The 72,089-nt window shown below is 28.6% G+C and overlaps 4 protein-coding genes across 6 annotated transcripts in view; 3 read left to right on the forward strand and 1 right to left on the reverse strand.

Moving 5' to 3' along the window:
• Window positions 1-4,028, reverse strand: part of LOC111042684 (RAB6A-GEF complex partner protein 2) — a 7,890-nt gene extending 3,862 nt beyond the window's left edge. The window contains exons 1-5 of the mRNA XM_022327374.1: window positions 3,716-4,028; window positions 3,236-3,468; window positions 2,190-2,339; window positions 2,014-2,126; window positions 1,741-1,893 (exon numbers count right to left, since the gene is read on the reverse strand). Coding sequence (XP_022183066.1) covers window positions 1,741-1,893; window positions 2,014-2,126; window positions 2,190-2,339; window positions 3,236-3,468; window positions 3,716-3,837 — 771 coding nt within the window. The 5' untranslated portion in view covers window positions 3,838-4,028. The remainder of the gene's footprint in view (window positions 1-1,740; window positions 1,894-2,013; window positions 2,127-2,189; window positions 2,340-3,235; window positions 3,469-3,715) is intronic.
• A 125-nt stretch (window positions 4,029-4,153) lies between these two features.
• On the forward strand, window positions 4,154-7,405 carry LOC111042686 (cytochrome c oxidase assembly protein COX15 homolog). The gene is made up of 8 exons (XM_022327376.1): window positions 4,154-4,535; window positions 4,603-4,683; window positions 4,873-5,120; window positions 5,178-5,364; window positions 5,887-6,133; window positions 6,214-6,368; window positions 6,434-6,547; window positions 6,624-7,405. The coding sequence occupies exons 1-8, from the start codon at window positions 4,467-4,469 to the stop codon at window positions 6,756-6,758; spliced, it is 1,236 nt and encodes a 411-aa protein (XP_022183068.1). The 5' UTR covers window positions 4,154-4,466; the 3' UTR covers window positions 6,759-7,405.
• A 100-nt stretch (window positions 7,406-7,505) lies between these two features.
• LOC111042666 (tubulin alpha-2 chain-like) lies at window positions 7,506-10,129 on the forward strand. Its single transcript, XM_022327351.1, has 6 exons — window positions 7,506-7,529; window positions 7,587-7,920; window positions 7,996-8,297; window positions 8,366-8,536; window positions 8,591-8,944; window positions 9,007-10,129. Exons 1-6 carry the CDS (start codon window positions 7,506-7,508, stop codon window positions 9,265-9,267), a joined length of 1,446 nt encoding a protein of 481 aa, XP_022183043.1. The 3' UTR covers window positions 9,268-10,129.
• Window positions 10,130-24,762: 14,633 nt separating this feature from the next.
• LOC111042652 (delta-1-pyrroline-5-carboxylate synthase) lies at window positions 24,763-43,326 on the forward strand. Of its 3 annotated transcripts, none has more exons than XM_022327336.1 (14): window positions 24,763-25,066; window positions 27,706-27,840; window positions 27,912-28,100; window positions 28,986-29,402; window positions 29,633-29,848; window positions 30,492-30,657; window positions 31,578-31,787; window positions 31,858-32,009; window positions 33,775-33,912; window positions 35,098-35,293; window positions 35,374-35,495; window positions 37,522-37,708; window positions 37,786-37,881; window positions 42,697-42,866. In XM_022327336.1, exons 2-14 carry the CDS (start codon window positions 27,712-27,714, stop codon window positions 42,864-42,866), a joined length of 2,388 nt encoding a protein of 795 aa, XP_022183028.1. In that variant the 5' UTR covers window positions 24,763-25,066; window positions 27,706-27,711. The 3 variants fall into 3 exon arrangements, with proteins under 3 accessions (XP_022183028.1, XP_022183029.1, XP_022183030.1); XM_022327337.1 differs by lacking the exon at window positions 24,763-25,066 and adding an exon at window positions 25,192-25,212; XM_022327338.1 differs by lacking the exon at window positions 24,763-25,066 and having other exon boundaries at window positions 27,712-27,840; window positions 42,697-43,326.
• The last annotated feature ends 28,763 nt before the right edge of the window (window positions 43,327-72,089 follow it).

Here is a 72,089-nt window from a genome sequence, read left to right on the forward strand (position 1 = left end):
TACGTAACTATACTTTCAAATGGTTGTGCGTAACTGTAGATGAAGAATCTACTTGCTCCATCTATCGGTTAAGTAATATTTTCTCTGTGCACGAATATAATGCACTCAAAATAATGTTTTTAACATGAACACTGGAAATTCTACACTGAAGCTTTAAATTTACTATTTATTAATGGAAATTAATTAAGCGAGATTTTTTAACCAAAATCAACCTTATAAATGTAACAAAATAAATAGAGATAGAGAAACTTATAATATTTGCAAAGAATGCAGTTTAGTTCCCAAGCTTTTTTTTTTAAATGCTTGTTTTCGCATAATTAATTTGATAGTACTTTTAAAATTAAGTCGCTCCAATTTCATTAAGAAGTAAAATGGTCGAAAAACTTCAAAATGCTCGATTTTTCTAAAAATCTTGTATTTAACTAGTAAAAATACTAAAAATTTACATTTTTGGAAATGTTGGTATTTAATACATAACATTTTAGTGGAATCAGAATTCAACTACAATTCATACTTTTGAAGTTATTGTTAATAAGCCACTTGAAACTTAATTATAAACATAATTAAAAACAAAACCTAATTGAGCATGCAAAAACACAAATATTGAAAAAAAATCCTAAAAAATTTTTTAAGAGCAAAACTGCATTTATACCCAATATTTATGTAGATATCTTCATAAATTTCAAACAAAGTGGTTTTTAACCTATTTAAAAAAATGCCAAATATTTTGTTACTCAAAATTTTAACGGCATACCAACTACTGAGTCTTTTTGACATATTATAATGTTCAGTTATGCTACAAATATAGTAAGGTATTTATCTTAACAATTTGTCACCGACTGCTGAAAAGCTTTTCAATACGAGTAAATAATACAATTGAGTATATATATATACATGTATGCTAATATATATTTATATATACTCAGTCTCAATGATGATACACACGTTTAAAACTATGAGTAAAATATTCAATGAATGATCCGATTGCAATTCTCATAATCTTTATTAAATATTAGAAATCGGTGAAGCACAAAGAGCAGACTTGTCCAAAGTTCAAACAACAATCATAGTTTAATAGTTTCTAGATTAAAAAAAAAATTTAACAGTTCTGAATTTACGTTTGAACACCCCTTGAAAACTAATAGGGTCTAATATCATGCAGGCAATATAAAATAGACCGATCAACTTATATTTCAATATAAGTACATAAAAGGGGAATTCCTTTACCAACATTTTATTTGAAATATGTATACATACAATCATGAAATCAACTAACTAATTATGTGCATACAATATTGCCTTACATTTTTTAGATACTTATAATTTATAAGCTTACTCTTACAAGTAGAGCATCTCTATTCAATTTATTAAAAACTCTAATATCTGTAACTTCTTTTTTAAAAATTGATCACCCTTATATTTTATTAATAAATAGAACATATAATGTTCTTCTGAAGATAGGCATATTTAAGGTGAGGGGGTACAAGATCATTAAATTGCACGGTGTCTTAGGTTTTACAATACAATAATTTCGCTACACTATCATATTGTTTTAGGCTCACAAATCATCAACACATACAACTATTTCAAACTGTTATTGATTTTTTAACTCCTAGTATACCTTAACTATATTTGTTAATTAAAGAATTACAAAAGTGAAAAATAGTTAACTAAAATATATAGATTTAGTATATACCCAAAGAATACATAAAATAATAATAATATATAAATATACAATACCTCTATACAAGACACATCTGTTTGTTCAAAATCAAAAGTTCCAACTATATCTTCACCAAGTCTGTAAGCTTGTTTGAATAAACAAAATCGAGCTACTTTCCCTCCAGAGTTTGTTATATTGTAAAAATTGGGACTTCGTTTAGCAGTTATATTCTATAATAATTCAAATACAAAGTACAAAATATTTACTATAGACATTTCTTTATTTCTGTATTTAGTTTTAATTATTAGCAATTTTAATTGTTTTTATTTATTTTCAATTTTAATACATACTTGAAGCATTTGTAGAGCCATATCACATTCTTCATGTTTGTATTGAGAATCTAAAAATGGATTACTTGGAGATAAATCAATACTATTCTCACATGTCACTCCTTCAGTAAGTCCTATAGCACAAATATAGATATTTTAGTAAGTCATACAAAAAATAATTATTTAAAAAAAATTACCATGCATAACAACAACACGTATTGGTACCCTCAATAATTTAATTGGACTGTTTAAACGCTGCATACCAACTGTAATTTTGTAAGCATATTTAACTAAATGTCCTTTATATGATGGTGGCGCATCATTAGGCAATGTATCGCTGTATAAATCTAAAAAATATATATAAAAGTTAAACAGTGATTCTTTTAAAAGCACGGTTGTAGATATACTGGTTGCACAACTCTATGAAATAAATGTACTCTCTCATAATTGCATTGTCATAATGACGAAGAACTACTGAGCACTCCTTGTGTGATATTTTTGAAACGTTAACTTAAACAACCATAGTCTGTACAACAATTTGCTGATAGGGTTCACTACAATCTAGTTCTACAAGGGGCCTTTTTATATTATTTTATGTTTTATCAGATGACATATTGAATGGTCCATGTTTTATAAGAAATTTAATTTAGAAATTGTGTAATCAGTACATCGTCATTGACGGAAACATCCCACCTATGTAAAAAAAGTGTAGTTTTCAGGAAATACACAAAACGTTTTAAACAAAAAATCACATAGGAGTTATTTCATAAAAAAATTATAGTTGGTTAGGTTAGGTTACACATTGGAGGATTTTTCTACGATGGAGATAGCACATAGGAAGTATTTCCTAAATGATTTATTGTAGGTAACACCAGGTAACACAAATAAGAAATTGTTTATTATTTTTCATTAATTCTACGATATGGATAACACAGTCACATAGGTATTTTTATCAATAAATAAAAAAAAGTTTTCTGAATCAATGGATACCAAAACCTCAAAATCATAAATTTGGCACAATGGTTTTTTCCTGTCAACGACAATAATTGTAGTGTTACCTAAGAATAGTGTACTATATACTATAGTGTACATATGTACTTAACACTAATAATATGTCTTTGTTTATTAGAGTTTGATTAGAAAGATATTAATTAAATAAACTAATATAAGTAATTTGGAAAATAGGTCATACATCTTAAATTATATCAATATAATTAAATTTGTATACTACTTTAATACTTACATGATTTACTTTCTCCAGGAGATAATCCAACATCACAAAACAAAATTTTTGGTTTTGTAGATAAAACAACATGACCGTTATCTGTTAAACATGGTGCAAATGAAGTTTCAGAATTTCCTATGAATTTCTCATCTTTAGTAACACACATTGCTGATGGAAAATTAATATTGTCGTTGGTTAAACACAAACAATTAATTTGCACACTAGCCCATGCTAAGTTTTCTAAAACGTCACTGGAAAGAAAACAAGATTAGTGAAAAATAAAAAAATGTGTCATATAAAGAGGAAAGTAAACTAAATTAACTATATTATTAATTTGGGTAAATACTTATTAAGTACTATTTAAGTAGATACTTAAAATGTATTAAAGTGAAATATTATTATAGAAGTTATAAAACTGTATTAAATTAAATGTGTATAACATATAGGTACCTATTATGTTATAGACTTTCTGAGAAATATAAAAATATAAATTCTTACCTATTACTTTGGCTTCGAGAATCAGATGGTAATGGCGGATGAGTAAATGTTATACAGCAACCAATTTTACTACCCGGCATAAATATCGGACCACCAATAAGTTTGGCTGATACCTCAATCATTCCACTGCCTTGTACCGGATTGAATAAGCTAAAATAAATTAACTTTGTATCAAGATATTAAGTGATAACTGTATTTATAACATGAGTGTACAACAGATCTATTGTAATAGTATACAATTATATTTGTGGAATTGTCACTTTGAAAAAACAAAATAATTATAATTTATAATGCATAAATGCATATTATAAAATATTATTATTCAAAAAATAAAATATAGAAATTCAAAACAATTTCTTATCAATAATTTATCATTTTGTACATTATCAATCTTTTATTTTTTGTTGATACGAGTTATCAGAAATCAGAATTACCCCGAATGGTGTAACTGATTTGTGAATCAAGATTCAAGCACAGATTATATTCAGCAAAATTAAAATTAAAATAATATTTAATAAAATCTGAGATTCAAGATTCCAATCTTTCCAGAAGGCCGAGGCACTTGGCAGAAAGCCGAAAGAAATAACCCAGTAACAGGGCGATTTAATTAAAATTAAAATTTTTAATGATTTTTTTAATTAGGTATATATTTTAAAATTACAAAGTGGTATTAGAATTTCCGTTTTTGTTATTTAAATTAAAGTTCAATTTATTGCGATATTTTTAAATTTGATATTGTAACATTTTAAGCATGTTAAGTCTTGGTAAATGTTTTTGTGGTATAGGCACAAAGATGAGTCCTAATTTTTCAATTGGAAAAGTAATGTTACTGTGTTTAATTTAATATTTTGTTTACTTTAAGAAACATTATTATTTTTATGTTGTAGAGGTTGCTATTAAGATCCAAACAGCTATCCATCACTCGTCAACCATCCATCCACAATACATCAATATCATCAAATTTAAATGTAAGTACAATATTATTGCTGTAACTATTAATTTATATAGTAAACGTTTTTGAGATGGATAAAGACTTTGACATTTTTCGTTACAAGTTGTACAAGTCTGTTGCAAAAATATATAATTGTGAACTAAATTAATGTAATGTAGTTTATTAAAATAAACAAAATTATTTATCATTATTTATTACATTTCAGTTGAATGTGTGGAAAAAATCTTTTAGTAACGTTCAAAAAGTAGAAACTGATCCAAAATATGTCGGTTATTGGTTTCTTGGTTGCAGTGGGATGGTTTTTGTAGCTGTTGCCTTGGGCGGAATAACCAGGCTGACAGAATCAGGACTATCTATGGTTAGTTGGAAACTTTTAGGTGAAAAATTACCTACTACTCAGACTCAGTGGTTGGAAGAATTCAATAAATATCAACAATATCCTGAATTCAAAATGTTAGTTAATGTCATCAAGACTATTTGAAACAAATTTGATTCTAATATTTATTTTAGGAAAAATTCTACTATGACTATAGAAGAGTTCAAATGGATATGGTGGATGGAGTATGCACATAGGACTTGGGGTCGATGTATAGGTGCTGCATTTTTGATTCCTATGACGGGCTTCTGGCTAACTCGTAAATTTAGCCGTACTACTAAAATTCATTCTATGATTTGTGCTACATTGTTAGCAGGACAAGTATGACATTAATACATTACTATATAAATATTTAACTTTATTAAATTTGTAAATTTACCTCTAAAAGTTTTCGTATTATAATATTAAGGTTATTGTAAGATTTTTAACTAAAGACTATTGTTTTTATAAATAGCCACATTAATCAAGAAGTGTGATCTAAGTAGTTGAATAACTAATTTTAATCTATTATTTATTTATAAGAAATAATCAACTAAATATTATTATACATCTATTACTACAATAAAAAATTAATAAAATCCATAAGGAGGTTAAAAATATATCAAATGCAGCTGTTAGAAAATACATTGTTATTCTTGTTATTTCTAGTGCTAAATGTTTAAGTTAACTATTATAAATTATAATTGTTGAATTTAAACTTTAATGTGTATACCATTAGTAATAAGTTATAAGTAATTTATATATATATATATACTATACTCATAACCATATTTTCATTTTCATTTTACTTGATAAATTTAAAAAAATTTGTTATTGATTTTTATTATTATACTTTTATTTTAGGGTTTGATGGGATGGTATATGGTTAAATCTGGTCTAGAAGATAGATTTGACAAGCCCACAGATGTTCCAAGAGTATCACAGTATAGATTGGCTTCCCATCTGGGTTTAGCATTTGTGTTGTATTCATTTCTTTTAACAAACTCATTACGCATTCTCCTACCAGTTACAGTAACTGGATGTGTTACAAAAAAGTTTGTGGGACTGGCAATGGCAGCTAAGGGCTTAGTTTTTTTAACCGCTATGTCTGGTATGTATAATGAATAATCTAGATTCTGAAAATATTATAATTGATTTAAAAATTAACTTTTCTATTCACCCAACTTTTAGGTGCATTTGTGGCCGGATTAGATGCTGGATTAGTTTACAATTCTTTTCCAAAAATGGGTGACAAATGGATACCAGATGATATATTGCAAATAGATCCTGTACTTAGCAACATAACGGAGAATCCTACCACAGTGCAATTTGACCATAGAATATTGGTAAATTATAACATTTTTTATATTAAAAAAAATAATAAACTTCTTATTTTGATATTATCTTTTAGGGAATAAGTACCGTTTCAATTCTGTCAGCTTTATATGTTATGTCTCGAAAAAGTAAGCTGCCTCCAAGAGCTAAAGCTGCTGCTACTGCTTTAGCAGCTTTTTCATGGTGCCAAGTAAGAATTAATTGAAAATGTTATGAAATTATGTTAACATATTATAACGTTATTGGTTAAAATTGTTTTACTTTAGATGGGATTAGGAATTTCTACACTTCTTACTTATGTTCCTGTTTCACTAGCTGCTGCTCATCAGTCAGGCTCACTTACATTACTTTCACTTGCTCTATGGCTTGTACATGAACTCAAAAAATTACCTAAAGTTTAAATTATTAGATTAAGTTTAGTGTAATTTAAGATTATAATAAATAAAGTAAGTATTCATAAATGATAAAATTATTGTTTTTATTCAATTATTTAACACTTATCAGTTATCAGTATCTATAGTATTTGCTTTAAATCAAACCTTATACTTATAGACGGAACATAGTAGTTACACATGTTGATGATGTGCCTTGTCCCACGAAGCACTGAAGCATACTGCAAATGCACATTAGCGATTCATTCATAAGTTAATACACGATTGCTGTTATCATTACGTCTACTTTTTAATATTAACACTAATTCTGTGCTAATTCTCTTTACTGTACCACTTTACCCTGCCAATCCAGTATCTTCTGTCTATTAGTATTCATCGTAAGGTTTATGTTTCAAACATAATTATGTTTGTGTATAGAAATATAATTGTTTTATATTACTTAATTTTCAAAAGTGGTATGCATAATGTACTTATTCCTTTTTTTAAAGATTGAAAATGTTTGTGTAAAAGCAAATAGGAATATAGGGGGAAGAATCTATTATTTGAGAATTTGGAAATGTGCAAGTTTTTATACATAGATCCTATGTTATTTGTTAAGATTTGATAAAATTAAGTTGATTAAAAAATAACAAAATAAGTAGTGGTCAAACAATTGTATATTTATTTCATGTAACGTTGGAAATATAAACAATTTAAATAATAATAGATGTTTTAATACTTAAAAACTATTTTACCAAATAATTTTTAAATTTAAACATGAAAAGAAATAAAATAGGAAAGGTAAGAAATTCTTATTATTAAAAATATTATTAGTGTGTATTAAAAAATAACCTTTAGAAAAAAGGCGCAAAAAAAAAATCGCGGAAATCTGGCAAGAAACAAAAAAAGAAATCTAAAAAGGCCCAACGTGTAAAACCTAAAGTAGTTAAACCAGAATCGCCTCCACCACCACCACCACCATCACAAGGTGAGTTCATATGGATTCATATTGGGCAAGCTGGTGTTCAAATTGGATTAGCATGTTGGGAATTATTTTGTCTTGAACATGGAATCAATCTAGATGGAACGGTTAGAGAATTAACTACAAATTCTACATCAATGTTTTCTTTGTCTCAAGACAACTCCTATGTCCCTAGGGCTCTGATTGTAGACACTGAACCTTCAGCTATAGGTTAGTAATTAGAATCATAGACCATTCTGGTACAGTTTCAACAAAATAGTATACTAATAAATTGGTTAATTTCAGATCTTTTGAAAAGTGGAAATTCCAAAAACTTATTTTCTTATGAGAATATGATATCTGGAAAAGAAAGTGCAGCGAGCAACTATGCTGCTGGTTTTTATGGGGTTGGCAAGAAACTTTCATCAAAAGTTATGGATCAACTGGCACGTTTAGCAGAAGATTGTAATTCATTACAGGGTATTGCTGTGTTTAGATCAATAACTGGTGGTACTGGATCTGGGATGGGTTCAAGGATCATTGAAACTATTAAAAATACTTATCCCAACAAAACAATTATTGACTTAAATGTTTGCTCTTCATCAGAAGTTTGTTTTCATTATCATCAATGTAACAATATTTTTGTAAACATTATTACATAATAGAATTTTTACAGTTTTCAAATATTATTGTGGAACCATATAATACTGCCTTGGCCACTCATCATGTCTTAGATGTAGTCAATTGTTCTTTGCTCTTTGATAACAAGTCAATTTATGATATATGTGGCTCTAAATTAGATTTGCTTAAACCAACTTATGCAAACATAAATAGTATTGTAGCACTAGTATGTATTATAATTATGCAAACAAATATCCATTATTAAATATTACAATATTAGGTTACATCTGGTATTACTTCATCACTCCGGTTTGAAGGTTCAATGATTGGTAACATTTCGGAATTGTTAACGAAGTTAATACCTCAACACAGATTGCATTTTCCATTAATTTCATATGCTCCCATCACAAATTGTGCCAGAAGTATATCATCAGCCAATACACAATCGGCTGTTATGAGTTTTGATAGTGATTATCAAATGATAAAAATTGACCCGAAGCTGGGAAAATATTTGTCAATATGCATGATGTTCCGGGGGAATTTAAAACCAACCAATATTAATACAACCATTGCTTTTCTTCAAAGAGAACAAACTATTCCCGTAACACATAATATGAACTCTCCGCTATTTAAGGTGAGTGTCACCAATTTTAATTTAAATTGAGTGTTAAAAATATAAATTGGTTTTTTTTTCAGTTTGGCCTATGTAATCTACTTCCTATTGCAGTGCCAGGTAGTGGAATTATTGCAGCCTCTACAGCAACAACAATGTTGTGTAACAATACTATTATAAAACAGTATTGGATGAACACAATGGACAATTTTAATAAACTGTTGGCCAAACGAGTATTTTTACATCATTATACTGGAGAAGGGATGGATGAAGCAACTTTTGATATAACTAATGGAAACATTTCAAAATTGATAGCAGAGTATGAAGAAATTGAAAGATCATAATATTGAACAAGGTTGTTTTGTTAATACAATTTTTGTATAATATGTTGTAAATAATAAACTTATTGGTCATTCGGCGCTAAGTAAATTTTTAATATGAAATCATTTTTAAGGTGTAATATTTTACATATTGTTATGAGCTTGTAAACAACTTAAATATCTTAAAACAGGTAACACACAATCAAAATACCAGACAATAGGTCAATTTACTCTAATACAGTAATACTAAAGCTTATTACACAGTTGGATCAGTTGAACACGAATTTGCCATGTTGCAGATGGGTCAGAGAGAGAAGAAAGTTAATACTTAATAGTGCGCTGAAATCCATTTGATGTTTTGAATGTTAATTTAAATTGAATAGTTACATTTACAATATGTTAAATATTATATAGTTTACACTTTAACATAATAACATATTGGCAGTAAGTGAAAATTATTATGAATTAAATGTTTTATAGCTCAATAAAAGTACAATATTAACTTGTTTATAAGTTCAATCACACATTATGATTGCTAGTTTTTATGGTACCTATCTGTAAAATCTGACCAAAATTTTATATCATTAGATATATTAAATAATAAAAAATAAAAAATATATAAGGTTAACAGTATTAATACCTAAACTTAAATAATATGACAGATGTATCTTTCTATGGTTCCTTAAAATTGTAAATATTGATATGAATTTAAGTCATTACTCATTGGTGATTAAAAAAACACTGCTTGGTATCTAATTCTAGACTTAACAAAGTTTAGTTTAATAATTATATGAATGTATATAATATGATGATAACCAAAGTTTTGTGTTATTATTTGTAAACAGTAAACCTTGCAGTTTTGGAAGGTCATTATTATGTATGCACTTTTTTGTACAAGTTTTTATTAAATAAATATTGTGAAATTTCTAAGATCCGTAACCGAATCATAAAAAACAATATGTTAAGAACTTTGGTAGATTACTATTTTTTAGTATTTACAACATATAAATGGGTAATATTAAAAAAAAAATTATTATTTGATTTGATTGTGATAAGTTCATGCTATCTTAAGTTGTTTTTAAACAATAGGTAGGTACTCAACAGATGTTTCCGAATAATTACTATATCCATTATCCATAAAGCTACTACTTAATGTGTAGATAAATTACTTGAGATAATACTATTCAAATTAATTTTATTCAAGTATTAAATATACTTAAATAATTATGTTTTGACAGTTGTGTATTAGATATTATGAATAATCAGATCACTATTTATTTAAAATATTAATTGCAAATACTTCAGTGTGTATTGGTAACTATAGTAGAATGGTATGGGGTACCATAGCTACTAATTTAATATTTTATTTACAATCAGAAGTACCAGGTTGCAATGATTTATGGTAAATCGTGATTTTGATAAATTAAAATTATTTTTTAATAGGTAGGTGAAACTGATTTGAAATTTAAGTCTTAACAACTGCCAACCTGACTTAGCTAGAATCATGGCAAGAATATTTTGAAGTTTATAGGTAGGTACCTACATTGGATTGTTACACTTGAACTTTATTATATATTTTTTAATGTTTCTCTTTTCATGAGGTCCAAGGCAATTTGAAATTGTGTTATCAGTTAGCTTGGCCCTGTTGGACCTGTCCTTGGCCAGTACATATTTATTTATCTGTTTGGTCGAGATTAGTTTAAAGTTTTGTTTTATTATTAGTTATTACTTATTATACACAAGTAAGTGATAGTATATAAGATAAAGTATTATTGTTTTGTTTTTATATGACGTACCTACCTATCTACCTAGGTATCTGGTTATAATTAATTGTTTGAATTTTTACGTAGGGCATTCCAATATTCCTTTAAATAACTATCAATACCTAATGTACAGTTGACCTGGTTCGAAATTCGTATAAAATTCAACTTACTAATAAGTTATAACTAATAAGTAAATACCTACATACTTACCCACTTAATAATAGTTTATTAAAATGTGTACCTACCTATAGTAATAAGTATGTTGTGTATGCTTGTATATTTGTATACATACCTACCTACCTATTTAAATATATTAGGCATTACCTATGTTGCAATTTAGGTAGGTACCGATGTGTTGCGTAGGTAATTGTACGAACTTTCAGTTGGTTAGTTTTCAAAATATTAAGCAAAACTACGGTAAAGATAAGCCATACTACGCGTACCTAGGGTACCTAATTTAATATAGCACATATTTCCAAAAAATTGTTGACCGTTGTTCTATGAATCGGAGTGTTTAAAGAAAAGAGGATTTTATGAAAGAAACTATCGCAATACCACCTTTGTAACCCAATGTTTATTTTTTGAAAATCCGTTTTCCTTCTCTCATAAGCTGACCTCTGGATCTCTCTACAATCTACATAAATATTAAATTGGTGGGGCAGAGTCCAAATTGTTTTCAATACTCGAACAATGTTTGCATAATCAGCGCTAGCCCAGATAACAAAATTATTTTCTGGACAAATAATATCTCTATAATTGAAAATATTCTTACATTACTACATTAGTTATAGCCTTATAGGCACCTACCGGACCTACAGTTATACATTGGACACATAACATAGAATATAAAAATGTAATGCTCATTATTGCTACCTAATTAGTATTTTCTCAATTACTACCTACCTACAATAGAATATAGATACCTACCTATCTAAAAACAATTTATTTTTTATTGAGTCCAATTTACCTACATTTAAATGTTTTCGGTCGCATTTGTTCTCACATACCTACCCATCGAGAAATATAAAAGAAGTACTCTATTATTTATATTTAGTGCCACTAGAGTCAAATTTCCAACTTATTTGTTATCCCCGTTCTGCACTCACTCAAAACATTCTAAGTACAACTTGGGAAGTCTCTCTGTTGTGGGTACCTACATACATAGTAGGTTTAGAGAGGATGTATATGTGTACATCGTCATAAAGTAAGTAACCATATGAATGTGTGTTGTACATTTGAATTCAATTATTTAAAAGACGAGCAAAAATACTGAGTGGTGTCTGCCTCTTTATATATATATAAGGATATTTTATAATCTATACTCTATAGTCCATACGTAGGTACCCAATTTATTTTTCAAATTAGCCATAGGGTATATTTTATACATTAGGTAGGTACCTATAACTTATACACAACAGTGACGACGAATAACGAATTCCACGAAGACGTTTAAATTTGAGTTTTGGACTTTTATTATAATCGTGGTATAAAATAAATAGACCCAACACGAACCGAGAGCCTGCCACCTGAACTCTGGAAATAAATTAGTAGTTTCTTGTGATTCTGTGCTCTGGGTTTAGTAGTTGATTTTGGTTTTTTGTTATCGCTGAGCATATTTAAGCATACTTACGAACCTATCCTAATACATCAGTCGGTACATACCTACAGTATGTCCCTTCTCTAACCTAAGTGGCTAGGTACATAATTAATATTTAGGTTATTCCTGAACAATAATATTGTCGACCATTATAATATGTGAATTTGTGCCAGGTGATATATTAAATAAAGAAATTTGGTCCATTTGCTTGCATAATATATCAGTTAGGTAAACTGCATAGGTAATGGGGGAACAGTGGCGTATTTACTAATTACCATATTTTTTCCTTTGGAAATGTATGCGATAGCAATAACTATAGAGCAACAGATCCGTTTAAACCTGCAAACTAGAGTAACACTGGCAAAAAAACTGGAAATCGCAGGAAATTAAATTAAATTATCTCCGTGTATACCTACCTACTTATTATAAATTATAAGTACCCACTCTTACTTTAAACATTAAGGAATTATTTTTAAAACTTTTAGGTTTTTAAAGTTTTTTTTTTATTAGTCGTTAATATCGCTTGAAGTACCTAATTATAGTAATTAGTAATTACCAGCTATTTTACACCAAAACCAAAATAAGATTAAACAAGCAACAGAATTTCGATTTCTGATTTCAAATTGACACTAATACACCAATTAACATTTTAATTATTTTTCACTCCTCTAATTATTTAATTTTGGTCATTTTTTATACTTATTGAAAATATTTATAAATCCAGACATATAATGTTATATAAACGATCAAATTGCACTCGTTCTTTACATTATTATAAATTGGACGGTACGTGGGTAAAATAATAAGTAGGTACCTACCCATACATATACAATTTTTGTATTTTTTCGTGTCTTTAATAATTATTATCAATTATCAATGAAAAAGCTATTACCTATTTAAGTAAATACTGCCGAAATGAGATTTTTAAGTTTTGGTATTAGTAGTATTTTAGTATTTTACCCGCGAACCATCCAAATGAAACAAGAACTTATAGGTACTTATACTACTTTTGTAAGAGAAGAAGAAACCATGTGTCATGTGTGGTTACCAGAGTTGTAGCTAAGAGAACTAGGTACAGCCCCCGTATTTTAACGTGTTTATTTTAGCCTTTATTACAATTCAATGATAATACAAAAAAGTGTAATCGAAGGAATGCTTAAGTTTAGGGATTTAGATCCCTCATTCCCCGACCTCCATATAAAATAATTCCAAGCTACGCCACTGGTGGTGTTTATCTGAGAGTATATTATACTATCACGGTATAAATGGTCATAGAAAGTAGTGTACTTAGTTATACTTAAAATACACTACCATATACATTTACCATGTAGGTACGATGTACCTACAGGCTAAAGACTACAGTATACAAATAAACAGTGTATCTATATATACAGCAAGACCTCAGCATTTCGAAGAAGCAACAAAAATATTTTGATGTACAGAAGTGATTTTAAATATGCACGAAATTTGAAACGAAATTTTTCTTCCACAGAAATGTATTGTTATTGTTTTTATTATTCTATAATCCATAGGTTAGATAGGTAGGTACAAATTATTTTGTATGGATAGAAAATCTGTAATTTTTGTTTTTGTTAGGTACCTAATGTGTTTGTGCTTTCAATAAAATGACCTAAAATATTAAGGCAGACAAAATTTGTTCAGAAATTTCTGACTATTGCTGGACGCAATAAATCTTCGAAATTCAAGTGTATAATTAAAGCGTTGTAACGTTTTCGGTCACTAGCTGGGTGCTGAACACTGAAAGTCTTATATTATAAGCAATTATTTATTAACATTGTCATTAAAATTATTCTTCATCACATGGACATTATATATTTGTAAATTTCATCTAATCTGTCATACATTCGAGTTAGTGAATCATAATAATAAGCGGTGGGTAGTGGTGACTAGATAATGACTTCGAATTTGCATGTATAAAAATTCGACATAGGTACACAAATAAATTAACAAAAATTTGATGTTGAATAATTATTGATTGGGACTGAAAATAAAATTTGACATAATATAGAAACTTGGAGATGGTGAGGTGCCATTGAATATAATATAATATTATGGGTATTAGATATAATATTAAGTTTCTATGTTATATTGGTAGGTACCTAACCTATTTTTGTGAAAGAAAAAACAAGTTATTTTGAATAAAAGGTTACAATGGCAAAATCAATCGTCAATATACGTATCTGCAGTAGGTACAAGTATACCTAACTGCTTATTTGGATGTTATTGATATAGTTGGGGCAATGTGATTTCAATGTTATAAGTAGATATAACCTCGCCACTCGACCGCCGGTGAATCAACAAGTCTTTCTAAAAATATATTTACGATAACAATTTTTCGAGTTGAATTGTGACTAAGTACAATAAAAGCTTATATTATAATATTATACCATAAAATACTATATAAATAATTAATGTACTGCAGTGAGAGGAGATCTTTTACTTTTGTTTCGTATGAATTTTAAAAACCATTACATAACATATTTTATAAATATTACGTAGGTATGAATTATTTAGCTGTGACTTTTTTAACATTCCATATAAAATGTATAAAAATGACCTTAAAAACTTTTAAAAATGAAAAGTATCTTATACAAAATTCGATGTATAAATTGAAAATGCTGCATAAAACACGAAATTCTTTACTAAAATAATTACCGTTATAATTATAAACTCCCATAGGTGTTATGGATTGAGAAAATCTTGCTCGTATATTATAATAATATTGTAATATTATTAACCGATTATGACCATTCAATGATCTGTCTGTAATCGATATCAAATACATAATACCTAGTTTATTACTTTCAGATAGCCGATAGGTATTGTAAATGCTTAGTCAGATGAAAAAAGTTATTGCAAATAAGTACGTTCAGCCGTATTATTCAAAAATACTTCTTATAGGTATATTATGTTGATAGGTACACTGTTTACGACCGAAAATTGATCGAACACCTCTTTTCGATTTAATTTTGAATTTTCCGGTCAGGCGATCATAAGTCAATCATTTTTTCCCATTTTAAATTCTCACGTCCTAAATTATGAATATTTTTTTTATTTGATCCGCACGAGTGCATTGCAGTACTCTAATACCTACATATTTTACTCTGCTGCAACTGCCAATATTATACTACTTTTTACTACCGACAGACGACACTATAGTATTTGTACTCGAACAGCAGTGGCGCAGTGCATATGGTTTTCATCCCTGAAATTCCATTTCAACAGTGCGTTAGATGTATTCAACTATTGATTGCTTATCATAATATATTATTTTTGAGTACCTACGCATATTACAAACACACGTTTGTTTGTTATTCACTAGTATTTTCTAAAATGTAGGTAGTAGGTAGGTACCGACGACGATCTTATTTTCTATTTCAGAGTGATGCTTATACAGTTAAATACATTTTAAATAACACTCGCTTTATACTTTCCTACCAATCCTACCAAAACTAGACTTTTGTAATATCTGAGTGGGTAGATATCGAAAAAACAAAAATTCCGCCTACCGGAGACACTGTAAGTCAGTAAATAGTGTAAATGTATATAAGCCGGGTGCGGAAATCGGGATTTTTCTGCTAAGTAGCAAACCAAATAAAAGTACCTATGTTTTGAAATTTTCTTTTGGAAATAAGATGATTGAATTGTAAAAATGAGTTTCACTAGTTTGAACTTAAAAAGGTCGAAAAATAAATTTTTCAAAATGTTTGAATATTTTTGATATTTTGTGTAATATATAATAGATAGTATGTAAGTACAACTATGTATTATTAAAATATAATTTTTATTTTATTTTAAATGTTTAGTTCTCGATAAATATATCGAAAATTGCCAATTTTATTGGTTGAAACTTAAAACTTCCTAAAAGTCAACAAATAAAAAAAATTATAAAAAGCCGATTGGCGTTAATTTTAACTATTATAGTTATAAAAATTGATTTTATTTGTGCCTATAGGAAATTGTTTAATTCATAAGATATATTTTATAATATTAAATCAAAGACTCCGTTTTAATACATTTTACTGCTAACGTTATTTAACTGAATATTAATGAATTTTAACATACGAACTTACTTTACAAAATGAATCATTGTGTGGGTGTAAAGAATTATTTATATTTATGTCATAATAGATTATTAAGCTTTTTGACGGTTTTACTGTTTGGACTAGGTACCTATTCATTTTAAAATGTTTGGAGCAATTCAATCACATTATGAAAATATTTTGGGCAGGTCAGTGCAAGTTGAAATGAATCTTTTAGTTATAATATTTGCTTTATAAAATAATGTTAATTGCATTTTTTAAACACTTTTTTAAATAGAAGGCATAAATGCTCGCACAGGATTGACGAGGTTGAGTATACTCTGTGAATTTATATTATTTATTTTCGGTACATGAACTATGATCTAACTTAACTAAATAAGTCGTTTAAGTTGGATTTAGGTACCCACATTTTTTTAAAAATTATATATATATATTAGCCTCAAAAAAAATTTACATTGGGGTAGATTTACTTATTATAATTAACATGTACGTGACAGTATAATATTATATTTGGTCAAGAAAATAATTTTATGATTTTATAAATATAGTTCAGTAGATTGGTTGCAACGAAGATTTTGATGGTGGTGGAGATGGAGTCTAGTTATATACGTTTCTTATAATAATTTATAATATATCTTTATTTTATAGGTATCCTATTAGTATGGGGTGGCCTATACAGAAATAGTTATGTAGATAGTAGGTATAATAATTTTAAATTAGTATATAATATTATAGATAATTTTGTTTTATGGGATATTGTCGTGATTATGTGGTTATCTTGTTCTCATGTGGTTAGTATTATGTACGTTCAAAGTTAAGAGTATAATACTATAATGGTTATTGGTTGTGACCACACTAACACAGATGGGGAAGACAGAAGTAGTGCTCAAAAGGTCATGCAACCCTTTTATAGATAGAAAATCGAAACTTTGAACTTCAAAGTTATGTTTATAGGTTCTATATTAGTCTTCTGTTCTCTCTGAATTTCAGAGAATTATGAATAATATAGAACTTATTTAATACACATATTGTATATTTGCATTATTTCTAAATAAATGTCATATTATTTTTGATGAATCAAATTTGAAATGAGTGATAACTACAATCATAGTTGTACTACTATACTATACAGATGTATTGATTATGGATAAAACGAACACTTACATTTAGCATGACGTTTACCTGTATATTACCTCACATAGATGATATAATATGTATATATTGTATACATGCCTAATAAATTATATAGATAGTAAAAAGTTATAATCATTTTTTTTATCTCGTTTTAACAGGTCACTTGAAAGTTGAAATTATGAAATAATTTATTGTGTATTCTATTGTGGACTGGTAAATGTACGTATAGTCATTACAATACATAGTAATTAATAATTATTAGTTAGGTACTATAAGTTAGCTGATTGTACGTTTTATTTATAATTAGATTAAAGTTTACAAAATACATGTATAGATTATGTATAGGTAATACCTAATAGTGTATGTATGCTTAATGTTAGTCAAGACAAAATTGTAAATATACATTTATTATGTTCGTAAAATGCTATTTTCAAATTAATATTTGAAATTATAATAATACATTTAAATTTTTGTTTATGATACTTATTAGTTTATTGATTTGGAAATTAATTGTTTAAATTATTGGTTTAACAATATAATTGTCATACGCATTGTGTTGAATAATGTGAAACTATGAACTTAGTTTATTATAATTAAATTTTTAAAATATAGTAGGTATTTACATATATAATTAATATTAATACCTAATACATTTTTTTATCTGAAAGTAATCAAACATATTAGTTTAATAGTATGTTCAATTAATTAATAACTATTCATTTAATTAACAATAATTACTCATCTAAATACATTATTGGTGTTTTTTTTACATTGAATGAGTCATCATGTAATTGTTTTTAATGTTTACCTACTTTCCTATTTTCTTAAAAGAAAAATTATATTATTCATGTTTTCTATTCATTGTGCCTAAATACACAAAATACACAAAAATGTTATTAATACGAAACAACACTTTTAAGTATAGTTTATACAACATATTAAAAATCACAATCCAACATTTTATTAAACTAATTTACAATATTTCATCGCTTTCTTAGAATTGTTTTTGTTGGATTCTTTCGTTTAATTTGGCCAAATACCACGTAATGATTTGGCCATTAGAAGATACTTATATATTGCACTTTAGTAATGGATTGCTATAAAATGTTATTCGCCTATCACTAAACTACCTAATCGTTTTAATTAATTTAATTAATGTTCACGGTGGTCAATATAACTTTAATCCGTGCTATATACAACTTATAATTATTATATGGTTACATAATAAGTCTATAATATAAATAATATATCATAATATTTTATGTATGCTGTTCCAACTACAGACGTACAATTTTTCAAGCTCACCATCCGTATTGCTTATAATTATAACAATAATTCATAGCATGCGTATGTCATCTCAATAATAATGTATTGGTGTGTTTTAACTGTGTTATAAATGAAATTTTTTTATAAAGATATTTTAGTTTAATTTTAATTTTTAAATGTATCTCATTTCTTAATTTTTAAACACGTATTACGTGTACCTAGATTAAAATATGAAAATTATATAAAATTCCAGCATTGAGTGTCTAAATAAAATGAAATGCCTACGAAAAGACACATTATAAATTATAATTTTATATTCTGAGCAAAATGTCACAAGTGTAGACTGTAGATACACACGAGTAGTTTGGGTAGAAACGTTTAAAATATATCACCCCCCCCCCCCTTTAAAATTAACCATCAGATGTAAATCAAAGCACCTACATAATGCTAATGCTTAAGCATTTATTTTAAAGTTTTAACATAAATTCTGGATCCACAGCGGGATCCCTGCTGTACCCTACGGTGTTTCTCCCAGCTAAAAAATCTATCTATGACATAATATGTCATAAATAAATTATGTGATCGGCGGTACCGACGAGTACCTATAGGATATACCTAGTTACTATTAATTAATTTAGTGGAAATTAATTAGCTGCTTCTCAATTTGATTAGTTTGAGAAATGTGAGAGGAAGAGAAAATAAATAAATATTTAAAATAAATTATTTTACCAATGTTATATAATGTACATGTTATGTTTCGTTAACACCTTCCAAATTCCTACGTACGGTAAATTCAAGGTTCATTTGATTTTTTTATGATTAACTAGTCTCAAAAAGTTTTAGTATTACTATATAAATAGCATGATAAGTAAACAACAGAATAAGTTAACCTTGGTACCTAGTCCTTAATAGTTGTTAAAATATAAATTAAAACATAAAATATATCTATTAAAAACCAATATTATTATTTTAAATATTCTGAATTTCTGATCATCGAACATGTCACGAAGTAGGTACTTAGTTGATTTTTTTGTGACGTAGATATTAATTATTAATGTATCAACTATCAATAATATTTTCTTATTGATTATCTTAGTGACTCTTTATATATATCATTACCTCGAGTATTTTTTTTGTTGCTTATATGCAGACGATATTAATACACTATCGTATTATAGTATTATTATAATGATTATGTTTTTTTTTTTTTTAATCCATATTATGATACCTAGGTAGTATGATAGTGGGTGTACATTTTTAAATAAACAATTACATCAAAATTGTAGAAATCAACATTTTGTTTGAAGCATGTTATAGCTAATGCAAATTTTTTCAATGTAGGTTGTGCAGATACCACTATTATTATACATACATACATTTTAGTATTGTTTTCTCAAAGTAACGTATTAATAACACCTGTTTAATTTTAAAGCAACTTCTGTTTTTATTAAAATTTTTAATAAATAGGTTGTTAATTTGGTTTTTTTCTAGAATGTAAAGTCGGTAATACAAACATTTTCTAAACTATGCACTCCAAGTAAGAGTAAACAAGTTTTTAATACCTAATTATTATGTTTAATGTTAAAAAAATAATACAGTGAACTAAAGTTAATAACTTTAACGTCATTGCGACGTTTTGCATTCGAGTGATGACTATAGAGACTGGGGTCAGGGAAGCTAATGAAATCTTATCTAACATTAGTCTAATTGTTTGATTGCTTATGATACTAGCAGTTTTACAATATAATTATTATTATTATAATTAACTAATATTTAACATTTAGTTATTACATTTTGTATAACAACTATTATTAAGATAATACACAAAAAAACCATAACTTGTTTAGTTAAATATAAGTTGAAGATATCTAGTAATGTATCCAATTATTTTTTGAGATTATAGAGGTAATATAGATATTAACAAATATTTGTATTATGTTATACCTATAGTTATAAATGTTTAGCGAATTATATTATTAAGTAGGTATTTAAATATATTATGTATATTATCAGGTATTAATCTTGACTCCCGAGTTACTTTTAATATATTATTGGATTAATTTTTACTATAATTTTTTATTATTTTTTGTTGTACAAAATAAAATTAGTAGGTAGGTACTTGATTAATGATTTGATAACGATGTCTTCAAAAAAAATATATTCTTATACAAATATAATAAAATAGTTATTATTATTATCATGTTTTACTTTAATTTTAACATATTAACGCCTGGTGGAAATCACAAGTAATAGGTTTATATATATATATATATATATATATATTATATTATATTATATTATATTACATAGTATGGTTGTAACAGTTTTCATATAATTTATACTAGTGATGAACACCGAGGAAAAAAAAATCTGACATTATAAGTTATGGAGCCATTATTAAGGGTGCAAAACATTCGATGGATTGATCGTAGGAAGTGGAGTATTTATGAAACTAGGAAGGGAGCTTGACTTTAGGATAAATATGAAAGTATACGTCGTTATTCTATCATATTTATACATTAAAAAAATTATTTCTGTTCATCAATTTTTTAAATGAACGTTAGATATTATGTTTAAAACTTTTTATAACCGTAAGTCGCTAAGTCGTTGGTATTAATAATTTGTATGACATTTTAGTTTTAAGCCCATCTGAGTATTTTATCGATAGTTTTAGTTGGTCAAGTATAGTATATTGATTTAGGGCAAATAAACAAGCCTGGATTAAGACATCTAGGTGCCCGCGAGGTCCGAAACTTAGTTGAAAGCTCCCATCAATGGAAAAAATATATTCGTGTTTTTATAATATTGTTCGAAGTAGCATTATAATTTAACTTACTGACGATCGCTCTGTTAAGAAATAATATCGTTTATATCACTGTGGATTAATTATTTTATATATTTTTATGTGAAACTAATCAATGATATTACCTACTCAGGTACTATGTACCTATTATTATTATTTTAACCTAACGTAATCTAGAACTATGCTATTACTCTCATTACATTTTTAGTAAAATATCTAATTAAAATGTATCTTTTTTTTCAAATGATTTAATTTAATAGTTTTAACACATTTATTAGTTATACCTACTTAGATATTACCTTATTACTTAATGCTATCGTAAAATATTACTCAAATATAATGACACAGAAGACAGAACTAAAGAATATCTATACTTATAGAATAGATAGTAAGTATTTCCTAAGTACCTATGTCAAATAATTATTTTCTGTTAAACTATATACGCACCCACTTAATTCAAAAGTTAAAATTATTTTCATGTATATTATAAATATTTAAAATAATTTGACTAAAAAAGTCTTAAAACAAAATGGTTTATGTTTTCCTTCATTTTGACTCCTCCCTGAAGCGATTTTTTTGTTTCAGACATTATATTGTCGGTACCTACCTACCTACCTAATTTAGGTATATTTTGTTTGATTAATTATGACTAAATAACTAAAATGATATTAATGATAAATTTATTCTATATAGTATACAATAACAATGTATTATTATTGTTGTAGTGGTCATCGAACTTCATCACCTTCCTTGGTAAAATAGTATAAATAATTCTAAAAACAGATAATAGTTAAAATCATGAACTGATAACCACATTTTAGATGGTTTATCAATTGGTACATACTATTATTGTGTGAGTAAAATGAAGTATAATACATTTTCTTACCTTAAAATGTAATATTTTAAACCGTGTGCAAAATACAAAGTGGTACAATACTATGATCCTTTAACATACAAATTAGGCCTTGTGACGTGCACCCTCCCCAGCCAATTTAAATAGGCCTCAAATAACCGAAAGTAAGTATGAAATATTCCTTATTCAAGACTAGTTTGTGACTTAATGAATATAGCTTATTATTTTGATTAAAAAATTTAGTTTGATGCAAAAATGTTGTGACCCCCGGCAATAATTGTATGTTAATTTGGATTATTGAATGTATAATATTAAAATCTTAAGGGGTTGCCGGGTTTTGTTGTTTTTGTTTGATTTAGTAACAATATATATATTTATATGCATTATACATATTCATTATTAGTTAGGAACATTATTTTAATAAAAAATATTTGAGTACAGGTACAGGTGTATTCGCAAATATATGTACACTGTATGTATATACATATATATATGTAGTACTACATTGAAGTATCAATGACTAGAAAAATAACTTTTATAACTATCGAAAATAATGACAATTTAAAAATATATATATTACAATTTTGTTATGATGAATATTGATAAATGTACAATACAATTACCCAATGTTTTTAGTAGATTTAGTAAAATAAGTTTCAATGTACAGTGCCTATATACCTAAAGAATAAAGGTAAAATATAATATACCAATCATGTTTTTAATGATAGGTAAATGATTTTCTAAGAATAAATATTTCTCAACTTTACAATCAATGCTTATTTGATTATATTTAATAATCGTTTAATGTTTTTTTTTTTGAAAATTTAAAATTAGAAAATAGTACAAGTATTACCTCAAATACAATTTTTACTCGAACCTATAGTTAAATTTCCAATTCACAAAGGCCTACTGAATTCGAGTTTTGTACATATTCGAAAAATATCGAGTAACTACCAAGTGTCCACGTCTATTTAAAACCTAAAATGGTGTGATGAAAAGGTTTACCAGTCTTTTATTAAGCACAGTAAAACTGTTTTGGGCTTTTTTCAATATGTAATAACTAATTTAATATAAAAAACAAGACCAAATATCAATAATAATTAATAACTTATACTTTTTAGTATTATTATTTTTTGTTTTTTAATAATATTATTAAATTGTTATTTAATACGCGTTTTTAACAACTGCAGTACTTATCCAAATTCTATAATGAGTTACAAATGTTTTTATATTATTAATTGAATATTTAAAAAAATATATTTGCATCATGAAAATGTGTCGATAGGTCATTGATATTACATATGCGCTATAATACCATAACAGCAACTAAATATAGGTACTGTTACATATTTATTATAATATATTTTCATGCTTAAAACAATAAAATAATATGTATAATTTATTGTAATCAATTCTAATACCTGTGTCAATTTATAAATGTAGTTTTTTTTTGTAATGTAAGTATCTTGTTTATAAATATGCTTGAATTTTATTTATGGCACTTAGATTTATAAATAAGCAAGCACTTATTTATTTTGTTTTCAGCCAACGGAAAATCAATTGTTGATAAAAAAAGAATAAAATACAATGAGGTAAACAGATTTAAACAACAAATCATAAACATAAAAAATATTTTATATTTTGAAAAAATAAGCAATTGGACCTTTGATCAGAGATAAATAAAATCATGGAAAAAATGTTGATACATGATGATTCGTTTAGAATATGTCATAATATGAGAATAATTCTTTACATAAAATTGATCATTTGTATAGCTAAATAGTTAGTAATAACTGATTTAGAGTACCAATTTAATGTTGAAGAGCAAAAAATGTGCTCACAATAATACTCCGTGTTTGATAAGAAGTAATTATTATCTTTAGAGGAAACGAAGTTTTGAACCTGAATCGTGTTGTGAATTGTGTAATCCAGGGAAGGAGGAGTCGTATAATTTTGCAACATCGGAGCACCGACCTTGCATTAAAGTGGCCTGTTTCAATCAAAACTACGTGTATGTATATTATTTATTGATGGTACCGCCTATTAATTTATGTAAATCGACATTAGATATTATTGTGATAATGTGATGGATACATTATGGTTTCTTAGTTCTTACCAAATTCGCTCAAATGGGAAAATAAAGGCCAACCAAAACAAGAAATGATAAGGAGCAGGAAATACGGCAAAGGTGAGGAGGAATTGTTGTTATTATCTGCCATTCTGATAGCAAAGTGTCCAGGGTTCAATTATAAACATTAGCTAGATTCGGAATTCAAGAGTAGGCAAATCAGTTACTCATCGACCATCAAACCACCATTTCGGCCACTTCAACGTTTCGCTCAGGTTAGTTCACACAAATAATATATTTACTTAATAAAGTATGTATTGCTAGTTTATACATTTTAGTATTTTATAACATATATCAAAAATTTAGGTATAATTTGAAAATCTTAATATCATTCAACTGTTTGATTGTTGAAGCATAACAGGTAATTTTTAAGTACATGACATAGATATCTTATAGATTTAATAAATACATTTGACTTTGAGTCTCAAAAAAAAAAATTGTGACCACCACATCATGACACAATTTTTTTAAAACTTTCATTTGCTTCGACTGCTGTCGTTAAATTTAATATGATACTTAAGTCTTAGTACAGCATCTATGGACTCTTAATCGAGTTGGCCATTACCAACATAAACGTATTTTTTCAATTTGCAACTTATTGAGTTACATAATTTCCATTTTCTTTTTCATTAAATTGACAATATAATTTATAATAATACTTGAAATTCGGTCGAAAACACATTTACTCAAATCACGATGTTAAAAATCAAAAATTAACCATCGACAATTGGTTATATTATAGAATAATATTATTAAAACCTCAGTGAAATGTGTAACAAAACCCTTTGTTTATCAATCATTATAATATAATGATGCCAATACATTTATAGTAGCAATAATATTTTGATCAGTTGAAATTTAAGTGTTCAGATCTGTGATAAATTAAATTAGGTAGGTACCATAATATTATGTAATTTTGTTTTTATCAACAAAACACAACAGCTGAAGTAGTTTGCATATAATCATTAAGTGTACAAGTAATTTATTATATCTATCTGTTTACGCATAAATCGATTTAGATGATTTAGTTGATTTTAAATATAACATAAAAACTTGCAATTAATTGAAAATTGTAAAACTATTACAAGCTGAACAATACGTACACCTACAAAAATCTGGTAGACGATAGACAGCATTTTGTTGTAATACAACACGGAATTCTAACTGTTAATGAGTTCATGATTTCTAATTAAAGTTAATTAACCACATAATATTTTACATAAAAATTGATGTTAATTATGACATCTTACAAATTAGTTATCTCCATTAGTTAGCAGAATATGATATGTATATAACAAGTATAAGTAGGTAATACAGTACTCGAACGCAACTATAATATATTTACGAGTGTACAATGTACATCGTATTATAATTTATCATAAACAAACTACAACATAATCCATTGACGTAGTCATAATTATAATGTCTAATTATATACTTTTATATTAGTGATTTTGAATTTAAAAAATAACAGAATATTTACAAAATATTAATTGAATTTGAATTTATTTCATAACTAAGCAATCATAATTATGTTTTTAATTTAAATAAAAAATGTATAATATATTTTAAAATGTTAAATAGATCAATATTGGTTATGAAATTAATCATTAAGTAGGTACCTAAAAAAATCACTTTAAAAATGTAAATAATTGACGACAATATGAACTTATTTGTTTAGGCACAGGAGTTGGTTTTTTAACAATATCTTGTATACAATATACGAAGACTATGTCTTAGACACTCAAGTCATATTTGACAACAGTCTTGATACTTACTAGTTAATTTTTTTCACGTTTCTTAAAAGTTTCAATGTAATATTAATTAGGTACTTATTTTGTTTGGATATTACCGTGTAAGATTTATAAAAAAACAAATAGTAAATAAACTATTTTCAATCAACTGGAAATTGTAGGAATACCATTCAGAAAATAATTATAGTTAAATTTATTCTGACACGTATAAATATAATTACGTGTCGAAAAGTACTATTTGTTAGTTTATCAAGTAGATCTACGGGGGACTGTGTTGTTATAATCTATGAAGACAGATTTGGAAATCCGGGAATACAATTTTGTTATTCATTTGTCCAATGAATGTTGACAGGGACAGTACCTTCTAGGAAACTTAAATACATTTTGTTGTCCTACAAAAAAGATTAAAAAAATTAAATAATTCTGCATCAGTGGAGATTTTCCAGTACTGAGAAGTTATTTTCGAGTATTTAATACATATAATTTTAGTTTATTGTTATGGTGTTGATAATTGATATGTTGCATATGTTCATATTGCAAACAAATTAATATTGTTTTATGATTGACCTTATACTTAGGTACGGCCTTTGATTTTTTAACTGATAAAGGTTATAATATATTTATTTCGTTATATTGTATTTATATAAATAAAATATGGGTAATTGTTAATATTATTGAAATATGTTGTTATAAGTAGGTAACATAATATTTGATACATATTTAGTCTTCGGTTATTCAATAAACAGCGTAAATAATAACTATTATACTATATAAATATTTAAATTTTTGAAAGTATTGAAGTACATATTATATTTAATTCTTAATAATTTAACACTGTATGAAAATCCTTTTGTAAATAGTTATAAATATATGAAAATGTAATTCAAATAATACTTTAATTTAAGTTATCACACTGATAACAACATTTTTAACGAACTAAAATTGTGAGAGGATCACTGGATTTTAATAATGGTAAAAGAGCATCGTATTAAGATACTTAAATTGTCCTTATCAGTACTTACCAGTAAGATGTACTACGAGTTATTTACATATATTTTGATGCATAATTATTGATAAGTAATACATATTTTTTCGTATAGAACACCATGATTTTGGGACGTCAACATCGTAGGCTGGCAGTCATGTCCAATTGTATTCGGATTTGTAGATGCCTGAAAACATACCCATCTACCATTCGACAATGTGGTGCGGGGCGATCCTACAGTCAACTATCTGTAAATAATTTGATGCCAAATGTGTCAAAAATCACTCATTTATCTAATTTATTTTTATTTGGATATTTCAGAGTATGCAATTGGACCTGAAACGAGCCCTGCAGTCGGCTGATTCGCAATCGGTCAATGGATCCTCGTTTGCGGATAGATCACAACTGAAATATGCACGACGATTAGTAATAAAATTGGGTAGTGCCGTAATCACGAGAGAAGATGAACACGGTATTGCCCTAGGTCGATTGGCATCAATTGTTGAACAAGTACGTATTGCATACGTACTATAAATATACATGCCTATCGTAGGAATGTAGTTGAACATATTTTATTAGTAGTATGTATAATTTTTGGTGATCTATTTTGTAAGCTAAAAATGTTTTTAGGTTTAAAAAATTAAACAGTTAATCTAGTAAAAAAATTGGTTATTAATAATGAAGAATGTTTGAATTAACGATATAGTAGTTATGGTTGGATTAAATTCAATGTTAATAATATAGTTGAGTGGTACTAAAATATATATTAATGGCATCAAGATATTCGTTAAAACAAATCATAAGATATGAGTGTTTTATAACTATAACTAATTATTAATACCTATACACCTAATATTATAATATAAGTACAGCCGTACAGGTATTATTGTAAATCGCAATGCTATAATAGAACGAAAAGCTATTTTAGATGATAATTTTGTTAATTATGGTACAGTCACAACTGTACAACCATTTTCTGTAGACTGTTTATTTATTCTATCATATTTATGTGCCGGCAAATAACCTCGCAGTTGATGCTTTAAACAATTAATAAAAAAAAAAATCTATCATATTTTTATAGTATTTTGTTTAAATATTTTTAAAAAAAGTGATATTTAAAAATTAATATCAAATTTATTGAACAATTTTCTAAAATAATCTTGAAAAATTCTGTTATCTCAAGTTAAAAAAATGAAAATTTATAATGGGGGGGGGGGATTTTAAATTATTTATTAATTCTTTGGATAAAACATATAGAACAATATTATTATCATAAAATAAAAATCTACAATAGAATTTATTCTATATCAACCACTCACAATTTTAGTAAAATGAACTTTTTCGTAAACAAATGTTCATAATATAATATTACATAAAATTACAAAATATTTATAGGTAGCCGAGTGTCATCAGGAGGGTCGTGAATGTATTATGGTCACCAGTGGAGCAGTAGCATTTGGAAAACAAAAATTGACCCACGAATTATTAATGTCATTGAGTATGAGAGAGACACTGTCGCCTAACGACCATGCCAGAAAAGATGTTAGGACATTGCTGAAGGCTAGAGCTGCAGCGGCTGTGGGTCAATCCGGGCTCATGTCTTTGTACGATGCCATGTTTTCACAATACGGTGTTAAGATCGCTCAGGTCCTAGTCACCAAGCCCGATTTTTATAACGACGAGACACGAAAAAACCTATTCAGCACGTTGTCAGAACTAATCAGTATGAATATCGTGCCTATTATCAATACAAATGACGCAGTGACACCTCCGCCACAGGACGACGACCTCATTAAGTCTAAAGGAAAGAAGGTTGGTAAATTATAAATGTTTAAACAACCATTTTAACGCACTTGGGGTAAATTAATTAATGCTCGTGTTCAGAATATTACGCTGTTATCATCACTGTTTTAATTCGCATTACACAAGCTATTATTAGACTTGTTGTAATAAAAGCTATTTGTGCTCCACATTTTTTTTAAATATGTTTTTAAGTCTATTTTTAAACAGTATATTATATATTATATGTTAATGCTATGCAGGTTATCAGCATCAAGGATAATGACAGTTTGGCCGCTATGTTAGCTGCCGAAGTTAGTGCAGACTTACTCATTTTGATGTCTGACGTGGATGGTATCTTTACGCGACCGCCAAAACAAGAAGGGGCGAAAATGATTTGGACATACAACAGCGATATGGCGGACGTAATACAGTTTGGCAAAAAGTCGACTGTCGGTACGGGAGGCATGGATTCCAAGGTGAATTGACTTTATTAAAATCACATTTACAACATTTAAAAATGATATAGTCTCAATACAATAACTGACTGTACAAAGCGCATTATTAATAATTTAATTGGTTTATCTGTTTATAGAGTGGCATATTTTAAAATTTTTGCTGGAGAAGGGGGTCAACAATTTTTTTAGTTCTGAAATTCTATAGGTATTGTATTATAAAAAAAAATTGTTATTTATTTATTCTTTGTATGAACATTTATTATTATATAACATCAGATTACAATTTCAATATCTTTAGTTATCCTTTTTTGGGGAAGGGGGTGTACTGTTCCTCTATAAAATCTGATAATTTATATTTTAATTGGTGAAAAAACATTTTTAAATATACCTGTGGTCAAAGTGGCTAAATCTGTTAAAAAGGAAAGGAAAACGTTAGTTTAGTAGTAGTTTAGTATGTCCTAAAAAAATGTGGTATCCAATTATTATTGTATTGGCATTTAAATTTCTGTACACAACTCTGATGCAGCCCTTTATTTTATATAATATTTAATTATGCATGCAATACATGATTTGTTTACACGATTTCAAGGGGAACCTTTTTGTCTGTTCCACAAGTTGAAACAGTCCATTTATAAATAATAAGTCACGCAAATTATCGTTTTAGGTACAAGCGGCTACGTGGGCGTTAAATAGAGGAGTTTCTGTAGTTATCTGTAATGGCATGCAAGAAAAAGCTATTAAGTCAATTGTGCTCGGCAGAAAAATTGGCACATTTTTCACCAATGCCCCAACTGCTAATGCCACCCCAGTTGAAACACTAGCTGAAAATGGTAAGTTGACATTTTTTTCTCGAACGTCAAAATGACATAAAGGTCAATAACAATACTATTAGTTGAATATAGTCTGCATATTATAAAGTGTTCAGACTAATAACAGTTGAATGCTAAGTACCAGTGCTCAAGATTTAATTACATACGTTGTATTATTTATTATCTTACCATAGGTGCCTACCTGTATTTTTTTTTTTAATGATATCTAAATAGCTATCAGAATAATGACATGGTCTAATAAAGTTATTGAATAACACTCTGTGCTAATATTAGGTTTTATCTAATTACCAACCGAATCATTGGGTAAATAATTTTGTACCTAAGCATTTTATTAGATAAACAATAAATAAATTGAAGGCATGTCTAAGAGGAATATAACTTATCATTTATCAATTTTGAATTTGCTTCGATAGACATATTACAAATATATAGCATATACATTTAAATTCTGGTGATTTTTCAGTAACAGATATGAAACAAATAAATGTTAAATTAACATTTCGCCCACTGTACGTAACAGAAGTTTTATATTCGAATTCATTTGCATTAATTAGGCACCAGACAGTCGAGCTATTATAGGTAGCAATAAAAATCTAATTATTAACTTAAATTGCATACATTTTAATTTAAAATATTTCTTTATTATAACACGGAATACAACCAAGGTTATCGTATTAAAATTGTAATTTACACAAAGTATTTGGTATCCATGACGACGGAATTTATATAAAAGTGAACAGGTGATTTAAAATTGAAGCTATCAGAATAGACGAGTGAAGTCAATCAGTATTATATGATATATTTTTTAAACTTAATAATGTATTCGTGAAATATATCCATTTATTTTGTTTTATAAATATCACAATGTACGAATGCACGATTAAACTATATGACATTTTTATAATTTAATAATTCTACAGCACGTTACGGGAGCCGTATCTTGCAAAAGTTACCAGCTGTGGACCGTGCAAGTGCAATAAATGCATTAGCTGAGTTGTTAATAAGCAAACAGGCAACTATTTTGGACGCCAATGAAAAAGATATAGCAATAGCTACCAAGGAAGGGACAGCTGCTCCTTTGATCAGCCGATTATCTTTGACACCAGCTAAACTCAAGAGCCTGGCCATAGGTAAGATTTATTCCACAGTAAAATATTATAATATAATATAAATTATTTGAATTAATAAATCTTTTTGCAGGTCTTAAACAGATTGCCGAGACTAGTCACACAAACGTTGGCAAGGTGTTAAAGAGGACTAAGATTTCAGAAAATTTAGATTTAACTCAGGTCACTGTTCCCATTGGTGTTCTTCTTGTCATTTTTGAATCTCGGCCCGATTGTTTGCCTCAGGTAAATATATATAAAATCTTAGAATTACAATATCATTCATGAGAGAGGGAGAGAAATATTACCCATATAATATTTATATTTTACATTTTATTAGAAAAAATAGAAAATGGATGATATAATTTGTTTAATTTTGCAAAATAAATAAAGTAGGTGAGAAAGATATAAAAAAAGAGTAATTTCTCAGATATTTCTGAACTCGCCTTTGGTGTTATCAAATACAGTCTTATGAATTTATTTAATAAATAAAAATATAAATGCGAGTTGTGATAAATATTTTTTGAAACAAATGTTGATGATTTGTAAAAACAATCTTATAACAACCTATACAAATTAATATGAACTCAAATTCAGCAAGTTAGTGAAATTTTATTTTATTTTTATTTTATAAGTTGCTGGAATTTTTCAAAAAAGATTAATTTTATAATCAAATTCAAATCAGCTTTGAGAAACATATTTATTTATATTTTAATATTTTCTATTTATATCTAGTATGAATTGAATCATTAGCCAAGTTGTTTTCTGTACCTTGAGTGTATAATATTTAATATTTATAATACCTATACAATTTCAACTTGTTTGTTTGATACTACTAGTGATATATTGTTTGATAGGTATAGCAAGTATGAAGAGAAAAAATATATTTTCAAAATAGTTTCATTCGTTGTTATGATTTTTTTTCCAATATTAAAAAGCCCATAAATGTATATTATTAATTTAGAATCAATTTAAAGAGAAAAAAAATGTTTGTTATCACTCCATGGAAAGTTTGACATCACTGTGTATTATCTACACAATAGTAAGATTATTCGTGTTTTATATTTTGTAAACAATGTCTTTTGAACAAAATACAAATAAAATATGACAGATTTATATGATAGAGGATATTAATTAGTAAAAAGTCAAAATGAAAAAGGTCATAAATCGACACATAATATACAAATATTATTTATGTTAGTTTGTATTTTGATTTTTCAATTAAAAATTGTCCGTATATTGTATTTAATGAATTTATTCGTAATGTAAAATAAACGGTAGTTGTTCTTTTGTTTTTTAAAATATTGTATTGAAATCAATAACATCTTTTTTTATTTTATCATTCTTTTATTTTAAACTTGCACACCGTATATTATACGGGTATACAGTGCCCAATGGGGATATATCCAATAGCCGTAGAGGTGAAATCAACGAGTAGTCAATACCGGTGTTTTCCGTTTTACATATAAACTAAAAATATGATTACAAATCATGAAATTAATGAAAATAAAATGTTGTAAAGTCAAAATGTTCAGAAAAATATACTGTACAAAATGTATCTCCAATTGTTTCATAAAAAAAAAAAAAAAATGAAAGATACATTTTTAACTTTTTTACCAAAAAAATAAAAATAAATTAAATTTAAAAAACAAAATTTATATAGTCCTTGTCTCTGTGCGTCTAATAAAAAAATATATTTATGATATATTTATCATCTCAAGATATATCGTAATGGGTAAATCCTCACTGGACACTCTGTTTATAGTTTTAAATACTTTATCGTGCATTATAGCCGTATAAAATGTGTTATTGAAAATAAAATGATAAGCTTCACATTGGATAGAACGGCGTAAGGGTGTTTGCGTTAAATGGTTAATGTGGTTAATGTGGTTAACATTTTAGTGCACTGAACAATAATAATGTATTATATAATGTTGCCACCCCATTCCCGCTGTGTTCAACACTCGAATAATGTAAAATGTTATTATGAATGACTTTTGTGGGTTCACAGGTAGCTGCTTTGGCGCTGAGCTCGGCAAATGGACTTTTATTGAAAGGAGGCAAAGAGGCGTCGCACAGTAACAAAGCACTCATGGATATAGTCAAAGAGGCATTGGCCACGGTCGGTGCCCAGGACGCCATATCGTTGGTAAATTATTCACAGTCGTGTTTCTCGACATGTCACTAAGAAAAATATGACTAATAGTGTTCCGAAATGGACGTTTGTGAATTCACTATATTAAAACTTAATAATATTATCGAAGTCATTGGCACAGGGGGTGTGGTGCCTTTGTTAAAGAGCTGTAGTGGACTGTTTAGAATTGTGTCAATTTGTCCGCAACATTCAACATTTACTATAATTTCACAACCATCTTTACTTATTGTCACATTTTTTTTTAGTATACCTGCATTTTACAAATGAAATTTTTGATACTATGTATGGTTTACACATAATAATATGACTTTGAACAATGATTGGTTAGGTATTTTACTACGCATTGATATTTATAAACAAATCGATCATCAGAACAAGAGATGATAAAATATTATTTTCTGCTTAATTTAATTTATGTTTTCATAATTATGTATGCTTATCCTTAATTTCAGATATTATGCATATGGGTACTAGGTAGGTACTACATAATAAGACACATTGCATTTAGAACGCAAAATAATCTATAGTTTTCTAACGAGTCATAACAATCAATAACAATTCACCTCAAGTATTTGGTAAATACTTGTTAATAACTAATAACCTTCAACACATCAACTGAACACGAAAGTTCACTGAAGCTCGTCTAGTTTGCTTATTTAGAATTTCAAGAATTGAAATTCCACGTACTCGAGTAATGATTTGGAAACTCACAAAACCAAAGTTTTGACATTGACATTCTTCAATTCTAAACATATCAACTAAATTGGATTAAATATTTTGATTTTTTTTTTTTGTTTAAAAATGGTTACAAAAGCTTTTTTATTTAGTAGGTACTTAATACTGACAGATTAAATTATTTATAAAACTTTAAAAATTTTATAAAATATAGAAAATGATTTAAATACATTTTTAAACATAAAACTTATGTACGCATATTAGTTAGTATATTTAAATAATTATAAAGGTTAACAAAAATGACAAAAAACTAACGTACCTACCTATAACATAGAATTCTCCAAAATAGTAAAGAATATTTTATGTATAAATTATTTATTGTTCTTGTAATAATTATTAGTCGACATAATTTTTTCCAAATTTTAGCTTGTGACTCAAATTAACTACATGTCTTAATAGTAACCGACTTAACTCATGTAACTGAGTCAACCATTTATGAAATAGGTGTCGACCCGGGAAGAAATCAGTGATTTATTAGCCATGGAGAACCACATTGATCTTATTATTCCTCGTGGATCTAGCGATTTGGTCCGTAGTATTCAAGACCAATGTGCGCACATCCCCGTATTAGGACACGCTGAAGGAATATGCCACGTATACGTAGACAAGGATGCCAACTTGGATAAAGCTCTGACTATAAGTAAGCAGTTTTTAGAAAACGTTCTGTTTTACCAAAGTGCAAAAATTATATCTAGAATTTAAATTTATACAATATTATAGTTCGTGACTCCAAGTGCGATTACCCAGCCGCATGTAACGCAATGGAAACTCTATTAATCCACGAAGATTTGTTTGGAGGACCGTTCTTCAATCAAGTCTGTGATATGTTAAAGAAAGAAAATGTAAGTGTAAAATAATTATTCAATCCGTGCAGTTTAGTTTAATATGGATTAGACAACAATACAACATAGGCACATAATAACACTTTATATATTTTGAATAGATTTTATTACGATATTACATTATATGAAAACTAACACTATTAGAAAATATAATAACATTTTCGGAAAATATCTTAGAAAGTAGAAACTATAGTAGGATAATCGAAAACAATTTAGTATACTTTATAATAATTAAAACTTTAATGTTCTAATTTATACTGTTTTCATTATGCGTTTAAAAAACTTTAACACTTTTTCAAATGAACTTTTTATGATCTTTTTAACCGCTGAGTGTTACATGTAATATAACGTGTATTAATGACATATATAAATAATTTTATTTTTACACGTACTAATATGTTATCAAATTATACTCGTTATACATATAGGTAATCTTACATGAAGCAATCGTAATTTTAAATTATACTTTAATTTATAGTATATTATTCTTTTTTAAATCTTTCAAGTGAAAATTGCATGCTTATTATTAAAAGTCCTTTTATCAAATTTCCTAATTTCTTTATTTCAGTTAATGTATACCCATTGATTCATATTTTCCAACTTTCGTCTAGTAAACCTTGAATCTTTTCCCCCAAATACCTTTTATCCGAATCGATATAAAATCGATTAAAATCAATAAATTATAATGCATAATATAAAAAATAAAAATAAATAATAAATAACATAATAAATGCTGTAGGTTACAATTAAATAGGTATTTTAAAATCGATAAATTATAATACATATAAAGCGGTCAATGACCTGTTGTCGAGGCCTTTATTTATAATAATAGAAAAAATAAATACATATAAAAATTAAATTAATAATATGCGCGATTGCCCTCAGAAATTGTAACTCCTAGTATGTATTAAAATTAGGAGTAATGGACATAATTCGGTTTTGAAATTCCCTCCATTTTCTTTTAGGCTAAGTTCTTACTTTTCGTCCTACACTCAGCTCCGCGATCATTATTTCTTCATCAGCTTGTTCTTTTTGGAACTCACCGGGAGCAGAGTAAAGGTCGGGGTGATGTTTTCCAATCATGATCTGGAAGCGATTGTGCCATCCCACGCTTACATTATTTGTTTTATGTGATCCAGTCAGAGCTGCTTGATTCTGATTCCAAATTTCTGGAGGACAATATAGAAAAATCCTTCGTCTTCTTCCTGGAGCTGTTACTCTAACCACATAGTTTTCTTCAAAATATTCTAAAATTGGTAAAATATCTTCGTGGCACATAATTTTTCATGAGCGAAAAAATGAGAGGAACTTCAGCCAAAGGTACGAATACCAACCTCATATGAGTGTACATTTTTAATGAACGATCGTCGGGGTCATTGTATGCGGCTTGAAGACCAGCACACTGGATTTGTTGATAAACTGATTGGCCGAAATGAAAAAGCAACAACTGAGAGGAGAATTCGGATAGACTTCTTCACAGGCGTTGATTATGGCTTTTTCAAAGTCGGTCATGATCTTAACTTTTTCGCAAACAATCATGTGTTCGTTAAAAGAAGATTGTACTGCTCTGAGCACAGCGGCATACTGAACAGTTACCTTTGACGACAAAAGTGCATGGACGAATGGCAAAGCAACTGTGTCATGAACATCATGTTGTTTGCATGTTCCCCGAATCATGGATACTTGTGTGAAAATAGTGGGACACGTTATAATATAATAAAAAGCTCCTCATCAATTTAATTTTTACATTTTTCATTTCGGGAACTATAACCGTTGGAAAAAAAGCGTTCGAGAAAAAAGGTTTCGAGTTTTTGGATTTTCGGTTAAAATACCATTCGGGAATTTCAATTCGGAAAAAAACGGCCAGTACCATATCAAGCAGTTACATTTTTATTTCGAATTCTATGAACTCAAAAATATTATATTTTATGGCATACTTAATATATAGTTCTATAACATATATACTAGCGTATAATTTCAGTAAGATGTAAATTAGATGTAAATTATTTATTTTGTTATTTTACAGGTGGAACTATTTTCTGGTCCAAAATTATCATCTCGTTTAACTTTTGGACCACCACGAGCAAAATCACTAAAACACGAGTACGGTGAGCTAGCTTGTACAATTGAATTGGTCTCTGGAATGGACTCTGCTATTAATCACATACATACATATGGAAGTGGTCATACAGAAGTCATCATTACTGAAAACAGTAGGTTTTAGAATATTTATATTGATGAACAATTCATATTAATGATATCAAATTCTTCTTTTTTTTTTGACAACCAGCTGAAGCCGCTACTAAATTCCAAAGAGATGTTGATAGTGCTTGTGTATTTCATAACGCTAGCTCAAGGTTTGCAGATGGATTTAGATTTGGATTAGGTAAGTGTTATGTTTTGTATTTCATCATTTTTGAAAATATTTGGTCGTAGATAAATCTATTTTTTAGTTTCAATTTAAAGTATGAATGCAACTGTTTGTACTAGTTTCACCAAAATTAGAAAAAAATACATATAATATAACACATGGGTTAGGTTATTTATAATTCAAATACATAATATTATTATAATGTTATATTATAGTATAATATTTGTGTACATACAGTTGAAGTTATTCAAATGTACTTAAAAACTGTTTGATTGTACAAAAACAAAATTTAACAATAATTAAATTAACTTAGAGCCCGAAGCTACTTATTAAACAATGACTATAGTGACATCAAAAGACGTCATTATGCAACATTTGTCTGATTCGTGAAAACAACAGTTATGCTGATGCACTTTGTGGCGTATACTATATACAGTATAGTAGATTAAAAAGGGTTTTGGTAGTTAAAGTAACATTCCATTAAATACAATTGGTCTAACAGTAACTTCGCTAAAAAGGATCTCTTTATATTTCCAGAAATGAGTAGATAAGAAGACCTTGTAGGAAAAACTCACATTTTAAAACATTTGTAAGTACGTCGGTACAATATCTATGAATATAGAATGTGTGAGGGTGACAGAAGCGGTGTCGTTTTATTTAAATAGATTATGGAATTAACGAACTTTTCTAAAAATGTTTGTTAAGTTCGTCGGTGCCAAAGAGCGTATTATAAGGAACAATTAACTGTTTGGTTTCATTAACCTATACCGATGAGGTTAATTAAATGCGTTGGGTTCAAACACGTGGTTTTGGTTATACCCATGTTAAATTTATTATTGATCATTACACCTTTTGTACTTCATCATTTATATTACTTAATTATGTATTTATTGACTTTAAAACTTTCGCTTCGATTTTTTAGTGCAATCTTCAATTCCACTCTTACTATATTGAATATTTTATATTTAACTTTTTTGTTTTATGTTTTATAATTTATAATTAGTATGGCATTTTAGATTCTCATACATTAAAAACTTAAATAAAAAGGATCGATTTAAGGGTTTCTTCTGTTAATGGATGAGGTGCTGATGACAACTACAATGAGCTCCTAAAGTAGTTGACATTTTAATCTAACTGGTAGGTATCTAAAGACTAAGACTGTTTTGAAATTTGCGGGTCTTGAGAATTAATATGACATAGAAATGAAAAAGTAGGTACTTAATGTTAATAAAAAAAAAACATCATGACTAGAAATTATAAGCTATGATTACAGACAACATTAAAAGGAGGGAAAATAGGAAACCACTTTGCAATGCAGTAGGTGTCAGATGTAACTAGTTAGGTCACTAAAATGGGTGTATTGAACACCGAATTCAATGATAAATCATTATTTTTTGATTCTTCAAAATGATTCTGAATGAAGACGATCTGTCTGCCGATTTGACCAATTACATTTTATCATATATTTATGTTCCTATTATAAACGTTTATTTACTTATTATTAATAGGGTACAAATCTAAATATTTTTAAAATATCATTGTTTATAGTAAAATGTAATAATATACATAACAATATTTCAAGTCCCCACAAATACTTTCGAATTAAGACAAAATAATTAAGACTGCTTATGATACAAGAGAAACTTTGTATTAAATTTGCATACCTTAGCTAGAAAAATTTAATATTTTATAACTTGTTGATTATATTCTGTCCAGCAAAATGAATGAACAGGCTTATTCGGGTTATTTCACTCACCCTCACGTGGTGTGGATGTCCTTATGCCATCGAGACCGGTTCCACTATGACTAAGTTCAATATTCTTCTATCCCGTTACTTACAGTCTACAGACAATAAATACACACTTACATCATTGTAAAATCAATACATTCATCACTCTGCTCAGAATCTAAAATATTAAGCACTAAATATATTAAAATTATATCAAATATTGGACAAAGAGTTTTCAGCTTACTTATTATTTATTGACGGTTAGCGGATAAAGTGAAAAATATAAATTGTTATTTGAATGTATTTGATAAAAAGAAAAATTAAAATAATAAAGAAAATATATTTTATTATATTTGATTTAAAATTACAAATTTAATTATGCGACTTAAAGTAAATATTTTATTTAGTTACTTAGTACAAGCCACTGAGACAAGAATGATAATTTATCAGTATTTTGTATATTTCACCTCGAACGTAAAATATATATTTTCATGATGACTTTTTAATAATAGTAATAATAATCTTTATTTATTAAAATATAATGCAGTTTTGATGTATGTAATATAATAGGGTAGATTAATTAAGTGTATATTTCGTACAACGTAGTTCAAAAAGTGTTGCTAATTTAATAATGAAAAAAAACCAACATATATTACATTAATCGTTTGAATAAATGTTTGCAAATTGCAGTCATCCTGGGAATCGGGATTTCGTATTTATTGTTTTTCGGAAGATTTAAAAATACAAAATTCTCTGCACGGGAGATGTACCCCGGGACCGATAAAAGACCCTCGAGAAAATTCTATTTATTATTGCATTTATCAAAACTGTTATCTATATTTTATTTTTTGTGAAATTATTTTTTTTTTTATCTCTTTGTCTGTTTTCAATATTTGGACATTTTTTTGTAGGTTTTTCAACCTCGCGGGGTTAAGAGTTAATAACTATTCTACAAATCGTATACAAACCATGCGCTATAGGCTAAAGTTTTCGAATATAAATGCATTATGATGCATAATAATATATACATCGCATGAGTATTGCGTACGTTTGTATACGATGCGTACAGCTTAGGGATATTGTGTACACATATGAACGATAAATAGCGCTTTACGCGAATCCATCATATGGTATCCAATGTTATAATAATAATATATTGTATGTTCGTCGGGTAATGCGTTACAGATTGTGTGGAGTGTGTCGTATAAATGCATAACAATTACCGGACGCTGTTCGACCCCAGAAACGTTAAAAATAAAAACCACGTAGACATCAACACAATGCATTTAAATTATAATTTTTTTAAAGATTTTTATACTAGGATGTATTTCAATAATTATATTATTCGTTAGACATAAAACTGTTGTACAAAAAATGTTATACCTATTCATTGATTTCTATGTAAAACAAAACTCGAGAAAAAAAATTGTCTATGTTAATAAAAAGTAAAAACAATTATTCTAGAACGATTTATAATACACTAGGTACACATAGTTGTTTTCATCGGGAAAGAAATCTTTTCGCGTGGGAAAATATCCAGGAGTTACAAACGTACTTATAATACAACACATTTAAAAGAATTAGTCCTCGAGATAGATGAATACTTTATCTGCAGTGTAATATCAGATATTTTTATTCTAACGTTTCAAATATTAAACATTTATACATTTTATATTTAAAAAAAGCTTTTATTGAAATTGCATTAAATAAAATATTACAACACAAGTATTTTTGTGTTGACACAAATTCAGGTCTGGTAAACAAACAACGTTTTCATATCTATATATCGTGTTAACATTTGGAGTCCGATTGACTATATATCTGCAGTCTTGGGGATTCTTTTCAAAAACAATTTTCCTTTGTTATTTCGAAATCTCGCAACAATCAATAATGGTACTGATACGATATCACAATTCACTTGTTAATAAATTACATTGAAATTGTATAGAATTACGAGATTTTTCTCATTATTTCGTTCAGTCATTAAACTATAATAAATTAGGAAACCATCAAAACCCGCGAATAGCGATTGTACAGTAGGTATACATATTATATACTATTAGAATTACGTAATACAATGCATACAATCGTAGTTACTGTTGATAAAAAATATATTATTTTAGAAACAATACAATATTATGATTAGGGTTCGCAAGTGGTAGAAGTTGCATATTTTTCTATAGGCTCTCAATGCTGTAAAACGATAATATTTAAAAAGTATATTTACAAAATAAATGCTTAGTTTTTTACAGCATAATTTTTAAACGGCATCATTAATATTTTCTAAAATAAATTACATTTTCTTTTATTGTCTAAATATGTTGTACTCAATTATTTGATGTAATTATTTTTTTTTTCTAAAAATGTATGAAAACTATCGAAAGCCAATTTTTCCACTATCCAACGTGGTTTTGTTATAGCCTGACGGTAAACGACGCAACAGTGTATTATTATTTTTTGTCAAACCAGATTTCTTTCACATATTATTAATATCATAATATTTTAAAAATAATAGTTATAAATGATATACTCATATAGTATCTTGTAACTGATAAAATATATCACGTTATGATTCAATTTCTATATTTCATTAATTTTAACTTTTATAACCCAAGTGGATTTCTATTGTTTAGACAACGATTTTAACGTAATTGAGAGCATTCTCATAGTGACGTGTCAATAACCCTCTACACGATTATTAATTTTTTTTTGTCTAAAAGTATCAAACCTTCTGCTTTTTATGTTAACTAACTTAGTTATCCGATAAAATGTCTGAAAATATGTTTTAATTATCTCGACTATTTAAACTTACTTAAAATCCATTTTCTTATACATTTTTGAAATAAATAATTTTATTAACTTATCAAAATTCTCAATTTCAAAAAATTAAAAATTCGGTATACTCTAATTCATAGGGCAATACGTTTTCCAGAAGGTTAATAATTCGAATATCAGGGTAGTCGTTATACAATAATATTGCAAGCATGGGATATTTGTATATTGTATTGTGGTACAGAAACTAGAAAACACGGGATTAATATTACACGTTAATTTCCAAGAGTTCAAAATGAATGAGTTTTTTTTCCTACGATTGATTTCAGGCGCCGAGGTGGGCATCAGCACGGCCAGGATACACGCACGTGGTCCCGTAGGCGTCGAAGGACTTCTGACGACCAAGTGGATACTGAAGGGCGATGGTCATGCGGCTTCCGAGTTCGCAGAAGGAGGTGACAGGACATACTTGCACGAACACCTGCCCGTCGACAACTAGCAATCACCTGCTAAAAACACTCGCAAACTGCTGAGCGGGTTCTTTTACGCTATTGCAGCAAATGTGACCAAAATGTTTTTCTTCCAGAAACTCCGAAAACCAGACGAATAATAACAATTATTACTATCATTATTGCATTGGAAAGGTTTTCTTTCTCCCACCCCTTCCAATAAATTACTATACTTTAATTCTTGCCCAACACTCGACATATTAATTTGATATTGTTGTGTACATTATAGTTAATGTTATTATTATTATTATTATTATTATTGTTATTATTTTATTTGTTAGAATTTAGATTTTTAAATGTCTGTATATGTGTACAAAATATTATAATATTGTAGCGCCAACATTCTTAATAATTGCATACATAAGATCTTTTCACGACGAAATTTCTTCATTAATGTTATCATTAAACTGTTGTAATTTTTAAGTAAAAACTGAATATCCTCGAACCGTAGTCTCGTGAATTCTTTCAAACGGTGGGCGGGAGTGTGCGCGTTTGAATGCACCTTTAGGGCATCTTTCATATTTTCCTTAGTGACCGGGAATTTTCGTCTACTGTTTCGTTGTAATAAGTACTCAATATTTTATGCGTAAACGAACCATTAACTTTCAAGATAACCGCAGATTTAACATTATAACGTCGCGCGTCGTAGCTAACAATATATTATTATACAACATTCACACAATGTTAGGATTTGCAGTTTTCGTGTGAAAATTTGAATAGTTTTTTGGAATGTCCTACAAAAAATGAAATTTGGAGTGTTTTAAAAATAAACTGAAAAAAAGCGACTCAGTTTTGAAACTTTTTGAGCGAACGGTCGATTTTTTATGATGGTAATGATAAATTTGCGCGTGTACATTTTAATTTCGTATAGATCGCGTGTATTTTTTCGTACACCAAAGGTAAGCGTTTACTTATTGTGTACCTATGTATTTTAAGACTTTATAGTTTTGAAAATTAATTAATATAGTCTAACAACTAAAAAGTTTTATTCTGTTTATTAATGCAAAATAACACACAACGATTTTAATAATTAAAATATTCAGAGAAACAATAAATAAAAAATAGTAATAACGATAAAAATAATTATCAAATAAGTAGGTATATAGATTGATTAGATTAAATAACTTAAATTAAATAAAAAAATATGTTTATACTTTAGCCATATTACTTACAGTTATGCGAATATAAGTGTTATAAGTTCTAACCGCCAATCGCGCTAGGACTCAAAAAAGGCACTTAATCGATTTTTTTTATTTATATATGTTTAAAGAATGAAGAATTATAAAGATCTTTATTCTTCGCGATTTAAAATTATCAATGCTCTACAATCGTTTTATTACGTTATGTTTTGCTTCGAATAGAAACAAAATTCAAGAATAACATTATTGTTAGTTTTTGGATTTGGCAATCATTAAATCATTCATTATGAATGATATTATATCAGTTTGAAGTTTAAAATTGCCCTCCTAAACAATTTGATATTTTGAGATAACACCTTTTGGTTCCGTGGCCATAAAATGTTTTTTAGAGTTTCCACCTTAAGGCTTAAATACACTTTAAATAACTTTAGATTTTATCAGCCCCGAGCGTAAATCACTTGAAGAATGCCCAGAAATTAAATACTTTTCATGAATCTACTCACATTAACAATATTATATTAATTTTTTCTAAACTGCAGTAGATATAAATAATGGCAAAAAATAGAAAGCTTTAAAGTAAAGAAAAAACATTCAAGTTATTGATACAATTTCATGAAATATACACTGGAAATAACTTATATACATATTAATTTGTTAATTTTTAAAATTCTTAATGTTGTACGATGTGACATATTATTTTCAGTTGAACTTTTTCAATCAACTGGATGAAATATTTGTTTCACTCCAACACAATTTTGTTGGCTATGCATTAAGTGAGCAATTTTTTATTTAGGTGGTTAATATAGATATTTATATAATTTAAACAGTCTATGAATTTATGGTTTATAAGCAGGTACTGTTATGATGTTTGAAAGTGAGAGTTAAAAGTGGGAGATTAATGTACACAAACATTGATTATAGTTTACTGTATAGTGTATGATATCCTATATTATTGTTCCTTAAGTCTTTAAATAATATCTGCAGTTGACTATTTTCTCAATTTCTGTATTCTTCCTTTGATATTGAATCGAAACAATAAATAATTGTACTAATGTAAACGATAACATAAGTATAAGAGAAAAGTGATTGGTTGGCTATTATACAAAGATAATTTATTTTTTGGTTATCGCCGACTAAACTACAATAAGTATTTGAAATTTATGTATAGACTGAAACCGATAACCACGTTTGTCTCATTAGTTTTATCTGAACTTTGCGGTGTGCATAAAAGTGCCATTTCCGCATAAATTTAAACGATTTTTAAGTCCATTAATCTATTTCTTTGTACACACCAAGTCAGTTCATGCAAGTTAAACAGCGGAATTTTTGAGAAAGTGACGGCCCATAAGAAGTTTCCATTTCGTCCATGTCCATACCATAAATTCGCCAATAATTTGGATTTGTTCTCATCGGGTCTAAATAAAAAATATACTATAACGTTTTACAGTGTTGATAAATCATGTTTATTACGAGCGCCTGCACAACTAACGTCTATAATAACGACTATACGCACTAAAACTTAACTGCTCAGAAATATCTGTGCACAGCTATATACAGTTAAAAAACATAATAATATAAGTTTTCGTGAAGCATAAATAATGATATGAATTGCAGTGAATGATATTTCAAATCGATCAGTAATCGATAAACCCGTTTATTATGCATCACATTTATGCCTAAATGCCTAATAATACAAGAACTGTGTAGATTTCGAGAGCAAAAATATCGATTAATGTTGTTTTTTTTTTTAAATCGGTACAATTTAATTATAGGTATTTTATTATTGGAGCTAGGATTTTGGTGACTTTTGCATTTTTTTTCTGTTATACAATTCTAACCAAAAACTACATTTGTTTCGTAATATAACAATTTAAAATATGGAATTTTTATTTTGCATTTTTTTGCATTTTTTGTGTTAAATGCATTTTATTGTATTTTTAAGGTCATTTTTACGTAATATTACAAATATTACGTTAATTTTGTGTGTTTAAACTAATTCTTGTTTATTTTAAGCTTTTTTAATATGTGTTGTAAAGGTAATCCCGAGTACGTATAGTACCTATAGGCAATTACCTACTGCAGTCCATTGAAATTGAAAAAGTAATATAATTAACTGTCAATGTATCCGATAAGATTAAATATCGAACGAACCCATAACTATTTAGGTAGGTATACAATAGTAGCTTTAGTAGTGAATTCGACACGTACCTATGTGGTTCTACCGATCTTAACTGTACAAAATGCCCACAATTAAGTCAACAGTAGAAAGCCGTTTACGCAGTTTGGTGAGCGAGTTTGGTGCCGATATTTTTTTTTATATAAAATCTAATTTTTGTTTCATTCCTTCAGAAATACAAAAATATGGATGCTTCTGGAATCTTATTATCAGAATCTATTAATAAAATAAAACAAATTGAGACAGCATTGTCCCTTGCCCCTAATGTAATCAGAGAAACAATATCAATCAAACTGAAAAATGTTTTGATGAAAAATAATGGGTTCAAAGTTTTAAAAAACATATCTGCTATTCTGGACGGTGAAAATACAACAAGTAGAGATGGTATTCCGGAAGACCTAACTTTAAATGATATGGTTCATTTCAAATATGCCTCTGTTACTTCGAACGAAGTTTTCTCCATATAAAAACATTTTATATGACCGCCATCGCAGCTTCCTGTTTGAAAATCTTAAGAATCATCTAATCGTGCAATGCATTATATGTGTACAGGTGAAAAAAAAATATGATATACTTTTCATTAAATTATTTTAATTCGTGCTTTTTTTGATTTTTCAGAATAATTATACAAGGAAGCAGTTACATTCACAGGTCTATTATGTTCATAATTAATAATTAATAATAATATTTATTTTTAAGATACATTTTATTCGCTCATCTAAGTCCATTTTTGGGTCATTTTTCAAGTTCATTTTTTTAGAGTTTTTGGGTAATTTTTGCATTTTTTTTAGTACAGTTTTGGGTATTTTTTAGGTCATTAAAATTCTAGCTCTATTTATTATTATTAAATATTACTGTCTAGTCTGAAGTTTTATGCCCAACCTAATTTTTCTAAAGTCTCTTCATATATAACTCCAAAACTGCTCCAACTCAATGTTGCATTGCGATTACACCGAAAGTGTGGTTAATTATTGAAAGGTACTATTATTCTTAACCGGGTTACCGGAAAAAGGAGCGGGTCTACGATAATAATTAAACACGATGAAACGTCGAGTTTTTTGTTTTTGTCGTAAATCTGTCCCCCCTCCCCCTAGATATATATCTGCAGACCGTAATTATTTTTTGTCTTTTACTTATCCCTAAAATTGACGCGTGAAACAAAACCGTACCCCATCGGGGGTGTACAAAGAAAAACGTCTTACACACTTTCTGTGTTCATCATGACCATACCTATACCAGTTGCAGTGGCGTGCTCGGATTTTTTGAAGGAGGGGGGGGGATTTGGATTTTCAACTTCCTAACCTAGCCACGTGTGTATAGTTGTATGTATGGCAGTATAAAATAATATATCTTCGATTCATCACAATTTAGGTTTTATCTTTTATTTGAAAAATACACGTCGTTTGGGTGGCCAACCCCCGAACCTCACGAACACGCCTCTCGTCAGTTGTGCAGTTGTACGTTAGTCGTTATAAATAATATAATATATATATATAAACTTATTTTCGGCTGACCGCTGTACCCGCTCCCACTTATTCGGTTACCTGAGTAGCGAGGAGTAAAAATGCATTTGTTCGAATCGACTAGACCCTATAAATATAATATATAAGAATTAGATGGCGGGCGTGACGTGCATAGACTCATTTAACATTCCCGTAGTGCGTAAGTAGAACGATTTAGTTTGTGAAACGTGCATCATTAGTGTTGCCTGCTCGCCCCTTTGCACATAGTTTCGACTCAACCCTCGGCGCAAGTCTTCGCGGAAGCGTGATTATATTATTATTATTTAATCCGCGCCGATATCTACTGCAATTCTACAACAACTGCCGCGGGTCGGCGGACGGTCGTTTGTTACACGCTTTATGGCTAAACTGCAGTCGATTTCAAGTCGACCACTACTGTGCCATGGTCGTAGAAAAATAAAATCGTAAACACGCTAAATGTGCTCGCAACAACAATACAATATGCTTAGGCAGGCTGCACTACTAGCTTTTATTGCCACGATAATAGGTAGGCTTATTATGTAAAACGGTGCAATTTACCTCATTCAGTCGATACTCTTTCATGCTGAACACGGCCCTTCTGAAACCACCGCTCGTCGCGTGTGGTGGCGTACAAGAATATTTTTTTAGATTTCTAGATTTTTATTCGATTTTTCCATTGCGTACGACGTCTGTCGTCTTGGTACGCGATCCGGGACTTTTAATACGCGCTGCGCATAGACCTCTCAGTTGTTTATTATTATTTTATGTTTTTTTTTTTTATCACGAACAATGTCGTTAATCAAACAAATACAAATTATTACATTTTTATACATAGTTTATTAATTTATAATAAATTTTACATTTTGACAAGGTTTAAAGCTCTTTTATATAATTTATCAATGCATGTCATGGATATTTTTAGTTACGTTATTTGCTGGAAAAATGTATGCAATCATTTTTCTTGGACCTGTCTTTCTAATACATTTGACGCCTCATTAACTTTATTGAATTTTAATGATTATGGCTCTCGAGCTTGCCAGTTTTCATCAATATATTTCCATTAGTGTCTGTACTAGGAAAAATGATCCATTTTAATAGTATCTAGTTCCAAACGTCGTCCTATAGGGACTTTTAAAACAAAATAATCACGTGCTAGAAATTAGGGTACACGCAGAAACTGAATTATTATGGTCTATGACATTAGATATAATCTGATATATTAATGAATTATAACATAAAATTACAAATTATAATATATACAGATATCAATTTTTATTTAGACATTAAGAGGTCTATTTCAAGTGTAATACTAAAAACTTGTTTGAGTTATAAACAGCTAGTATTATTATTATGAATAATAATTTATAATTTTTAGGTTATCATAAGCAATTGAACTAAAAAAAAAAAAATTACAGGAAATGTTGTGATTTGAACACATTTTATAAAAATTAAAACATAACAATAATTCAATCAGATTTGAAATTCCGTCATATTTTTATAAAAAAAACAGAAAAACATATATTTTTTGTATGAAACTGAATCTACTCGAATGATTAAATTCGTGAAATTTCAATGGTAATATAGTTAAATTAATTTTAAATTTTTAACTGAAAATTGAAAAAATATATATTTATTAAAATTAAAAATTAAAAATGTGAACAACTTTATTGTATTTTTTTTCTTATGTTTACTTACTGTATTGGTGATCTACAAATCCTACCCATCAGTATACATTAAAGAAAACTAAAAAATAATAAAATATTAGTATTAACTTATCTACCTATTACTAAACCGTATTATGGATCTACTTGTCTTGATATTTAAAACCAGATTAGTCTTTGGAATTCTTATATACAAATCAATAATAATAATTAATCTGTATTGTCGTGTCCAAATTTGGGGACTTCAAATATTAGACTATTAGGTAGGTATTTAAGAAATTACGCTGAGAGATTATCACCAGTGATCCGTGTTCGTAAAAAGGAATTTCTTTTTTAAATTAACGACCTATACTTTTTTACTTTTCAAGCTATAATTTATTGAACTTACAGAAGTAGAAGCCATTAAAATCAATGCCATGCTTGTAATCAGTTATCTGCAACCTTAATCCTTAAATACGTACCTCGCCTCTCCAACAGTACGTCACCAAAAACATCTCACAGTCTAAATAAAAAGGTAATGATTATAAGTTCAGTAATTATTATTATCAGTCGATTTGAATTAGAAATAACAAAAAAAAAATAATATCTTACTATGTAATTGTGTATTTTTCGTGTTCGCGTGATTCTTTCAAGTGTGTTATACACTTTATTATATTTTAACTTTAATACCTCGATGGAATGTGGATAAGCAGATAAATATTGTCAATGAGTACTTAATAAAAATATAATTGTATAGTATTTTCAAAAAAGAAAAGAATTAGATAAATTTGCTGTCTAGAATATGTTAGATAAAAACAGTCTGTAAGCAAGTGCTTTTAAGCTTTAAAAGATAAAATAATTAAGTTGTCTAGTCTAAAATTAATTAATATTTATGAATTTAAAACAAGTAAAAGTACCATTCTACACATCACATTTTATTCAGTGATTATTTAGTTGTCACTCAAATAAAATCAATAATTCTAGAGATTTGGCATTATGGTCGAGTAATAATCAGCAAATTGACTCCGATGAAAAGTACCTACAGTATACCTACATTTTAAAATTTTAAGTACTCTTATATTCACACTAATATATTTATTTATCAACTATATGTTGTTTTTCAATTAATTACAAATTTAACAACCATTGCCTATAATACCGTTTAAAATGAATTACTCAATATTAGTAAGCCTATATATACTAATTAGTAACCTACATAAAACAAATAATTTAAATAGCATAAAAATATTTGTACTAGAAAAAATGTTATTTTAAATTGTAGCCATTTAAGTTGCAAAATACATTAAATGTATTATTGTTAGTAAGTAGTTCCAATATTAGTTTGATATTGTTTTCGATTTTAGATACCCATTAGTTCTTCATTCAATATATTGATATAAATTCAAATTGTTTTATCTCGATTATAATGCATATTTTATTGATGAGCTTAAAGTATAAAATAATTTTGCATATCTAATCCGTCACTAAACGACCAATTCATTTCAGTTCTCCGGGAATTTCAATCACTGTTCAAAATGCTCTTTATTTACCTATACATTTGGAACACCTGTTTTAGTTTTTAAATTTTTAAATACATTATAATATATGACCTCAACTTTTTTTGTTTTAATGAACGTCGTTAGTGTAGTTTTAATGTTATAATGCTATATTGATTAAAATGTACGGGTTGGTATAAAATGCATTGTATACAGTAGTCAGTAATCATATATATGTAGTATTAACAATATCGGAAATACATAGTCACATAATAATATACATATTATAGTCTATTGGATATCTCACTTTTTCTTTAAATATATATAATTGTATATTTTTCAACATTTTGTGTACACAAAAGTCGTATTGTTTCACTCCTTTTTTCTCATTGTTTCTCGTGAATATTTCTCCAAAGCTCGATTTTTATTTGATTAACCATTATTAATATTATTACTATTATTTTTTGAACTTTTCTCAGTATTAAATGCCGACCAAAAACTTACAGACTATTAACATTTAAAATATATGCAATCATTTCAAGCTTAAGGTCAATACTTAACACAATATCATAAATACAAGTTAGTACTTAATTATACTATTGTATGGATTGGTCTGCAGAATAAACACAAATTAATGTCACAAAAAGTGTATAATTGTTGTGGTTAAAAGAAGAAATAATAAAAATGATGTTACTATTTGGAGATGGAAAGAGAGCTTGGCTTCACTGGGGAAGTTTGTTACAACTATTAGACGCAAGTGGCTATATAATTTACGTATTTATTTAAACCGATTGCAAGTAAAATACAGAAAATAAATCTAAAAGTATGTGACGATCGGTTGTTACATCGGTTCCATGAAACGACCAACGGGGATCCAGAGGGACTGTATTTAAATTTGAATTTTTCAATTCACATATTTTGATTATACTTTGAGAGCCTACTATACACAAGTACCTATATACTGGGTATTTTACAAGATCATTTTAATTCGGAAATTTTACGAACACTCTCATCAAAGAGCTTATTTTATATTATATTTTTTCCCCTTCAAATGTGTGGATAAAAAAAAAAAAGAATTGTCCAGATAATTTAATTTAAGTGTTACGGAGTCGTATGTATCATATTATGTTTGACTCAGATATAATATTACAATTGAATTACCGTGTTAACGTACATTTTGATTATACGAAGGCTTAGGATTTTCAAAGCGTTGATGATTGAATTAGTTTGTTCTTTTAAAATCCTTATTTAATTTTCAAATTTGATGAATATGGAAAAAAAAGTTATTTTTTACATTAAAAAATATTTTTAGCCTTGTTCTTGTTAATGAAATACCAAAAAATCGTATGACATCAATTGACTTAAAATAGATTGAAATGTGTACAGCTGTTTGATTAATGTTTTCTTTTGACAACCTATTGTGAAAGTACTATCAAATATTAAAATTGATTATTGGTATGTAATAAATACAAATTAAATTTCTATTAGATGAAGAGGAGTATAAAATATAAAATATAGGCATTTCTAAATGGCTGAGGTATTACATTTAGTGAAATAAATTCTTATGATGAGACATTTAAGAGAATTTAAGCGGCATTAATATTTAATCTTTAGGATTGCTAAATAATTTTATCTGGCAATGATTGAATGAATTGGAAATTATTATTTGTATTAATGAAATTTCACGACGTAATAATGATAATAATAAAAAAACAAATTTGAATAGTTAATTAAAACTAATAGCCAGTGTTTATATTTAAAATTAAAATATACTTCGATAATATATATGTTAATGTTTATTTATAATAGTATGATCAACAGTTCTGCAATGTCTCTGTACATTTATTTATTTATTTTTATTAATCTAAAGCCTGACAGCTATGGTCATTAGCCATGTTGTAGGGGAAAACGGTTGATTTGAAACACGTATCTGTGTGTGTGGGAAGTGGGAAGGATGTGTTGCTAGAAAACCCCGGTGGTCACCCATCCCAGTGCTAGCAACGACTGCCGGTACGTACGCTCTGAGCGTTGTCGCTGATTGAGCGTACGTCAGTGCCTCCCCAAGCCACAGTTTATTTTTATTGAGTGGGTTATGCTTCAATATAGTATTGGTTATAAAATATCAAATAAGTTTTCGATGACGGAGACACTTTTATTTTGTTATTATTATTTTCAAATCTGTGACTGGTGTAGCAATTAGTTGTGATGATTAAGTTAATGCGGAGATAGTTTATCGATCATTTGTCATGGGCTAACTTTATTTACCATTCACCAATGCTACAAGTATTGTTTTGTATAATCATGTAACAAAATATTTAAACTTTATAGGATATTGATATTGATATTATATATTGATACCACATTATTTTGTTTTGGAATATTTGTGTACTGCAACATGGGAAAAAAATCTACAAATAAATACATTTGAAGACGTATAATATACCATAACGTGTGTACCAGTTGTGACTACTAATTGTATGCAAAAAATTTAAATTTTAACGAGCAATCAAAGTAGGCATCCAAGAGTCTTGTTGTAAGTCACACCGTGAATAATTTATTGAATAAGTAGTAGGATATAATGATACACACGCATTATCAAAGAAATGTTAAAAAAACATTAAAAGAAATCAACTTTATTCAAAGAACTACGATGTTATTCAGTCAACATATTTGCCCACAAGATATCAAAGTTATTTCTTCTGACGATGAATAATTTCACAAAACTATATATTATTATTGTAACAACCAATTTATTATTATTTCGAAAATTCCAAGAACATTATCATTTTATAAATTATTTATTTAATTTTTTTTCGAAATTTTTTCCGTCTATATTGTACTTTTTTAGATCCATAAAAAATATATCCAACATACATTTTGTGAATGTCAAATTCTAATTTTGTTTACTAGAAATCGTTACTTATTATTATTCTTCGAAGTATATTATTTATACGTTATAAGATAGTTTATCATATATCTCATTTTGTACAACTATAAACTAAATAAAAACATAGTGTTCGGACAAAAATGTTTACATAATATATAAAATATTTTTTTATCATGAAATTGTATTTTTTTTTCAAGTTAAATTATAACATTTATCCAACAAAGTACAACTAAAATTAATTGCGTTCCGTTTTTACACTAAACTATTAACACTAGGCACGTTTTAATGTATGAAACAGCAAATGTAGCGCGAGTGCCATTTTTGACCGATTTATTTCATATATTAATGATGTTGAAATATTCTATAGATGACTATAAATACAATGTAGAATGGCATAATGTGTATTGATAAATACACAGGTCTGTGTCATACATCATTGGTACGATCTTATGATTCTAAGATGCAATAAAATTCACCAAATCACAACATTCCTGCATCAGCTATTAATGTCTGGTTCGTGTCACTTTTAAATTTTTTATATGTTATCCCTTAGAATTTATCTATTTTGGTTTTTTAAATTCGAAATGAATAATTGATGGTTTATAAATAAAATGTTATGAAAATCATAGTTATAAAAAATTAATTTTAGTTCTTCTTCGTTTTGGATAAATTCTTTAATTTCACAGTATTATTTAAAAAAAACTGTTGCTGTTCAGATGATGCAGAGTATCTGAGTATGTGATTGGAATCCGCAACAACATTCAAAACCGTATTTTTATTAATCCGTAAAACACGCCAACACCTAACAGCAGTGTTGAAGACAGGGGCTTGGATAATGGGTCGTAAACCTTCTCTCCCGAAATGTTCTACGAAATAATTTATCCGAGCGTTTAAAAAATTATATTTTAAAAGTACGTGTCATTAAAAAAAAAAGCGGCAGTGGACGGTGTTATAAAATATTTATGTCCGTAGGAACGTGGAATGATATATGTATTACTTACACTGGAGTTGAAGTTTGTATTTCCAGATTATCTGGTCGGCATATGGTACATAGAATTAATGTGGCCACTGACAACCCAGAAAGTTTTTGCCTAGTAACAATAATATATTATATCACTTTCAGCGAATCCATTTTAGAGCAACATAATAATTGTTTTTTGAAACAAACGCATGATATATAATATTGAGTCGCTGTACTGGCTAAAAAATTGCTTATTACCGAAGTATGCACACAACGTGAGTTAGATTAGAAATAAAACCAGCGAAGTTCAATTAACATTAAATTACATCTTGTTTACATATTTTGTAGCATATGCATTGGTATAAACACTTTATCATTTACGAACAACAATTCAATTAAGTAAAATATTATACAGGATTAAAAAAAAAAAATTTTTTCAATAGTTTTTTGTAAAAACAATTATAGCTCAAAACTATGAAGAATAGTAGTTATACAATGCAATTTAGATAATACAATATAATTTTAACCAAGTTAGATGCTAAAGCCATCTAACATTAAATCACATAGACTTATTTTACTATTTTAATAGTTATTACATTTTTTGTTACACTTAATTAGTTGTATATGTATATTATATACATTAATTTATCATGGTTGGTGTAACTGTGTAAAAATATTATGAAAAAGCTCACATTTTTTTTTAAAATCTTAAATTATTCATACTATGTTATTAACCAAGCACACTCACTCATATTTTTTTCTTTCAATAATGAATAGTTATTAAAAATCTGAATTTTAAAATTTTTCAGATTTTTAGTGCTACTATTAATAGGAGTTTTCGAGAGAAGATATGTTCAAATTTCTATTTTTTCAAATTTTCTCTTATTGTCTACTATACATTTTTTTGTAGATAATTTTTCTGAAAGATTTGACGCATAAAAATCAAAATTAAGACGAATAGTTTTTGAGTGTCTTTGTGGTGTGCTATAGATAGTAGGTCTATGGTAATGGGTTTGGAAAATATAGAGGTTATGGCGATTTGAAAATGTTAGTAATCACTACTATCAACAAGTGTAATTGCTATAAAAGTAATAGAATTCCAAAAATCGCCCCAAGTCCCATCTAAAAATATGATGGTCTTTAAAAATTCTAAAAATAAAATTGAGTCGGCATGATAGGTGAATCACCCTGTATAACAAATACAATTAAACATAAATGTTATCGTCAGTCTTTGTTTAATATAATTCGGTTTTTATTTCAGTGTAGCGACTAGCGATAGATAAGCCGCATGCATGGTTGATTGTTGCTGTACCTAACGGATAAGATATTTCAATAATATACCCTTATCATACATGCCAACTACAAATGAATAATAAAATAGAAAAAAAAAATAATATGAGTAAAAATTCAAGCACGGGTGAAAATGTATAGTGGACGGTGAGGAGAGGAGCACATTATAAAAGTATTTATTTTCTGCCGATGCAGAACCTTCTCCGGGTAAAAAAAAGTTTCCGTGCTCGCCCGCAGCCCCTAACAATGGCGATATGACATTACTACGTTCTTGCATAATAATAATATCGTATCAAAGGTTCCAAAAGTTGACAATTGACGAATCGGAAAAACGTAGTTATTTTTCAAGCAATATTTTTTAAAACATAAAAACGGAACGATCCTAAGGTTTTAGAATAAAAAAAAAAATGCGTTTATCCATTCACGGTATTCGATAAAAAGAAATCCCCAAAATGTTGAATAAAATAAATACGACAGCCGATAATACAAATACAGAATAATGAAGAAAAAAATCGTTTAAATCTGGTGTTAGCATATATTTTTGGATAAGAGGTATACGGTACACCTACGGAAATTAGTTTTTTTTTTACGTCACACGACCCTGAATCCTACAAAATATTTATTTTACGGTTACTTTCATACACTTACGTACTCACACACATATTTTATTTTTGTATTTTATATTTCAAACTGTGATACAAAATTCGAACGCTCTATATCATCATGTTATATTGTTTTGATACCGAATTTATTTTTAAAAGTCACACGACATTTCAACGAAAACTTGTGTATTTACTTCAGAACAAATCCTAAATCCTGTTACATTATTTACTAAAGCGAAATATATTGTGGAAATAATATTTTCATTTATTGGGCGTATTGTGTGAAAGATTACTTCGTCACGAACCATGTACGTTCGATGTAGTCAATATCAAATGTAAAATCAAATGTTTGAAAAATGAATAAACTTCATATTTTGTTTTAGAATGGGGAATTCATATTTTAACCAAAAATAATTTAGGTACTTCATATTAATTACAATTTGTGTCTTACGATTTATTTTCAACATATATTAAGTCTAAATGTGTTGAACACCTGCATAGAAATACTCGTAGAAAACAATTAGCAAACTCACAATATAATATGTAACATGTCATCTCCACGTGCGTTCCATATCGCATTGATCACAGCTGTCAAAAATACCAAAGTCAACTAATATATAGGTAAGTTTAAATAAACAATTATAAATCCGTTTGTGAATTAAATTAATATTTTTTTTTCGTGTTAAGTAATTTATGGAAAACAAAAATGGTTTTTTTTTTGAAATTATTTACCGCCATAGCGTATTACTAAAATTCAGATAAACAGAACTAACAATACCTATATTTATAATTATAACCTATATAGGTACCTAAATCTTTCGCGTAGAACTGTAAAAAAATGTGTTAAACGTATTCTAGACAACTTCACGGAACGAAAGATTCATTATACGAAATATCTTAATTTTAGTAACAATTTTGGTCATGTTAATTTTATATTTGGCTGGTACCGAATTTCGTCTCTGGCCTCCTATGGTTCCATAACTGAAGTCCGAATTCCGTCCCTTGACCCCTACTACCTGTTAGTAACTATGATATAGGTGGTGGTAACATTTTCCTTCATATTTTCTCCAGGCTTATGACTGGCAGCTTTGTTGAAGTGTTTAAAAATTTAGAATCCGGCAAAACAGCCTTATGTGTAATTATTATTTTTATTATTATTATTTTTTTTATTAGAATATAGGAGAAAGCTCGTTCATAAGATGTTAGCAGCTTATTCGGCAACAAAAAGAACATCAACAGTACAAAAACATTATTAGCCAGCCCACGAGTGCAAACAACTTGTAGAAAAGAGTTAAGAAAAGAACACTGCCGGGACGGAATTCGGATAAAGTTTCTCCACCCCCGGGACGGAACTCGGTCGTTTTCAGCAGCCCAGGACGGAATTCGGCGAGTGCCTTATATTTTATTATAACATTGCAAAAGTTCTTTTTGAAGAAATACTCGTTGATCATAATTTATTATTGCTCTTAAATTATTGGCACCAAAATATTATGATATTATCGCGCATCACATAATATTATGCATATACGTGTGTTTGAATATCTTCTTAAACACGACTGCTCATCAATTATTATTTACATTTCGCAAAAAATAATGACATCAAAGTGATGACAACTGTTACGTACTCCATAATATGTCTTACAAAACGGCGAATATCACAGCTTACACAGTATCGATATTTCCCAATAATTATTGTTACCTTGCTCATCGGTTACTAGACATTTTTTTTTTTTACAATTCTTGAATATTAAGCGACTGCTGTTCATGTAATTATCTGTGTTTTTGATTTTAATATTCTTCAACCGTCATAAACGACTTATAGTCATTAGGAATTCGTTTTTCTACAATATATTAAAACAATTTTATATTTTACGGTTGTTTACACTTTCACCTGCTATATAGTTTAATTAAATGGGCGGGCATACAAAAGTACAATAAATAGTTTTGTACTGAAATCTTGTTTAAATGATTGACAAATAACTGCTCATTTATATTAAATAATTAATTTGTTGTGTTAAATTCGTTTTATGCTCATATGACGTATACATATATTGTGTTTTATTAGTTTTCAAGTATTATACCTTTAAAATGGTTTGTGTATTGAATAAAATATATCGTGCTTATGCTGTGCTATTGTGTCCAATGTCCATAAATCCATTACCTTTAGTAATATTTATTATTTATGATGTACGATGGACGATGGACAACGGTGAGCATTACTATTATAAAAGCAGGACTTATGATGTAAAACGTATTAATATGAAAATATTCTATTTATTTTAGTAACAACAGTGGTTTTTGTATAATGTAAATTTAAAACGCAATGTACCAAATTACTTGATCATTGACTACATTTTGTATTATATATAATTGTTGACGTAATCCACGTCAGTGGACAGTGGTGACTAATGAGCCTGTTATGGATGATTACGATATTTATATGATAAACCTCGGTTTGATTTCGATAACCAAATTTACAAACTGTGTAATGCATTATTACCTACGTCTGATGTGTAACAAATAATATAACATGATATACGACTGACGATCAAATATCAAGGAGAAAAATAATAGTTAAAGTCGAACATACACTTGACAAATAGGAGATTGAAAATGAAAACAAACTAAAGTTGAGTCTTGGATTAAAAAAATGTTGCCCAGGTAAATTTTCGTTCACAGGTTATTTGCATCCCATTACTTCGTCGCCTATTAATTAAATTTTTAGATGTCTTATTGTTTGATGTACTAAAATGTTTGATTAAGATAAATAACTTTACTAGTCGCTTTAAATTTTTTTTTTTTTTCGTTTAAAGGAGGCTAGGTATATGAGACTAAAGGAATATTTTCTTCTTAAAATATAAAGACACAATGACATTGTATGTCATCTGTATACTTCACAGAATTCGCTCCAAAATAAATGATCCAATTGAATACTTAACTCAAACATTTGAGAAACGAATAATTATTAATATTATATTAAACATTTCACAAAGTGTTATACTCCATGCTTCGTTGCGCAAATACTTCAATATTATTATGTTTCGAGTTTAAATAATATCTAAAATAAATTAAAAAACTGTTAATTTTATCGATCACAAAATATAAGCTGTTAAAAGGTTATAAATACGCATGATTATTTTTACGCGTTAGGACATTAAAAAAACATGAAAATCCATTCTCAGTAATCTAGTTTATAATAGCTACTTATTAGTTACAAAATAAATCAAAATATAAAAACTTAATATTTTAATGGTGCTTTAGAATTTTAATTATAATCTACTTAATACCCAATTTACGTATCTGTTTATAATCTAATTTAATCTTTGAAAGCGTAATAAACGATAGCAACAACTTTCACTGAATACCGTGTTTTTGTAATAGTTTTAATAAAGATTTATTAGTTACAACTTAATATAATAATGCTATATAGATACCGTATAATGAGGATAATGTTGATGTATTCATTGTTTATAATGAATTAATACGTCGATAATAAAACATACGTAGATTTGTGCACTTGTGGTGATACAATAATTGACTTTGACCTTTTAACAATTAATTCAATAAAATTGACGATTTTAAGTCTATATGCTCATCGTTATCGCCTTTAAGGTATTTAGTTGCTCAGTTTGAATGTTTGCCTTTTTGATAAATTATCAAAATCGTACGATTATTTGGTGGTAACACATGCTATACTACTATAGAAGTATATAAATTGATTTTTGCATTAAACTAATTAATCATCTTAGTTGATTTTTAATAGCAAACTATAAATTATGAAATGTACATTTGTAGCTATACATTATTCTTCTTTTTTGTGTAGTCGTATATAATATATACGTAGGTATAATAAAAACGTTCGGTATTTTATCTTTAATTGTGTTGATTCTTTTCGATAAATGCTAAATAATTTTATCTCACATAATATTTCGTGAAACAATAAAATAAATATTAAAACAAAAAAAATTCAAGATCAAATGTTATAATTGAGTTGAATCATGATTAAAGATACCATATCTTTAATCGTGTGTATAATTTACCGGGACCTTGTACCTATAAATCGCATGGATAACTATTGTAATTCTAAAAAAAAAATGTATTGATCGAAATTTGGAATCCACTGGGATTATCTTATAGTTTCAGTACGTTAGAATGTATTTTAAATACTTAACACAATAACATGAGTAAAGTGGAAAATCTAATGACTGAGACGAAATGTTTAACCAATCCTAATATACTAAATATCACATGCGACTTTTGTGGCAACAAAATATAATAGTAAAACATTATTTTTTATAATGAAATATGTATATTTATTTAATTTTTTTTGTTTTTTGTAAGGAAAAGAATATAATATTTGTATTTTTAACATAGTAATAAAAATGTGGGACAATTGCGCCGGTTCTGCTGTGCAGTAGTTGTCGAACTTTATAATGGATGTGTTATATTTAAATTCAATGACAAACCTTTGAATACCAAAAAACGATTAAATGAAGAGAAATTTAAAGTTATTATGTATACAATTACTTGAGGGTATTATAATTATATGTTTTAATTATTTTTAGTAATAGTTAAGTTTATGTTTCAAGTCTTAAGCTAGAAAAAGAAAATAATAATCTACTTCAAAAAATCATTTTCACAATCGCGTCATGATAAATACTTTTTGGTTTTATCAAATATTTTTAATTCAAGGTTTTTACATAAATTAAATAATTAATTTGTTTTAATTGTACGTATATATTCTAACGTATTACGTGTTAGGATATTTTGTGATTACAGATTAAAATTATTCATTTAGAATAATAACTTTTAAATTTTAATATATATTATATAAAATTACGAATTGTCTAGCTTCTCATAACAATGATGCAGTATAATCCACAATTTGGATTATCCTCGATAAAGTTTTCATATTTTAGTTACAAAAATTTTTAATTAAAACCAAATTTTTTTTAAAATTAATTTATATTGCACCAGAAAATAATTGAATTGCAGCCTTTCTTATTTACTTAGAGTTGATTGTTTTTAATTAGTTTTCCAGAAATGGAAAGTAAAACGTCCACTACATTTCTCGAACACAACAGTATTTAATGATAATGCACATTGGAATGGGTTTGCCGGAATCCACTTGGTTCCAAAAGAACTGTTATCACCACGCGAATGGAAACAGTTCTCGAGGTATATATTGAATAATGATATTATATTTAATATTTTTTTAAGTTAAAATATAACAACTCGTTCACCGTCAACTCAAAATATCTTGAAATATCATCGACCGACAATAACGAATCAGTCTTCAGAAGTCTTATCTCATCATTAAGCCCATCGTAGGATGGAAAATAATAATAAATCATTACAATACCACGAATTATAATTTTGAAAACCTTTTTTAATAGACGCTAGTATAAAAAATAAAACTCACCTTTGTTGGTCATCAATACATATATAATATTATTTTATGTCCAATCGGAACAATCCCTGCTGGCTTTTTATAAAAAAACATAGAATCCGTTTCTAATGGTTTTAAAAGCTTAAAATGTACTATACAATTCTGCCGGTTTATTGGATGGGCCCTGCATAATTACAACTGCTCCGAGGACAATGGTTACTCATCTGTTCGCTGTGACGCCGTCTTGGTCACAGAATAATGTTAATTTTTTCAACGCCTGCGAGTATTGCACTGGAACTTTGATCTCACGCCCAACATAGCTATTGGCCGAGTACACTTGGGTTTTGTAGAACAAAGTTTGGATTGAGACATACCGACAGCCATCGGTCTCAATCACTAGCATATAATATACTCTGTGGATCGGCGTTTTAAATGAGCAGTCATTGCACTAGCACACGGTTTATTGGGCGGGACTCTTTTCGCCCAAAAACCACCTTGCGCTTTTCACCCATGTCGCTTTTCGCCCAAATATTTTTAAATTGCTTTCAAGTACAAACAAAAAAAAATGGTTACACTTAAATTATAATTATTGACATATTTTATTGGGAAAATTGAGAAATTAAACAAAATAAGCCTTATAGATGTCCTGATTTCCGATGTTTGGGTAATACGTCATGTACTTCACATATCAGACATTTTTAGCAACTTGTTTACTATAAACAGTGACCGGGTGAAGACGAATATGAGAATAAAAATAATTTAAAAATAATAGATTATATACCTAATGTAAATATTATGTGTATTATTGGAATACAAAACACGAATATTCAGGCTTTTTATATTTTTTTTTTATTTATAAGCCAAATAATTATTTTTCTAAGAACCCAAGTGTATTTATTTTTCACATTATAAATGGTATATTTTTTGAAAGTTTTTCATTCTCGTCAATAATATTAATTATTTTGGTTAGCATAAAATTAGAGACGTCAGTTTACAGGCATCAGGAATTGATAACAATATTAATATACATACAATAACATGAAAATAATAAAAAATCATTTAACGTGAATTGTCATTTTTTTACAACTGTAACAAAATAAAATAAAAATATAGTCAATTTTGAACTGTGACAAATAACACCTGGAACAATTTTTCACTTGGCTGAATGTAATAAAATAGAAACACCTTGGACTTGACAGTAATGGAAAATGTAAATACAAATGAATTATTTATTTGAATGCCTCTTTTTCGATCAATTTTTTACATTCTACTGTGAAAAAAATGCCAGAATTTTTGCTTGTGGAGCCTACTTATCATAACAATAGGAACCACAGATCATTGTAGAATGTCATGTTGAATATTTGCATGCTGAATATAACTGGAATACTCAAAATGAACATCTTCGAAAAAAAATGGAAAATTACGTACCTTGTAATTAAAGAGGAATTCAATGTATACTGAACTTTTTTTACCGCATGGTTGTACATTTAATCGATAACTTTTTATTGCACGTATATTGAACATTTTAAATATTTACTTGAATAGATATTGAAATAAATTATTTTAGTGTAGACAATGGACATTATTATTGCTTTTATACATATTACGAAATACGATTTTTATACGAATGTATAATTATTATAAGAGTATGTAATAAATATAATAAATTACACTCTTTTATTTCTAAAACCATTCAAATCCTGACATTAAACAAATATATACCTATATATGTTTCCTCAGCGAGGATTTTAAAAGTAGAATACTCTGTTTTCTTTCCGGAGGTTATATGTTTGAGACATGCATACGATTTATTATAGATAATTAGTATACAGTGATTGTTCTTTAATACATAGCTATTATATATTTATATAAAAAAAAACGTAATTAATAACTTATACTAATTACGCTATAAATTTATTGAAGTTAAATTAAAAAAATCACGAAAAAAGTTAAAAGTATTTTAATTGAAGAATGATATTTTATCTAGTGACAAAATAAAATCTTTTTAATCATGTGAATATTTTCTTTTTTTTTTAAGATATTTAAACCGATTTATCTTTTAGACTTGTAGGAAAAAATTAGTTTATTAATTTTTTTTTCATAATATTGTACATAGCATTAATTTAAAACCGAAAATATATATTGTAAGTAAAAAATGTTATCGTAATATTTAAGCACTTAAATTTAGGTTTCATAAAATACTTAAGAAATAAAAATATTACAGTTCAATATTATAATAACATGGCTTTATGCGATTCATCAAAAATTGTTTGTCATTAATTCTCATGACATATTGAATTTTTACTGTTTTCAGTTTAATACTGTTGTCTACAGTTCAAAAACGTTTATAAAGTGATGAAACATTTGGCAAACTATCTGTACCTACTATATTCTCAGTCGAGTTCTCAAAAGTGAAAAAGTTCTATGTTGATTGAATTCCTTTGACTGAACATTTCTTCCTAAATAATCAAGTCATTCGTATATTTGTTTTTACTTGGTAAACAAAAATTTCATAGTACCTAGTTCATAGTTTGGTGAACATAAAAACACAGAATAACTTATTGATCCAAAATAAAACAAAGAAGAAAGCCTATATCTACACTGTAATATATTATGCCATTTCCAAAGCAATATTTAATAAAAAAAAAAAAGCGGACAAATAGATACTATTCTGCTGCAAATATGTAGGTCTGGGTGTAACTTACTGATAATTCATTGTTTACGAAAAACAATTCTGTAATGAGATGGACTTTGGCCTCCCAGCATAATATATCACAAAGATATATCACATATTATATTTTAGGTATAATGCAATAATCGTGGTAAATTATTTTGTAATTAGTAGTACAGTATGTTAAATTACTTATGCCGAAAACATCTCATTTATTATTGTATTAACTTATATTTTTGTCTCATATTATGATGCGTAATTAAGTTTTGAGTAAATTTCGACTTACCACAGAACTACGCGAATAGATTCGTTTTACAAGTGCCTAGGCAATACCTATCTCAAAATGTATCTCTAAATATTACGAAATCGTCATTGCGAATATAAAAAATAATAATAAACGTAAAAATCTTCAAGAAAAATATTTTTGAACTACAAAAAATAAACAAAAAAGATAAAAATATGCAAATCTCTAAAGTTATACATTTTTCTATTATTACAAAAAAAAAACGAAATTGATTTCGCAAAAACTAGTTTTGCGTAGAAACTACCATTTTTCCGTAGTTTTATTTTTTGTTTTTCCCTGTTAGTTTAAAAATTACTTGGAATTTATTTAATCCTCCAAAGTACTGATTGCGTTCAATTTTTTACCCGAAAATATCCACACAGTTGAAAATCGAAGCATTTTTACTGCTCCGTAGAAGTTTAGGTGGTGATTGACACGAAAAATAATAAAATTATGACACACATTATTATAAAATCAATATATTCATCACTCTGCTCAAAATCTAAAATGATGTTTTCTCATTCTACACAGCTTATCTTAATACACTTCCGTTATTTCAAAACTTTTTTTCTTGAATTTATTTTTAACCGATATGATACGAATAGTACCTCCGTATTATTATAAACTCTATAATGTGTTTGTCATACAACGTAAACTTTTACTATTTCTTGCCATACCCATATAGGTTATATTCATGGTCTTGTAATAAATTGTCTGAACGAAAATTCTTAATATTTTCAATTAAAAATGTTCGAAATAAGTTTATTTTTTCCGATCGAATGAAATCGGTAAGTAAACAGCATCGGTTTATAAAAATAACTGTTTTCCGACGCAGAGTGGATTGACAGAGGAATGGTTGTGAAGTTAAATGTTTATTTCGGGTGAGGTGTGCAGCTCTTGTACCTATCGCATTATCTATGGAATGGTTTTGTAACGATTTACAGATTACTGACGCGTCATTTATGTCGCGCTTGATGAATTTGCTTAGGTAGACAGAACACAGGAACGTAGAGTACGATAATATAAATCACTGGCATAGCCAACCAGTCGAGTTCGAATCGTGAAATAGAGACAACAGTCATCTCTACATTTTTAAGTTACATAATTAATTTGATTTACTATAGGTATAATAACCTACCTTATAGATAAAACATAATAAAATAATTGTTTCAACTCGTACTCCGCTACTCCTGTGATCTTCCATATACTACCCTTAAGAACAGGGTTACTCAGGTGATAGTGTACTGTATAATATTACTACTTTCTAAATATTGAATAAACCTTGTATACGTTGCTATATCGTGTTTAATTGTGTTAGTTTATGAACGCAGGTCATAAGTTTCTAGGACCTGTAAAATATAACTTAGAAAACTTTATTTTTACCAATTCAACAACCAGGTTCACAAGATCGGTTCGTGTAGTGGGAATAGCTAACCAACTACTCCTTAACTGGATAGAATTAGGTATAAATAACGACAGCCACTTAAGTTTAAATAACCGAGGTAGGCGTGTTGCAGTTTGAACCGAAATCGGCAATGGTTCGGACGTTTTGAATCGAAATCTTAGCAGGCGTTTCTGGTGTTTTAAAAAGTAAAATTCAAAACTATTAAAAGTGTAGGTGCCCGTCGTCGACAATAATACGAACGACAGCGATTTTGTTTTTGAAAATCATCGTACGAAAACCGTTCGCGAAACCGTCGCGCCGAGCCGTTGATTGGATTCGCACTGATGTATATTTATAAGCTGCACACATATTATTATATTATACGCTTTAGTTACGACTAACAGCACATGCCGACATTAATTTACTTTTCGCGCCAAGCTCCGTCGCTAGATAACGGACAAGACGAATTGCCTATGCGTTACTCCTTGATAAATCACCGTTCGCAGAGGCCTCTCCTCTCGAGAGTGCGTTAAATTCGACTGAAAGGACAGCGGCCTCCGCGTTCACGTGTGACCCCGCCCCCGTAGTAAGATGTATTCTAATAAATGGATTTTTTTTTTTTTTATCGAAAACACGCTCAATCGGAATCGGTCTTCCGTCAACCGCCGTCGTCGGAGTCGTTTGAATCTAAAACGTCTTGTCCGCCCGCGAGGATTTCCGTTACTCACTCGTTTCCGACGGACCCGCTGCGGCCGTACATAGAAAATAATATAATCGTCCGCCGCCGTTGCGGTCGAGAACGTTCTCCCTTGCGGCTGAAACCGATTCCACACACATTTTCTGTATATTATTATCGTTTGTAAACAAACGCGCGATCGACATTCTTCGGCGATAATTTGTTCATCGCAGATGAAATACAATTGACCCGCCGACCTCCCGCGGAGATCGGCGTATGTTACAACATTTTCAAAAACCGTTTTATTACATCGATTGATAAGACTCAGGGTTGACAACACATCGTGCTACGTTATGTATGAATAAACGTACATCAAGAACTCCGAAAATTGATCGCAAGAAAGCGTTTATGTATATAGATGTTCGTAGACTATTTGGAACCGAAGTACCGCGAATTCTACACACAATCATGTAGTCAACAATAAAAACACGCAAATTTAATAATCATATTATTATATACTGATTTTTGTTGTAATTATCGAACCATGTACTAAACGCATGCACATATAACTGACTTCAATGGTCTACATACAGTTATTTGTCTCCCCTGAACAATTTCATTTTTGTAACATACACCGATCTCCACGGGAGGTCTTCAATAATTATCTACACGATGTTTATTATTGTGCAAACGAGTTGTACCATTGCTTGTCGTCTTTACGCGGGGTACACCGATATACCACTATAGCCGGTACAGCAAATCTATCCCCCCCCCCCCGTAAGAACCCACGCGATATTATAGAGAAGCGATCCTTCTGGTTTTCCCGTGGTGGTGTTATGAATTAGGTGTAAGCAGGACGCGTATATTATGTGACGATTACGACTGAAATCCCAAGTCATAATACGTCCGGTTTTTGGGTGGGTGACCGTGCAAGGACTCGTGAAACATATATAGGAAAATATTAAGTGCACTAGGTCGATTTTCGCGAAAAGTCATCTGTAGACGCAGCAGAATCGTCGCTCGAATCGGCGGTACAGTGCGTCGAATATTTTTTTCGTAAACGAATCACTTGACGTCAATAACATAATATTATTGTGCGTTGATGGCACATCCACCGGCCGTCAGAGGATTGCAGACGGACGACGGACGATATCGATCAATAGTGACAGGGCAGGCAGGCATACCTGATATTATATCATACGTGGTAATTGATAATTTGCGGTAACTCTGCAGACGTTGAGATTAATTTCTATAATCATATACCTATATTATGTACAAAATTATTATAGTTTATAGTATCGAAATGGACTTTGGCGGACGGCGAGTTGTAGACGGCGGCGGCGGTGCACGTCCGCAGTGCGGTTCGAGTGACAGGGACGCTGTAAATCATCTTCGCGGTAAGTTTCGGAAGAGCTTATTCGTGAAATATAATATTCAATGGGTAGGTATACTGCCGAGCGAGTGGTGGTCGATGGTGTATACCTATACAATGTATTATGTATATAATATTATCGGCAGACCACCAAAATCGGTTTTTGTCCACCGACGCAAAACACGTAGTAGCTGCGGCGTAGAGACTACCACAATAGTTGTGCAGGTATTATATAATATAGCAATAATATTACGGTATTATGTATTATTATGTAAAGAGACCGATATAATCGTCAAACGCTCTGAAACTTTGGATAAACGTGTCGGACAAAAGTTAGTTAATCTAGAACGGCCACCGGAACGCGGTCACGATCGTATCGATAAACTTATATAAATGCGACAAAACAAAAGAGGAAAAATGTCGATTATGCCAACTCGTGGTACAACGTGCATGCCTGAGAAATATACGCGTATGCTATTTTATCTATACATTTCGGCACAATATTTACAACCGTCGACGAGTTTTGAGTAACTGTTGGTATAGTGGGTTAGACGGTACACGGTTAAAATAAATTTCGATTATTCGAATTTCGACCGTTTCGGAGAGAAAAATTTGTACTCAAAATGCAATCCAAAAATAATAATATATTTGATATACTTTATCGTATTGCTTTGAAATGTTAAGACATCCCCTCATACGCAGATTTCGCTCTTTTTTCTTTCGAATAGACACTACATTTTCTGAAGGTAGAGTTTACGCCGTCTCTGCGTCACAATACATTTAATTAGTCGAGGTGTGCTGAAAGTTAAAATCAAAAATGTTGGAAGGCAACCGTATTTTCGACCCCTCACAATCCAAGTGCTGCTTTCGCGTTCACCGAGAGAATATTAAAATGTGTTTTCCGTTTCCGCGGTAGACAATAGGTTCCCCCGTCTTATCAGGAGAAAATAATACCTTCTAAAGCCAATTCGAAAAATAAATGCCGACTAAGTTTTGGACTTTTCGATTAGGGTATGAATAATTACTGTACGATGATAATTTTATGTTTGGAAGGATACCGCCAACAATTGTATACGAAAATCGATATTTTGTTATCACATACCCATTATCATACACAATGCTATTATTGACATTATTGTCTTAAGATCTATTATTATTCGCGCTTTGTGTTTCCACTGTAATGTACAATTTTAAATATTTTTGTTGGTTTGTTTACTAATTGTACAACAGCATTAAATCACAAGCTTGCGGTAAAAATGAACATCTTGGGTTATAGTCATTGAAACAAAAATAATAATAATATATAAAAATTCCTGTTTCGTGTTAAGTAGGTCATTTCGGACGTTGAGACATTTGGTTCATTCCGCGGCTTCCTGCACCATTATTCGTCTCAAGTCCGATAACCAAAAACACTTCTTCATCCCCGACTAGCAGCGGAAAACAACTTCGCGTTGTAGAAGTCACCGGGTAAAAGCAAAATGGCGTTTCGTAGGATCACAAATTTCGGATGTCAGTGGCGGTATAGGTATAATAATATATATATAGTGCGATGGTATTATATAGCGGTACCTAGTACTTCCGTTTCCTGTCAACCGCTGTCGAAACGTTTGTCACCATCCTAGACGACAACATTAATTTTTAAAACGGTCCTAACCTTTGGGCCTACATCATAGATGAGCGCCTTAAAATTTGTACGAATCCAGCGTAAACGTCCATATAATGATTGTATCGTACGAAAAGTGACGTGATTTATTCAATGACGTGGGTATTGAATTTTATGTCAAATTTTGTCCACCCCTTCGATTGTCGCTAAAATATTATTATTATTATTGCAAGCATGATTTCTTTTAAATTTTTGATAATATTCATTGAGTATTTTTTAGTAATGTTTGCCCTTCCCAAATTAGTAAGTCCACGAGAACTACGTTATTGGAATATCCGACTCTGTTTTTGCGTCAATTTTCCGTGATCATGTCGGAAATGATGACGTCAGATATTATCATTGTGTGGTCAGCGGTTGTCTTACACCGTAAACATCATAATATGCTAACTATTAACATTCAACTACCCACTGCAATGGTAACCGCTTAATGCAAATAACTTTGGTTCTGAACGAAAAAACGGAAGGAATATTATAACGGCCGATAACACCAAACGAAAATGAAAGCATGTGCGTCGTACAGTCCTATCTAACACTGTTCCATGACATAATATACGATCGATAACATTAACTGTGACTATATTATAATAAGCGGCCAACACTGCACATCACGACTTAAGATACGGCTAACTGTTCAATGGCAGAGGTACTTATTAAGATAAATACTACCTTAAACCGGGCTGCAGATTATGTAAACGTCAGCTGCTGATATAATTCCGTTTGTCTGATTGAAATCGTAAAATGTAAAAAATATAAAATAATATACAGTTTCGTCCAATACGGATTAACAGAATAATAAATTTCTCTTCGAATTCACCGTCGGTCGCTAAAGCCGCAAGTCGGGAAAAACTCGAAACCATTAATCTCTCCAATGCCGTTTTTCTACTCGCGCGAGGTGGAGAACGAAGATTTTCCCGATAGATTCGATTCAAGCCCACTAATCGGGGAAACTAATCAGATCATATAGGTACTCACCACGACTAATACAAATAGTTACATCCATACCGATACACCCACTTCGTCGCCCTAAGTCACAGTCTTAGTGTTTTTCTTAAGGGTTTATTGAACTCAATCGACTTTGGACGGAATCTTCTAATCTCGTGTCCAAACCCTGCATGCACGCTGTTCCCTTTAAACTTAGGATTAGAATACGATGTTTTTTCTAGTCATTGTAGGATTATTGTGTTATTTTACTTCTGGTAAACCAGTCAATCGATATAAAATATATATTCATACATACTAAAAACATTATAACGGTGTTAACACATACAAATTGAATTCCTGTGGTCATAAAATAATTAAAGACCTTTATGTTCCATTGTTATTAAAACTCAATTGATTGTTATTAAAATTATTCGCAATAATAAATTGTCAAGACCATGGAGATAATATAGAGTTCATCTTACATGACAAAATATGAATTTATTTACAATGTATGTTCTTTACCTACTTAAATTGTTACATAATCATTTTCCTTTTATGGTTATTTTGAATCTATAATTAATATTAATTGTATTACATAATTATCTTTTTTTTACTAGATTATTTATTTTATTGTGATACGATATTGTAGTTGTATTGTTCATAGAATTGCTTTTTTCCTCCAAGTTAACAGACACATACAAATTATTTGTCAGAGAGATTAAGTCATGTGAATAATCAAGCTTTTACTAAGATTACGTTTTCCATTGAAGTCGTGAACAACTAAATAGTCGAAATGTAATATCGATTTTTTTTGCGATTATAGAGACCTTTAAAATGATTATATTTCATTACTATTTTACGCGTAACCGTAGAGACAAATAAATTGTGTCGAAAAAGTTGAATATTGAATGCGCGAGACAGCTAAAGAGCAAAACGACTTTTTGAATTCAATTTTTGTAGGTATACCCTCGGGGGCCTTAAACACCCACATCCGGGAAATCGCCAAAAACGTGTTAACTATTTAGAAGGAAAATAGGAGTTTCACACTTATTCAACACGTGACTCGAGAACGTTTAAAGTAGTTTTGCCAAACTTAGGCCAATTCACTAGTGACGATTTAATTCGTTTTGACTTCCAGCTTTTCATACCCTTGACTCGAACATCTAGTTCCGATATAAT

The sequence above is a fragment of the Myzus persicae genome, unplaced genomic scaffold, assembly GCF_001856785.1.
Source record: "Myzus persicae strain clone G006 unplaced genomic scaffold, MPER_G0061.0, whole genome shotgun sequence".
Lineage (NCBI taxonomy): Eukaryota > Metazoa > Arthropoda > Insecta > Hemiptera > Aphididae > Myzus > Myzus persicae.

What these genes read in the sequence shown, in the direction of transcription:
- LOC111042686 (XM_022327376.1), top strand. Translation starts at nt 4,467, where the DNA reads ATGTTAAGTCTTGGTAAATGTTTTTGTGGTATAGGCACAAAGATGAGT. An exon ending in CTAATTTTTCAATTGGAAAA is followed by an intron (nt 4,536 to 4,602) that starts GTAATGTTACTG and finishes TTTATGTTGTAG; the next exon opens with AGGTTGCTATTAAGATCCAA. An exon ending in CAATATCCTGAATTCAAAAT is followed by an intron (nt 5,121 to 5,177) that starts GTTAGTTAATGT and finishes TATTTATTTTAG; the next exon opens with GAAAAATTCTACTATGACTA.
- LOC111042666 (XM_022327351.1), top strand. Translation starts at nt 7,506, where the DNA reads ATGAAAAGAAATAAAATAGGAAAG. An exon ending in TAAATAGTATTGTAGCACTA is followed by an intron (nt 8,537 to 8,590) that starts GTATGTATTATA and finishes TTACAATATTAG; the next exon opens with GTTACATCTGGTATTACTTC. An exon ending in TGAACTCTCCGCTATTTAAG is followed by an intron (nt 8,945 to 9,006) that starts GTGAGTGTCACC and finishes TTTTTTTTTCAG; the next exon opens with TTTGGCCTATGTAATCTACT.
- LOC111042652 (XM_022327336.1), top strand. Translation starts at nt 27,712, where the DNA reads ATGATTTTGGGACGTCAACATCGTAGGCTGGCAGTCATGTCCAATTGT. An exon ending in GGATAAAGCTCTGACTATAA is followed by an intron (nt 35,294 to 35,373) that starts GTAAGCAGTTTT and finishes ACAATATTATAG; the next exon opens with TTCGTGACTCCAAGTGCGAT. An exon ending in TGGATTTAGATTTGGATTAG is followed by an intron (nt 37,882 to 42,696) that starts GTAAGTGTTATG and finishes GATTGATTTCAG; the next exon opens with GCGCCGAGGTGGGCATCAGC.